The 70,544-nt window shown below is 35.6% G+C and overlaps 7 protein-coding genes across 32 annotated transcripts in view; 4 read left to right on the top strand and 3 right to left on the bottom strand.

Moving 5' to 3' along the window:
• The window catches only part of LOC103952532 (putative methylesterase 14, chloroplastic), a 4,597-nt gene extending 2,756 nt beyond the window's left edge, over positions 1-1,841 (top strand). Inside the window, 2 exon segments of the mRNA XM_009364131.3 lie at positions 307-441; positions 1,388-1,841. Coding sequence (XP_009362406.2) covers positions 307-441; positions 1,388-1,660 — 408 coding nt within the window. The 3' untranslated portion in view covers positions 1,661-1,841.
• A 466-nt stretch (positions 1,842-2,307) lies between these two features.
• Positions 2,308-9,582, bottom strand: LOC103952531 (regulator of nonsense transcripts UPF3). 15 transcript variants are annotated; one of them, XM_048583224.1, is made up of 15 exons: positions 9,316-9,582; positions 8,288-8,394; positions 7,908-8,003; positions 7,553-7,651; positions 7,319-7,398; positions 6,217-6,315; positions 5,755-5,878; positions 4,427-4,512; positions 3,782-4,265; positions 3,545-3,640; positions 3,301-3,350; positions 3,152-3,204; positions 2,916-3,077; positions 2,730-2,826; positions 2,308-2,639 (listed from the first exon to the last, which is right to left on the bottom strand). In XM_048583224.1, the coding sequence occupies exons 1-12, from the start codon at positions 9,453-9,455 to the stop codon at positions 3,166-3,168; spliced, it is 1,500 nt and encodes a 499-aa protein (XP_048439181.1). In that variant the 5' UTR covers positions 9,456-9,582; the 3' UTR covers positions 2,308-2,639; positions 2,730-2,826; positions 2,916-3,077; positions 3,152-3,165. The 15 variants fall into 15 exon arrangements, with proteins under 15 accessions (XP_048439181.1, XP_048439174.1, XP_048439175.1 ...); XM_048583217.1 differs by having other exon boundaries at positions 3,152-3,207; positions 3,301-3,419; positions 9,316-9,579; XM_048583218.1 differs by having other exon boundaries at positions 3,301-3,419; positions 9,316-9,577.
• A 2,228-nt stretch (positions 9,583-11,810) lies between these two features.
• LOC103952529 (immune-associated nucleotide-binding protein 9) lies at positions 11,811-16,528 on the top strand. 8 transcript variants are annotated; one of them, XM_048583209.1, is made up of 7 exons: positions 11,861-11,927; positions 12,058-12,128; positions 13,116-13,369; positions 13,536-13,813; positions 14,661-14,825; positions 14,914-15,048; positions 16,109-16,528. In XM_048583209.1, exons 3-7 carry the CDS (start codon positions 13,138-13,140, stop codon positions 16,307-16,309), a joined length of 1,011 nt encoding a protein of 336 aa, XP_048439166.1. In that variant the 5' UTR covers positions 11,861-11,927; positions 12,058-12,128; positions 13,116-13,137; the 3' UTR covers positions 16,310-16,528. The 8 variants fall into 8 exon arrangements, with proteins under 8 accessions (XP_009362392.1, XP_009362395.1, XP_048439166.1 ...); XM_048583210.1 differs by having other exon boundaries at positions 11,873-11,927; positions 12,021-12,128; positions 13,121-13,369; XM_018648750.2 differs by having other exon boundaries at positions 11,873-11,927; positions 12,021-12,128.
• Positions 16,529-18,278: 1,750 nt separating this feature from the next.
• LOC103952528 (agamous-like MADS-box protein AGL11) lies at positions 18,279-25,402 on the bottom strand. 4 transcript variants are annotated; one of them, XM_048583216.1, is made up of 9 exons: positions 25,220-25,402; positions 23,451-23,682; positions 20,199-20,280; positions 19,955-20,016; positions 19,589-19,688; positions 19,384-19,425; positions 19,255-19,296; positions 18,787-18,944; positions 18,279-18,647 (listed from the first exon to the last, which is right to left on the bottom strand). In XM_048583216.1, exons 2-9 carry the CDS (start codon positions 23,630-23,632, stop codon positions 18,644-18,646), a joined length of 672 nt encoding a protein of 223 aa, XP_048439173.1. In that variant the 5' UTR covers positions 23,633-23,682; positions 25,220-25,402; the 3' UTR covers positions 18,279-18,643. The 4 variants fall into 4 exon arrangements, with proteins under 4 accessions (XP_048439173.1, XP_048439172.1, XP_048439171.1 ...); XM_048583215.1 differs by having other exon boundaries at positions 18,282-18,647; positions 20,199-20,283; positions 25,277-25,398; XM_048583214.1 differs by having other exon boundaries at positions 18,283-18,647; positions 20,199-20,283; positions 25,214-25,398.
• Positions 25,403-44,215: 18,813 nt separating this feature from the next.
• On the top strand, positions 44,216-48,382 carry LOC103952524 (endo-1,3;1,4-beta-D-glucanase-like). Of its 2 annotated transcripts, none has more exons than XM_048583485.1 (8): positions 44,216-44,348; positions 46,723-46,936; positions 47,049-47,070; positions 47,285-47,408; positions 47,496-47,649; positions 47,714-47,803; positions 47,953-48,053; positions 48,150-48,382. In XM_048583485.1, exons 2-8 carry the CDS (start codon positions 46,783-46,785, stop codon positions 48,198-48,200), a joined length of 696 nt encoding a protein of 231 aa, XP_048439442.1. In that variant the 5' UTR covers positions 44,216-44,348; positions 46,723-46,782; the 3' UTR covers positions 48,201-48,382. The 2 variants fall into 2 exon arrangements, with proteins under 2 accessions (XP_048439442.1, XP_048439443.1); XM_048583486.1 differs by having other exon boundaries at positions 44,219-44,348; positions 47,496-47,586.
• Positions 48,337-52,195, bottom strand: LOC103952525 (elongation factor 1-gamma). The gene is made up of 7 exons (XM_009364110.3): positions 52,038-52,195; positions 51,449-51,598; positions 51,294-51,354; positions 51,127-51,179; positions 50,724-50,825; positions 50,098-50,611; positions 48,337-48,909 (listed from the first exon to the last, which is right to left on the bottom strand). The coding sequence occupies exons 1-7, from the start codon at positions 52,044-52,046 to the stop codon at positions 48,530-48,532; spliced, it is 1,269 nt and encodes a 422-aa protein (XP_009362385.2). The 5' UTR covers positions 52,047-52,195; the 3' UTR covers positions 48,337-48,529.
• A 4,496-nt stretch (positions 52,196-56,691) lies between these two features.
• On the top strand, positions 56,692-59,936 carry LOC103952523 (putative 12-oxophytodienoate reductase 11). Its single transcript, XM_009364106.3, has 5 exons — positions 56,692-56,843; positions 58,143-58,283; positions 58,382-58,512; positions 58,671-58,847; positions 59,050-59,936. The coding sequence occupies exons 1-5, from the start codon at positions 56,755-56,757 to the stop codon at positions 59,640-59,642; spliced, it is 1,131 nt and encodes a 376-aa protein (XP_009362381.2). The 5' UTR covers positions 56,692-56,754; the 3' UTR covers positions 59,643-59,936.
• Positions 59,937-70,544: the final 10,608 nt, after the last annotated feature.

The raw sequence follows: 70,544 nt of genomic DNA, 5'->3' as shown, positions 1-70,544 counted from the left end.
AAAAATTATCTTTACATTCCTATGAGTGATGAAGGTTATTCAAGTAACTTAGGAAAAAACTATTTTCCTTTTCAAGGAAGCCATTTTCTTCTCCTTACTGGCATGTTGCCTGCTCTATCCTTCTGTAGCAAGCTTGCCTCTTTCTCATGGGTTAAATAAATTATTTGTGCATTTCAATCTTTTCATTTACCCATTCCAGGAGGTATTTACTTCTAAATTTCGCGTTGGGGGTGCAGTTCACTTAAACAGCTTCATTTCTTAATTCTTTCTGATTTCATGTTCTCAAGAAGGAAATCTGTATTGCAGCTTGGTTCCGCAGAACAATTTATGCAAGGATCAAAGTTTTTGATTCATGGGAATGGGAAAGAAAAGCCTCCTACAGGATTCATGTTTGAGAAAGAGCAGATGAAAGGGTTATACTTCAACCAATCTAATGCGAAGGTATGTTACAACTTAAGCAGTCTATCTTTTCGAGGTTTTTATTCTCTTGGTAATTTTTTCTCATAGTAAACGGCATTTGCTTAAGCTTGGAAGAGATGTTTGGTGCTAGTGCTAGATCTTGTTCTGTGGTAGTCTAGAACAGAAAGAGAAGAGACGAAAATTCTCTGATTCATTAAGGGTAGATAGTTCTTTCCTTACATACCTTAGTTTTCACGTAGTCCATTGTAATCTCGTGTTTATATGTGGTTCAGTTACAGTGAATCAATACTTTATGGCACGATCATATAAGCGAGTCTTGTTAATACTTGATAAGTATTTCGTTGGTGCTTTGATGATACTTATCTTGGAATCACTTTGAGTATTAGAAGATGAGCTGTCCTCTTTGCCTAGGATATTTTAAAGTAAAACCATGTGAAGGGTTTATAAAATAATAGCATAACTTACTGTCTCAAATCTTTTTCCTGATCAGCATTTATTATGCCTCACAGATGTAACTGGTGGTCACTTTTGAAAGCCAAGTCCTAAATAATAAATCCACTTTTCATGAAGTGCTACCTTATTTTAAAACACACACACAAGTGAACACGAACGTAAGCATACAGGCACACACATTCACACAAGCATGTATTCGTATTTTCAGACTCTAGCTAGACACTCCGGGTTTAAAAGTTGAACTTTTACCCTCATTTTTTTTTTCTAGCAAACAAACTGTTTTAATTTGTGCTGATTTTTTACGGTTATTTACTTGTGCACTTGAGTCCTTTTTCTGTGAGAACAACGTATAACGATCAGTCTGCTTATGTGTTAAGACAATAAGATCAGCTATAAGTTGTGTGGCTTTACTGGAGTTTCTTTACCGTGGTTGAATCTTATACGAAATTTTGTTTTTGTAAGTTGATTTAACCTACCATTACATTATTTATATGGTAACTTAATTCATTTCCAGGATGTTGCTCTGGCCATGGTTTCCATGAGACCTATCCCACTAGGTCCGATCATGGAAAAACTGTCATTGACACCTGAAAATTATGGTTCTAGCCGGCGATTCTTCATTCAAACATTGGATGATCGGGCGCTTTCATCAGACGTCCAAGAAAAGCTAGTGAGGGAGAACCCACCGGAGGGAGTGTACAGGATAAAAGGGAGTGACCACTGCCCGTTCTTCTCAAAGCCGCAATCATTGCACAAAATGTTGTTGGAAATTGCTCAAATTCCATAGCTTCTTCATAAAATTCACAAATGGGATTTCCTTTAATTTTACATTCCAGTTACAGAACAAAACATAGATGATTGCGTAGTTCTCCGGCGTGGAAGGCCACGGTTGTATGTAGAACACGGTTGGTCGAGTTGTCCAATTTCTTTTTAATTAGCATATAGATGAAATGATATTCTCTGGTTTATTTTTTAGAAAAAGAAATCTCATGCTGTAAGATTTAAATTGAACGGTCCAGATTGTTCGGTTCGAGAGCTCCGGATTGTGTGATCCAGAGAGTCTCACTCCAATTTGTACGGTTCATCTTATCATCTTTGAACATCTTTGCAATATTCTAACGGAAGATGTAAATTAATGCTTCCATTAGTCTTTAATAAAATTTATATGGCTGTGGACAAATAGAATACTAATCTTAGAGGTATTGATTAGCTTTTCAACATTTTTTATATTACAACTGACCAATTAGGCTCAGAGAAAGATCGTCTCATCTCGATAAGTTTGGCAAATTTAAGTCTCGTGATATTTCTCTTCTCAATGTGACTTCCTGTTTCCTAACGGAACAGCAATGCTAAAGTTAAGCTTGACAAGTAAGTAACCAAGGAACAAATAAATGAAGGTACTGTTTACTGTTAACAACCAATAAAACAACAAAATTAGTCTAAAAGCGCCAAACCACAGCACATTTCTCTTCACGAAAATATTGCTTATTACATGGTACACCGTTCATCGTCATCGTTTTGGTACATAGAGGTGGAGGTTCTTATACTCCTTACTAGTCCGCCAAGTACACACAAGAATCGAACTTGACGAGCATTTTAGCGTTATGAAATTCGTCACGAATTAAACTATACACATGACATAACGATAAAGTCGTACACTGAAGATAAAAAAGTTAACCATCTCTCAAACTTTTGTTATGTTTGCAAGGCTTGTAACTTGAAGCGTGCCGCAATCCTTCCATCCGGCACAAATTGGACAATTTGGTCTAGAATCCCCAAAATGTAAATAAATAAATTCATGTGAGATTGCAACCCAGGATTAAGAACCAGTTCAATCTAATAGCAAGCGGACATACCGTAATTTGGCCCGAACAAAACTCCCCTTTTAGGTATGCCGCCCTTTTCATGATGTCTTTAGTGGAGGCCTTAAGCCACGATTACGGAGATGATCGCCTTTAACGTATGAGGAATTAGTGTTCTGACTGAATGACATAATCTGTTTTCAACAGAATAACCAACCATTATAATCTACCAAATCATACCCGCAAACAATCGGGATTAGGTCATTGTTCATCACAAATAAGCTACAGAAGCTTGGTTGAAAACAACTCCACACCGATGAGCGGTTTCAAAACAGTCATAAATTATGTACTTGATCTGATACTTGAAATTAACAGCAGAAAAGTCTACTGCAATTTCCTTTTCTGTACAAGTGCAGGAAAAGTTAAAAAGGTAAAACAAAGAAGGAAACTAAAGATGTAAGTAATCAAGGACGTACCAGCCTTGGATGTTCTAAGAACCTGAGGATGATTTCTGAACCCACACTTGTTTCTGCTAGTGAACAGCGAAACATTCCAACTACTTTCAGATAAAAGGAAGACTAAATAAAAATAATACGGTAATCAACATGGCAAGAGCGATGCATACCTCAGGGGTACCTTGAACAGAAGCACCTCTTTTAGATGGCTTCCCCTCACCTACATTTACAGAACCGTCATCTTTCATATTATGGGCACTTCCATGGCGACCAAAATGTCTATGTGAACCTAGACAAAGTATAAAAGTTGGTTTAGCAGAAGATGCACAAGTGATATTTTAAAAATATAAACAAATAGATGACATGCGATAAGTTCAGAGTTGCTAGTATCTTGGCTTTGAAGATTTAACTAACCATTGTCTACATGAGAACTATTACGTCCACTTGTAGGGTTTATAACTTCCCCAGTCCTGCTTCCATAAGAAGAGTCGTCCTTCCCTTCTCCATGACCTAGAAAATCTTGCACCGATAGTGAGATTCATGCATTGAGATTTGACTCAGGAATGATTTAATACTAAACTCATGTTCTCAAAGTAGATCATCTAAAGACTCACAAACACCTGAGCATCCATGCACAGGAACAACCCTTACCTTCAAAGGAATCATATATTAATTGAGGGCGTTGTACCCCGGAGGATGGCAAATGCTCATCACTAGCACGTGAACTATCAGCACGACGAAGAGGAGCCCAAACACCACGATCAGGTCTATCCTTGTTTCGTGTATTTTTTTCCTGCCTCTCACTAACACTAGTTGTACTATGCAGGTCCTTTTTGGTAAATCTATCAACTGTTGCCCTCTTTCTATTCCCTTCAGAGCTCATTGAGTTAAGCTCATTAGTAGAGACTTGACCATTCAGCCCTAACTTTGCATTGGAAGGTCGAGATACTTGCTTAACATCTGAATTCAGACTTTGAATTTTCTGCTGAGGCTGAGTTTCAGTTGAAGTTTGACTTTGGCGTCCCTCATTATTTAAAAGTATGCTTCTGATCATTCTTCCAGGAGCCTCACGCCTTTGGTTCTGCTTCGGAGCATGTGAAACAGGAGAACTTCCAAGTTGTGACATACCCTCAGCCTGGGGAAAATTAAAAAGACCATCACAACTAATTCAAAATTATAAAAACTTAAAGACTGGCAAAATAATAGATAATGTCCATGTGATAAATGAAAAAATAGTATAAATATCCGAAACAGAGAGTCAAATAGGAAGGCAACTAAAAAAAACTGAGATCTTACAGGAGGTATTTCACGCTCTTTCCCTTTAATAAGTAAGATTTTCTTCTTTCCAGAGTCAGAAATCACAGGGATTCCTGAAACAGAACCTTCATTGATGAAAAATTTAATTTAGCAAACGTAAAAACACAGCAGAAAGATACGAGAAATTACGGGCATATATTTTTTCTTTGTAGTATCTAGTTTGGTGTCTAAAGAAGATTGAAAGTTCATTCTCCCAAAATTTCAGTCAAGTGAAAACATTAACTAAATTAAAATTTGACTACAAGACAGTACCACTTTAATCACAAAAATGATTAACTTGCATAATGCTCTCAATTAACGACAGACTCTAATGATGACCTAAAATAAGGTGGGGGAAACCTTTTTTTTCAGTTTTTTTTCTTAAGCAATTATTTCGTAGTATACTTTTGCACCAAATGGAAACTTCAATTACATGATATACTTTTCATTCTACAGAGCTATCAAACTATTATTTAGTTTAGGCCTGTTCAAACTTACAATCAGCAATAAACACAACAATACTCGGTGGTAATTGGGAAAGTATCGTCAAGAAAAATACATGGAAGAGTAGTAACAGAAATTTGGGACATTTTGGAAAGGAGGCAAGTGGGGATTCAAAGGGAGCACATCATCTCAAACTAGGGCTGTCAGTGGCTTCAACTCAGCATGGATCAAGTATGAAGAGAAGTCTATATTTCAGCCAGGTCACTACTAGAGTAATATCCAAAATAAAGCAAAGTCCAACAAAAATATCAACTTTCAATGTTTTGAAACACTGTTTTCATCTAAGAAAATGATTGCTCACATAAGGTTTCATTTAAATACGTAACACTTCTTCATTTAATATTTAAAATCAAATTCAGATCTAATCTAACCTAACGGTTCGAATCACCTTCACCGAATCCTAAATTTGACCAAACAATAATTGGATTCAGAATCAAATTCAAGTTTGAACCATCAGACTTTTTTCCGTAAGATATTTGAACCTAATTGTATTCAACTAATCTTTGTTCTGACTATTGACAGCCCTATCTAAACTAATACAGTAACATTATGACATGTGACTAACCACTGAGGAAATTTGTGATTAGGTATTACTTCACACACTAATCGCATACATGAGATATTATTGCTTGCAACCAAATGATACTGGAAAGAGTGGCCAATTCCGAATTAAATTAGAGGCAGAAATTCCTTCATGCACATAATAATCAGCCCACCTTGAGCAATTGTTTAAAATTGAAAACATCTCCTACAAATAGAAACAACAAACACCAACAGAAGAAGAAAAAAAAAAAACACCAACAGAAAAAAAAAACACCGAGTACCAATTTCATTTTCTAATGTTTCTTTTCCACTTGAACGAGCCAACTGATCCTCTCGCCTGGGTACCACATTGAAAGTGGACTTGTCCCTTCGACTTGTCTGTTTAGTACCGTCCTTTATTATGTACTGTGTCAATCAAAAAGGTAATTTACAATTCTGTTACTTTCCATACACAGACATATGTGGTACATGTCACAAGGTAAAATAGAAGAAGGGGTAAACATAAATAAAAAAGAACAAAGAGTCAAGAGCATATTTTGCCTCCGCAAGGAGAAATCATAACTGAAAGGAAAGGTCTATTGACAAAAGATGCCTCAAAACCTCTCTTTACATGTGATTGTGAACATACTCTACCGAAACTAAAAGCATGAGAAACCTCTCCCCCCAATACCACAAAACATATTTTGCAAGTTAAAATAAATTTGAGAATCAATTTAAAATATACATATAATGGCGGCACATGCCTTTTTCTTCTCAGAGACCCGTTTTGTAGAAGGTGAGCCACGTTTGCTAACAGAGGCAGCCCCGACTCTTCTTCTAACCTTCCGAACAACGGATGAAACCTATTATCAAACAAAAAACTCAATACCTCAAAAGAAATGTAGATGAAAATTATAAACTAGGATGTACCTGGAGAAAGGAAAAGAATTACGTTTCACCTTAATACCTTATAAACTAGGATGTACAAAAATAAATTTTATATAAGATTCTACCATAGTAAAGGAACTCCGGTAAAGCCACAAAACTTATCTCTTATTGTCTAACATATTAGCAGACTGATCGTTATAGGTTGTTCGCAGAGAAAAGGGACTCAAGTGCACATGTAAATAAACCGTACAAAATCAGGACAGCTTAAAACATTCTGTTCGCTAGAAAAAATAATGAGGGTAAAAGTATAACTTTTTAAACAGAGTATCTAGCTAGAGTCTGAAAATATGAATATGTGCTTATGCGGATGCGCATGACTATGCTTACTTTCATGTGCGTTTGTGTGTCTGTTTTAAAATAAGGTAGCCCTTCATGGAAAGTGGATTTATTATTGGATAGTAAATGATGAATTTTATTATTCAAGACTCAGCTTTCAAAAGTGACTAGGTACATCTGTGAGGCATAATAAATGCTGATCTGGAAAAGATTTGAGACAGTGAGTTATGCTATTATTTTATAGGGTAAAGTAGATAAAAGACAGCCCAAGAGACACCATATATCAAATTCTGACCATAACAGAACTCCAGACTACCATTGTGTGCTCCAGAGCTCTATCTTAATTTAACTATACATATATTCAGACGCAAGTGAAGGTTTTCATGGATAGAAAGTACAAATAAAAAGACCCTTGCATATTAGGTAAATAGGCAGATAAATAAAAGTAGGGAGTCAACTTCTTTTCTTAATTGGGTAATTTTATAATGTCCTCAAAGCAATATTATTATTATTATTATTTTTCCTGGTACTGAAGCGATAAGTTGAGAAAACTACAAGGAAACGTAGTCTATTTATTATTTAGGGCTGTGTAATGTATTTTCAACACAAGGACACATAGAAAAACAGTTGTAGTGCCATTACCTGAGTCCCACTTCCAACAGCTCGTTTCTGACGAACATACTCCATGAGGGGTGTAACAATAGGAGCTTCTTTTGCACCACCTAACAAAATAACAGAGAAATAGTGTCAAATCTTGAGAAAACTAACTCGTATTGATATAACCAAAAAGAAGAGGGGAAACTTTCTGGACTACCAAAATATTATGCAAGTACTAAGAAAACACACATACATAATGTCAGTAAATGCATAACTAACCAGCTTGTTCTGCTTCCTTTCTCTCCAGCTGTATTTCTGCACTAGGAAGATGCTCGACAGGCATTGCAATAAGTTTGAGGAACTCCAAATAATCAGGATCTACATTCGTCAAGTATGTTGCAGTTAGTTGAATAAGTCAGGTCAGATCAAGTCAGTCTACGCCTTTTTTTTTTTTGGGGGGGGGGGGGGGGTGGGAACTAAAATGAAAGGTAGTTTTTTACTTTTAATTCTACTTATTCTTCAACTTCTCTTCATTGCCTCTCTCATTTCCATTTTATGCCTCTTCGTTCTCTACTCGTTATTTCCTCTTTATTCAGAAAATAAAATTTTTATCAAACTAGTCCTAACGTAGCACCTTTATATATGGTCCCTTCACGGCCATCCTTTTTCGTACTAGGTTTTGGAACACGCTGTGAGGGTGCATATTCAACTATAGCCTTGAATTGAGCCCCTGGAAAGAAAAAAATAATTAGTTTCAAACTTTCAAGCCAAGCTTCAAATATAATATAGGACTGAAATTCTAACACCAAGGTGGACATATTCTTTTATATTGCAAGGATCAAGCAAAATCTCTCTCTCTCTCTCTCTCTCTCTCTCTCAGGTTACAAAGAAAATTTGGATACATCAATATCACACAAAGTCATTAAAACAAGGTTCTAACTAAAGCCAAAAAACAGAAACATTCGTACATATGAATATACCATGGTAGATAAACATATTTCCAGTGTTCATTACCCTTCTCATTGACAAACATGTGTCCATCAAAGAATTCAGCAAACTCAAAAACATCTTCAGGTCGCTTGAAATCTATGTAGGCCCGAGAATACCTCTGGTTCTTCTGGCTGCAACATTATTTCAAAAGAAAACTATTTAAATGAGAAAATTTCCTTATTCTCCATTTCTTTGCCAAGAAACGAATTGGACAACACAGAGTCTTGCAAAACCAAACTTCCCCATCAATCATGAGTTCCACAAACATGTGAATCCACCAAAATTGATAAATCAATCTGGCTACTCAAAGCAAAACTTATTAAAGTAAAAATGAAAAATTCAAATATATACGGTTTCGTTCTTGCCCAACAACTGTTTTTACAACTGAGAACAAAACCACGTCTATCTATCGACATTAGAACAAGTACAGGAGTAGGAACTGCATGGGGAACTCATTACCTATAGAACCCCATAACATCTACAAAATTGATTTCCTCTTGTTTTCAGCGCGGTCACAGACCAAAGCTCAGCACAGAATTTATTCAAATAACAAATTATGGGTATACAAACTCAACAAATAAATAATTAGCCATTCTAAAATGCAAAAACAAAAACATATTTGTATAAAAATTTATCCTTTTCTCTTTCCCCTTAAGTAACAAAGAAACAAACATATCTCTTTCCCCTTAATGTAACAAGTTCAATTTCCCCAAGCCACCAAAAAAGGGTCAAGAAATGCATTCCCGAAGTATTTTTATTTGCTTTTAATATCAAAACCAAAATCCAAAATTTGCACAAAAATGAATAATCACTTACAATGCTACAAAAAATGCCACATAAACAGCTCCAGTTAGTGGGATAAGGGAAGACATGGCGCAAAACCGAGATAAGGCTTGATTATTGTTGTTGTATAAACGGCTCCAATTAAAAATAAATAAATGAAAGAAATCCCCATTCGAATTGAAATTACAATCCTAAACCTAATTTTTCTACGAAACAGTAAGAATAAGAAAAAAATGATTGAAACCCCAAAGGAATTGAAAAGGCATAACCTATTCTTTCCTGGACGGAAGCAGAGCCAGTTGTAGCGGTCGGCGAGCTGGTGGTCGATTTGGTGGAGGAGATCGGACTGAGACAGAGACGGAGGCAAGTGCCGAATTAACACCTTCGTCCTCACCAATGGCTCCTTCATCTTCTTTTTTTTGTCTTCTGATTTTAATTTTTTCAATCTGCCTGCCCTCCTACTCCTTTCCCTTCTTCTTTCTACCCGCCTCCCTCCCCGCTTTCTTTTAGAGGTATTGTCCGTTTGCTCCGAATTCCTGGACCTGCTAATTTTCTTAATTTTAATTTATTACTTCTGACTTTTGTAATTGGTAAATTTTTTTCCGAACTTTAATTTTAGTCTCATTTTTTTAAAAATTTTATAAATAACTAATTTCTCTTTTAGCGTTTTAGATTGGGTTCAGGTCATTTTTAATCGAAGGTTGGCCAGATGATTCGTTTTAGTTTTTTGATTTTTCAAGAAATTAATATTTTAATGAACAATGCATGGACTCTTACCATCTCCAACCGAGGGTCAAAGGATCATAGGATTCGTTTTAGCTCTGTCACAAAAAACTGTCTCAAACCGAGGGCCAAAAGGGTATAGTATGAAATGTGAAAAATTGAAATAAAATGAGATAAGATAGTATGAAATGATGAAAAATATGTGAAAAATGGTGTAGAAAAAAATTAATAATTAAAAAAAGAAAAGAAAAAGGCTACTGGTATAAAAACAAAAAGTGGGCTGAGACCATAAAAATAAACTAAGCCCTAAACCCTAAAGTGGGCTGGGCGGTGGAAAAAAACCCAAAAAAAATACAACGGATGGGCTAACGGAAAAGAAACAAAAAAAAAAAAAAATTTTGAAATTGGGCTAGCTGCCTGAAAGTGGCTAGCCGGTTGACCTTAGGCCATTTTTTGTCTAATGGGGTTCATAAGCTCTTTGAGTTGACCCTAGGTTGGAGACTGTTTTTGGACTATTTTCAACCTTCTGGCTCCTTTCGGAAAAGATGGCCTCTAAGAAGCAAAGCCCAGGAAATTGGGCCAGTAACTAGTGTAGAAGGTCCAACCCAACTCCAGAACACGAGCAAGTGCGAAAGACTTTGTGTATACTTATTTGGCGGAAGAGATCGGACTGAGACAGAGACGGAGGCAAGTGCCGAATTAACACCTTCGTCCTCACCAATGGCTCCTTCGTCTTCTTTTTTTCTCTTCTGATTATAATTTTTTTTCAATCTGCCTGCCCTCCTACTTCTCCTTTTCCTTCTTCTTTCTACCCTCCTCCCTCCCTGCTTTCTTTTAGAGGCATTGTCCGTTTACTCCAATTACCTATAGCTGCCAATTTTCTCGCTAAACTTAATTTTAATTGATTATTTCTGACTTTTATAATTGCTAAATTTGTTTCCAATCTGTAATTTTAGTCTCATTTTTAATTTTTTTTAATTTTTTTATAAATAACTAATTTCTCCCAGTGTTGGAGATTGGGTTCATCTGAGAAGCAAAGCCCAGGAAATTGGCCCAGTAACTAGTGTAGAAGGTCCAACCCAACTCCGGAACATGAGCAACTAGGATGTGAGAAAGACTTTGTGTACACTTATTTTATTTTTATTATTTTAGTATTATTATTATTATTATTATTATTATAAAATATAGAGTTTGAAACTATATTTAGAAGATGAAGAAGTTTTGAATCGGAGCGCATGGGTAGAAACGTAATGTGACATCCCACATCGTTCAGGGGAGTGATATTTATATGTATATTCCCATTCCTATCTAGCATAAGGCCTTTTGGGAACTCACTGGCTTCGGGTTCCGTAGGAGCTCCGAAGTTAAGCGAGAAGAGGTCTAGAGCAATCCCATGATGGGTGACCCACTGGGAAGTTGTTCGTGAGTTCCCAAAAACAAAACGGTGAGGGAATGGTAAGCCCAAAGCGGACAATATCGTGCTACGGTGGTGGGACGGGCCCGGAAAGTGGTCCTGCCCGGGGCGGGATGTGACATGTAAAACCCCATCAGTTAAGATATTGAACACTGTTTATTATTAAACGTAAAACCCTATCCATTAAGATATTGAACACTGTTTAATATTAGGGGAGAAAGAAGAGTTCGAAACTGTTATATGTACGTGTACACTATTTATGGTGGGTTTCATGTAAATGAAATAAATATATGTGTAAATTTTTATTTATAAATCACTTTTATGTTAATAAAGATGCTATATAATAGTGTATTCGTATTATGTAAATTGTTCTCTTTAGATAAAGACGGTGCTGTAGTCTTTAGATGTGTAAAACTCTATTTGCATGACAACTCATATGTGATTTACCTGTTTGAAGATATTTTTTTCTTGCGAAGATTATTTTCTCTTCCTCTTTCTTGTAAAATTGGCCGCAACACAAATTAAAAATCTGAAAAACAATGGACAAAAAACAAATCCCAATAAACATGGAAACGATAGGTGCAATCTCGGCCGTTGATTGTAATTTTAGCGGGCCCCACAAACGCCAAGGGTCCCTATACAAAACATGCGATAATAACTACAAGTAAACAAGACTTGGGGAACTTATCGTCTCCCCCACCGCGTCCGCGACTGCGACTGCGACTCTACTCTTTTCCTTTGCAAGTAAGTCATCTCCCAATTCCTAATCCCTTTAACAAATTCTTCTTCTCTTCGAACCAAATTTCTACTTTTTGTTTGGTTTCCGGGAAAATCCAGGTTTACGCTTTCTGCTTGTTTTGCCTCTCTGCGCCAGGTCGAGACTTTGCAAGTGATTCTACTTATTCGTGCATTATTGGGGGCTTTCGTTTTCCCGGAAAATCCCAAGTATTTCTGCTTCTGATCTGTGTTCTTAGCGTATTTAGCTGATTCAGGTTTTGGACTTGATTAATTGTTTCTTATTTTGTTGACTGGGAGTTATCTAGCTTTAATTGCGATGATTATGATTAAATATATTAGATTTACTTTGAAGATTGCAGTACTTGATGATCGTTTGCTTAATTTGCTAGATGTATTCGTACAAATTTGTTTGCTTCTGTTTGGTTCCTATGCTATGTTTAGTGGTTGGAAATTGTTTTAAATGGAATTAATAGTGATATGTGAAGCATAATCAGCCTTTGTATTAGCCGAAATTAGAACATCGGGTCGGTGTTTCAGTTGTTTTTAATTTATTTATTTGGGACTTCGTATAATTTGCTACATGTATTCGTACAATTTGTTTGCTTCTGTCTTGGTTCCTATGCTATGTTTAGTGGTTGGAATTTTTTTTTTTTAAATGGAATTAATATTGATAGTTGAAGCATAATCAGCCTTGTATTAGCCGAAATAGAAGAGCGAAATTAGAACTTCGGGTTGGTGTTTCAGTTGTAGTTTTTAATTATTTATTTGGGACTCCCTATAATTGTTCGAAAATCGTGTTATGTTTGTTTGTTTAATTACTTCGAAACGATTTTAACTTAATGGAATGTCTTGCCGGTCCATGGAAATACGTGTGGCTTTTGGGTGCTGAGAAAGTTTACATTCAAAAGGGAAACAATTCGTTGACCATGTTTCGAAATCACTATCTTCTGCTCAGAATAAAAAACGATGTATTGAATTAAAGGTCATTCGCATAATTTTTTTTTTCTATCAAAGAACGGAGATATGACTTCTGAGTTTTGGAATTGTGGTTACATGAAATAGGGATTCATTTATGCAGTGGGTGTGTCGTAAACATTTTTCTATTGGTTCAAACGTGATTTTTTTCATTGCACATTTATGCCTTATGTGATGCATACATTTTTTCCTATATATACTAACATAACTAGATGCCAGCTCAGGTTTCCTGATTTATATAATGGGTGGAAGTTCGATTGATGATGACTGGGAGCTTGCTTCACTGTCTAGTGCTGTTCGCACTATGGTCTTAGTTGGACGTACTGGTAATGGAAAAAGTGCAACGGGAAACAGTATTCTTGGAAGAAAGGCCTTCAAGTCCAGGACAAGCTCCTCTGGTGTTACCAGTACTTGTGAATTGGAGAAAACTGTATTGAGAGATGGACAAGTCGTAAATGTTATAGACACTCCTGGTATAATCTTGCTAATTTGTATTCTTTGTACATTCAATCTGAATATATAAATTCTGTCCATTTCTTGGAATAGAGAGATAGATGGATAGGGTAGTTGCATCAATGAATTTAGTTTTCAAAAGCTAATCTTTCTCCCTGTGTTGACTTGTGTGGCACACCACTGCAGGTCTTTTTGATTTTTCTGCAAAGTCGGACTTTGTTGGCAAAGAAATTGTCAGATGCATTGATTTGGCGAAAGATGGAATCCATGCTGTGGTTGTAGTTTTCTCAGTTAGGACTCGCTTTTCACAAGAAGAAGAAGCTGCATTGCGTAGCTTGCAAACTTTGTTTGGAAGCAAAATTATTGATTATATGATTGTGGTCTTTACTGGGGGAGATGATCTTGAAGACAATGATGAGACCTTGGATGACTATTTGGGCCGTGAATGCCCAGAACCTTTAAAGGTTATTCACCAACTTTTAATCTTGTTATTTAACTTTTTGCTTCTTTTGTTTCGTTTGTATAAACTATTATGTTATCTTCACCATTAGTTTTTTATTTTATTTTTTTTTTTTTGCATTTCTTCCAGAATTGATTTTCCTTTTATTTGATATATATCAACAGGGTTGTGCTTATTACTTCCACCTAGTTCTATGATTATCTGGAATTATTTGCTACATAACTTGAATTACTTCACATTATTAAAGTTTTGTGTAGAAACATGAAGTCAAGTTAAAAACCTGTTAAACCCACCCCTATGCTCATAATGGTTTTCCATTTCCTTCATTCTGGATGACCATTCATTTCCTCATAAGCTTACATCATCCTTATTTAAGACAGTAAGAGCCGGACTTCCCGTCTTATTTTATTGGGACAGTTTTCAGTAACTTCATTTTCAGCACGTCCATGAAATCAGCGGCTCCATTTTTGTATTTAAAAATGGACTCTGTCATTGATCATGTCTTTTTCTTTGATACCTTCTCTTCAAATGTCTAGTGTGCTGGAGATCAAAGATTATTGTTTATTAGTAAGCATGGTATAATGGATGATGGATTTTCACTATAGTAGTAGATACAGGAGAAAACGTCAGCCCAACCTAGATTAGGGAAAACTCTATCAATCCTCGCCCAAACAAGGCCCTATCCTCTTTCTTCTTCAACCATGCCTGAATCAGGGCTTATTATAGTTTGTATTTACGTTTTAATGTATGGTTTGCAACTACATACGTACAATTTCTTATGTAATCCATTACCATCTTGAATACGTGGATGTTATGTATTAAAAGATTAATGAATTCTTGGATTATTGTAGGACATCCTTACTCTGTGTGAAAACCGCTGTGTGCTTTTTGATAATAAGACTAAGGATGAAAGTAAGAGGGTTAAACAAGTCGAGAACCTTCTATCCCTTGTAAACAAGGTCATATCACAAAATGGTGGGCGACCATACACAGATGAGATATTTGCTGAAGTGAAGGTATTTTATTATTTTTATTATTAACTACTTGCTTAAATTGTCTTTTTGTTTGTAAATATCATGATAAAGTTTTCATTGTATCCGACAGAAAGGGGCCATTAAACTTCGTGACCAACAAGAAGAGGTCAACTCCTTGAAGGGGTATTCCAAACGAGAAATATCTGAATTGAAGGATCAGATGCAGCGTGCACATGACGAGCAGCTTAAGCGGATTACTGAGATGGTAACAGATTGCCCTAAGCTTTCACATGCTTTGCTTTTGGATTTAGCTATTGATGTCAATATATTCTTCCAGTTTTCATACTCGGTTAAAACTAGAATACCATGTTTGGTTGCACTCTTTGACAATGATATTGACCACCTCTTGTTCAACCAAGTTTTTTTTTTAATATGTTAGGACCTATTTCTTTCATACCTAAATCACCGTCCCATGTTTTTCATTCTATGGATTGCCTTTGAAAATATTATCACTTGCGAATACCTTGTAGACAAGTTATTGCATATAAGGTTGGGATCAATGAACTCTTGAATGCATTTAGTAGTCAGTCCCGTGGTTGTAGAATACCTTCAGATGAGATTTTGCATAGTTTATTAGTTCTCTCACATAAGTATGGAGATGTACAGTTTTATGCATCATGCTTTACAAAGTTTAGGGATGGCTTCATAAGTTTGCTTTATATTTTCTCATCTGTTTTAATGTTTATGTAGTAGTTTAGGTAGAATGAAATGAGTGGAGTGGTCATCAAGAATTGACATTTAGTATTTGCAGAGTTGGTAGTACAAAAAAGTGTTAACAGTTGGAAATTCCCTTCAAGCCATATCTTCTGATATATAGGACTTTGACATCATATGTTTCTAGTTGACATATCCGGTTTGTATGCTTATGTTCTCGTGATATAACAGAGTATGGAGCATGAAACTGGGATCACCTGACGAGTTTGATAAGAAAAATAATTGAAGAGAGTATTTTTCTGTAAACTACGGAACAGAATTTTTCTGAAGATAACTTTAACTGAATTTTGTCATCGTCTTTTTAGTTTTTGTTGTTTGTGGCAGTTGAAAGATTGGGTGAGAAAGACTATAGGGAGGCTTTACAAAATTGGCCTTTGTGTGGCTTACTGATTAATTGCATTATTATTTCTCTCAGCATTTATGATTTTTGACTAACCATATGTGATTGAAATAAACGTCTATATGCTTGGGCTTACGTTATTTTTTTATTTATTTGAAAGGATCAAATGTTGCATTATTCTTTAGTCCTGAAACATGATGATATTTTACAGGTCGAGTCAAAGTTAAGAGAGACCACTATGAGGCTTGAGCAACAGTTGGCAGATGAACAAGCTGCACGTCTGAGAGCAGAAGAGAATGCTCAACGGGCTCAGCTGAAGTCTGATGATGAAATTCGAAAGCTTCGAGAACATTTAATGAAAGCAGAGGAGGAGCTTCGTAAAAGAGGTGAAACCAAGTGTGTCATTCTATAAACGTAACTTTTGACAAAGATGCGTGGTAAGGAATCAATCTTTCTCCTCGTTTAACTGTTGGTTAATGTGGAGTTTGCTGCAAACTGTTTGCGACAGCGATTGACAATGATTATGGTTTGAACCTTTTATGTAAATAAATTGGTAGGATGCTAAGTTTACTATTTCTGTTTTATACCTATACATATATTTTATATATTTGTCTGCAACTTTGGCTTACAATTTCAGCATATCCTTCAGTTTGCAACTGAAACCACCTTCACACATACCACCCGTTTAGATTTCTTGAATGAGTTAAATCTTTATCTTCGGTTCTCTGTGTTTATTTTACGCAGTTTTAATTGATAGTTTAAGCCAGGAAGGGTTAGACTCCAAGACAATGCGGCCCTTGCATTTTGAACTTACCATAAGATTGACCCTGATCCATTAGAGAATCCTTAGAGTTTCCTTGCCTTGCGAATTTGATTTGTCAATCGAATTTCCGGTGAGGCAAGAGACTTGTAGCGTAAGTGTTAAGCGTAGTTTGTGTGTGTCGTGAGGTATTTGTAGAGAATGGGATACTTGTGGAGATCGAAAGAAGCCATTGTTTTTTTTTTTTTTGAGCAACCAGTGAGGGTATGCGTACGATGGAAAGATGAAAGGAAAAATGAATCGGAGAAAAGAGAACTGAAACTTGGAATAGGAACAAAAAATCACTGACCATAAAAAAGAAAGAAACCAAAAAATCCTTGCCAAAATTTTTGTACCAGAGTCCCAGCTTCTCCTAGCATTTCGCGTCGATTCTCATAACGGTGTCAAACTGTTTGATGTTAAATGTGGAGCCACAAGTGATATATCATTGTTCAACCGAAGTTGGGTTACAACCACACTGGTATCGTTTCCGTTTCTACTAGAAAAATTGTTTGGTTACATTTACAAGAGTTTGAGAGAGTGAAGCATCTAGGGTTACGAGCCTTGTATCAAATTTGGGTGCGGTTGCTCTTTTATAAAATGGGATATGATATCTACACATTTCTTTTTACTTCTCACATATCTTTTTAATTTTCAACCGTTGGATTGGATGAATTGAAGAAGATTAAACATCAAAAATTAACAAATGATATTTAAAAAGTTAAAAAAGATGTGTAGATAGCATATCCTATAAAATAAGAGCAAGCCTCCTTTTCTAACGTACATTCACGTGGGCTAAGAAGTGACACCCAAATTAGGGTACAACAATTGACATGTCGGCAATACAGTTGTCGGCCATGGTAGGACCCACGTCTATTAGAGGGTGAGTTTTCTTTGTCAAAACAAACAATATTATGCTTTAATTTTGTACGAAAAGGTCTGGATTGCAGGCACAATTGGACATTAGAATTGTGCTGTCCGTACATTTTTTTTCACTTACGTACCCTCTTAAATAGTGACAGTAATATGAATGAATTAAAGAAATTAAAAACAATAAGATTGAATGAATTAAAGAAAATAATTAATAAAAATGTGAGAAATAAAAAAAAATGTATGGATAGTACACTTCTAGCCATTATTCTATAATTCAAAGAGTTTCTCTTTGGGGTGATACTTAGCAAAGAGACATGGTGACACTCATTTTATTTGTTTAGAGTGTATTTGATAGTTATTTCGTTTTTATATTTTAGTTTTTGTTTTCATTTATTTTTTAAATGAAAGATTGTTAGGTAGCTTTTAGTTTTCTAAAGTGTGCTTGGTTTTGGTTTTTGAAAATTAAAAAGCTACTTTTTTCAATTTTCACTTTTAAAAAAATTAAAAACTAAAAATAAATAGTCACAAACTTTCAGTCTTGCATTTTTTTAATTTAAATTGAAAACTGCAATGGTTATCAAAATCGATGATAATTGCAAAACTGCATCGTCGTGTAAAGAAACCTTAGTTTTAATTATTGCAGCCAATCAACGGAAGGGGAAAGTTCTGTCGAAGATATAGTAGTACGTGCTAGCATAGATAACACCATGAAAGAAACTGGGAAACCCAGCTACTCATTATCTCATCGTATGTAACGAATAGTTCATCATCACTGCCCTAATTAAGCTAATTAATTAAATTACAAGACATAGTGTAGTAATTATTCTGCGTAGTATTTTAAAAAAAAATTATTCTGGGTAGTACTAGGTACTAAATCCCAAAGTCATATTACAATCCTTACAAATACATAATTAAGCTACTAATTAGAAATCTTGTTGAAAAAGTCAATGTTCGTTCCGAACACATGAGAGAAGATAAATCATCATATTAATATCTCGATATAATTAAGAAGATTGAGGTGACAGAGGTAGCATTTCCTGCATTTGAAGATTCTGCCTCCAAAAAGCTAATTAATTACCTGCACGTAAACACAACAAAATATGAAACTCAAGAGATAAAATTTGTGTTTAATTATTGTTTCTGTACGAATTAAATTACAGGTTAAATTATATTTTATATATATGTATATATATATATATTAGTAATTTAGTGATTACCCAAGATGGAGAATCTTCTTGGTTTGCTGTGGGAAGGTAGCTCCTCCACCCTCAATGATATTCTGGCTAAAGAAATTGCGAGAAGCTAATGCCTGGATTGCATTCATCTCTGGCACAGAAACCATGTTTGCCTGGTGAAGCCTCTCAACTTCTGATATCTGATCGTCGATCCATTGGAAAATTAAACATCGATGTGTATATATCAATAATTTCTGGTTTAATTAGACAGTAAATCTTGGAATATCGTACGTACATTATATTTTTTGAGAAGTTATATAAAACATATATAACTTAGAGTCTGCATGCATATCATTTTTTTTTTTTTGAGTGATTTTAGTGGCTAATTAAACATGTATGTATACACGCACAGATGGGAAAGTACTCACTTCGTCTGATGATTAATTAGTTTCTGCATGCATTTTCATAAAATTAACGTATATGAATACTAATCTCTGCGGTTGCGCATACCTTAGTTCGAAGATAAACATTTTCGTTTTCCAGCTCAATCTCCTACGTACATAACAGAAATAATTGATTATATTTAGAGCATTCACTTCATAGGAAGAGGGCAACTCTTCTTAAATGTAAAAGGTTTACCTTTTTCTGCAAGTACTCAATCTCTGCAATCAGCATTTCATCCTGTTCTCAAGCATCAGATACATACATACCGGGAAATAATTAATTGCAAGATGAACATTGAAGATGGCCAATTACTAAATTGGAAAATACGCGTATGCAGCATTCTTCGGAAGCCATCAAGAATATCGTATAAATCAATTGTTTAATTGAGTGAATTAATTACCTTCTTGGACCTGATTCTAGTCATGCCTCGTTCAAGCTTATTCTCCAGCTGCTTTAGTTCTTTCACAGTCAGATTACTCAAGGCATCTCCCATTAAGTGCCTACAATTAAGCAATCAATATTTTTATTCATCCACTATATATACAATTAAGCGCCTTGAGATGCAAGCTAGGTCAATTCTATAGAGAAGTATACTTTAATTTCAAAACAAATTGATATCTCTAGGTAACTGATGAAATATGTATATAGTTTGGACTATTTTCAAGCAGGTTCATGCGTGAGGTTATAAACAATTGCGATCAAATTAATGTTCCTTTTCCAGTTCAATGCATGTATAAACAAGGAAATATACAGTGGAGTGGATCACCTGTTAGAGTTCTGCAGCATTTGAATCTGTTGCCTCAGTTTTGCCGATTCCTGTTGATAATACTGCATATCAAGACAAAAATGCAGCAAGTATTTCTGTCAATTTGACAAATGACATTATCCAAAGTAAGTTAACCCATTAACCAGACCACAAGATATGTATCAAACTTCAACAGAAAGGTATATGCAAGGACCAAGGTTTATATATATATATATATATATATATATATATATATATGGCGTACCTGAGCATTAATTTCAGTAATAGAAGATGGTCCTGTGCTATCTGAACATGCCTTCTTGTACCTCTCTATGGTGTTTCTTATACTGCTGCAGGTCAAATTTAAATTGTGAATTGTCAATAGGTGATACAGATGTGTAAACTGATCAACTTCTTTTTCAAATAAGTTAATTTCACATGAACCCACAAAAATGATCTAGGAAGGATAAAAAAGAGTTGATGAACCAATAGAATAATTACTCGCACTGTATGGGTTCGTAAATTTTTTAAACATTATAAATATAGAGAGGCAGAGAGAGCTAGATATATATATATATATATATATAAAATTCATGACAATGTATAATTGGAAGTTGTACTTATGTTAGATGAATTTTGAGGGTGTCAACGAAGTTCGGCTTATAGTGAGCTTAAATATTGTAGAACTACATGACTTTTAAGGGGTGATTCTAAATATAAAAAAAGATTATTAGATAGTGTAAACTGCTATTTCATGCCAAATAATGTTTTTCAGCTTTCTTTAGCTAAGGCTATTTACAGTCATGGACGGCTAAAACGTACTTAGCCCTTGCCTACGTTTTAGCCACTCATAAACCAATATTTTAAAGAACATTGTAAGGCTAAGTTTTTCTTTCTCCAATCATACATGGCTAAATTTTTTCATCTTTAAATGGGCATGACTTGGGAAGCACACGTTGGGGCCGCCAAGGGACTTGAGGGCTCGTTATATATACCCTGCCGGGCCTGCCCTTTGTTAAATTTGGATTTGATTCTTTTAGCTGATTCATTTTGGTCCTTTGTTGGATACCCTTGACTGAAGATGACCTAAATACTTATATACGAGCATATTTGGTTTTGTTCAATAAACAGAACTTTTAGTGCAAAAGTAACCTCATGCGATTTCGAGGTGTCAAACATGAAGGGGTGGCTGAAAGCACATATATATATTGGTGAGATGGGACATGAATGAGAGATAGGGCACACTGCCTATGGATAATATATCAGATTAAACAGGAACCACTATATATGCATGGCGTGGCTCTCGAGTCAATTCAATCCCTTTGTGGAGGGCAATGACATATATATGCACAGCAGTGGTCACCACGCAGCCACGCAGATGTCAATTACAAATAAGACACTTTATTTTCTCCCCTACTTTTAGTATTTCTTTTCTCAGCTATATACATAAATATATAAATCACCACTTAATAAAACAAACAATTATTTCGAAAGTTTTTTTAGTTTTAGGGAGAAAAATGTTAATTAAACAAGGAGGTTTTCTCAAACAAATTAGAAATGGGAAGCATAAGAGAAAAAACGTGGACTCTCAAAAAGATAGAAGAATAATTCATAAGAAACGAGTTTACCATTACATAGGTGTAACTCAATTCTATACAAGTCATTATCAAAAGACATACTGCTATTGTAAAATAAATAGTTCAAAAGTGTTGCAATTTTTAATTTGACATAGCTTTAGATCTGTGCTAAAGCAGACAATTTTGACGTTGAAGACGAATAAGACGAAAATTTGACACTGGAAGGCAATTAGGACTTAGGAGGATGTAGGAAGACTTGCATGCATGCAACAAAAGACTAAATGTCAGCACAATTACGTACGGTACGTGTAAAACTCCCCATTCATGCAAAGAAACCCCATTGATCAATGAGCTCTCCAAACTCTTCAATGATCTGTCTGTTTAACCAAAATTTGAACGGTCAGGAATTTATTCCCTGTTTACCTTCACCTTCACCTTCTTCTTCTTCCATTCATCTTCTTCCTTCTTCATCTTCTTCCCTCTTGATCTCCATCTCTCTCTCTCACCAGCTTCATAATTGAAGGATCTAGAGAGGATTCAGATGGTAGAGATCCGGAGAGAATTCCAGTCCAACCCCAAACCTCAAGAGTCAAAAAAGAGTATGGGTGGATCATGGATGGGTCAGTTAACTTGTTCCATATGCATAAACCCCACACATGCAGCAGCATGGCACGTGCATGTTACCCTTGCATGTATTAAAATAGAAACCCTTAAACTAAAACCAAGCACAGAGTTTATTAGAGTTTCATATTCTTTTTTGCGAAGTGGTAAGTAAATATACATATATATGTATATATATTATGAAAGTTTTAACCTTTCAGAGTGAAAACCAAAGTGAAAAGTTGAAGAAGCTTTCTCTTGAATTAGAGTACTGCACAATAGCTAGATAAAGACAAATTGAAGGGTAGTAATGGTTTGAAAGCCAGAAATGGAAAGGGAAGACCATCGACACGGTATCATGATATATGTGATCTCAATGCATGCCACTGCACAGAGAGAGAGAGAGAGAGAGAGAGAGAGAGAGAGAGATTCTAATAGATTTGTAACCCTAAAAATGAAGAAAATGAAGATCAAACACACCCAACAAGTACTGGATTCCTGTGGAACAAAGTAGGTCCAAATTGGTGCAACTGTTTCCTTTTCAATCACTTTTATGTCTTTGAGAAAACTGTGACTACAGTGGTTCACCATATATACAACAGTAACACACACATATATAGAGAGAAAGAGAGCATTAACTTAGATATTTTTCTTTTTAACGCAAACCCACATAGACACATGCAAGCGCTATTTAAGTTGGACTCAACGCTTTCTAAATTATTTTCATAAAATCAAATTTAGTTGGACTCAAAAATTGGGATTTAATAAAGATACAAGAAAAATCTCCAATAATATATAGTTGGACTCAAAATATTTGAACAATCTTTAATTACAACCACTCCTATTTTATCTTGGATATCCTCATTCTTAATCAGGTCCTGTCTTAGATGTATCGCACATGAGAAAGGACATGATTAAGAGCGAGTATATCTGAGGTAAAGTAAGAGTGGCTGCAATTAAAGATATTATGAGAAAAATTGGTTAAGGTGGTTTAGACATGTGAAACGAAGACCTACAAATGCTCCTAGAAAATACAATTATGAGATAGGGGCTTAGGATAAAAGGGGTACATGAAGACCTATGAAGACTTAGAAAGAGATTTTAAGAAAAGAAATAGAGAAACTGGAGCTAACGGAAGACTTCTCAGAAAAACCGAGCTCATGAGTGACGTTGTAGAATTCATACACCTGACCAACTTAGTAGGATAATACTTCTTGTTGTTGCAATTAACTACTTAATCAATGCATGCATGCAAGTGAAGAAAATAAATAATTAATTGATAAGTGAAGTGAAGTGAAGTTAAGGAACAGTTAAGGATGAATTTAGTTATAGGATATTACTTGTTGTTAGAGTACTCGTAGAGACGGCCCCGGCTAGAGAAGACAATGAGGGCAATTTCAGCATCACAGAGAATGGATAGTTCATATGCTTTCTTCAGCAGCCCATTTCTTCGTTTGCAGAAGGTCACTTGCCGATTCGTCGTGTTCTCAATCCTCTTGATTTCAATCTTTCCCCTCCCCATCTTAATATCTAATTACTTTGATCAGATCCAAGAGCGAACCAACCTCCTACCTGTATACATAAAAAGAATTTATACAATATTAATAAATAGGATATATATGGTACTAATTTCGTATAGATCGTTGCAGCATGATTATTAATTAAAATAACAAGAATTAATTCAGAATAAAAGAGAAAGCTAGCATATGTGTGCGCATACATACATATATATTACTAAATGGAAAATAAACTGCTAATTAAATAGAACAAACTGAAAAAATTAAAAAAAAAGAAAAGAAAATCCTCTTTGAGATATCTCCTCCTCTCTCTTCTCAAGCTATCAAAGGGAAAGAGAAATAGTTGCAAAATTAAAATTCAGCAGATTGAACTCTGTGCATACAACGATTAAGGAAGAAATTTTTTTTCTAATAGGGGTTTTATTGGAGAAGATCAAAGACTGAAATTAAGATATTATAAAAGAAAAAGATGATTATCATGGAGAATCGATCGGGTGATGGGATAATATAACGAGTACTGCAGACATCAAGGATTATTGTGTTAGAGACGAAAATAACAAAAGAAAAATAGATCAAGGAAATCAGACAAAAGTATGATAAGAAAAATGGAAATCAGACAAAAAGTTGAGGAGATCTAGAAGAAGTAGATCTCACCGGAAAAGTATGAGGGTTGTAGGCCACTGAAAAAAATCAGCAGTTTGATTAATGCGGAGGCCAAACTAAGATAGAAAAAAGTCCATAAATATTTTACCCAAAAAACAAAAAAAGAAAAGAGTCCAATATATATTAAGCATAGAAAAAAAATGCCCTATACAAACTCTGGTAGCAGAATCTACAACATGCTGAACAAGATTTTGGTAGTCATGGCACCATTAATGGTGCAGTACCCTTTACCGGGAACTCTTTCTTTCTCTCTCTCTCTCTCTCTCTCTCTCTCTCTCTCTCTCTCTCTTAACCATATGAGAAAAAAACAGATCAGTAATATATAGATTACTGAGCTAGCTAGGTTTGTGAGCATGCTGGAAGTTAGCTGAAGAAAACTGGGGCTGAAATCAAATTCAAAGAAAAAAGAAGGAGGTGGTGGTTCTGCAAATTAATTAGAATACACACACACACACACACACATGTTAAATTACACACACACACACACACGTATATATATATATATATATATATATATATATATATATATATATATTGCAAAGCCAAAGGCCTAAATTTATATAAAAACGAAGTCACAGTTATTTTATTCTTGATATCATGTTCAATATGTAAATAAAAAAGTTGACAGAGAAAAGAAAAGAAAGTGAAGAAAGTCAGAAAGATGAAACAACAGACGATATATATTTGGGATCATATATATCAAGAACACTATAAAACCCAGAATTTCTATACAAGATAAAATAAATAAAATAAGAAGACAAGATTAGCTAAATAAAAGTTCGGAAACAAAGATCTAGCTACATATGAAATGCGACACGATGAAAAATAATTAGTATTTGGAAATTAAACAACATAATTATTGTTTTAGTTTTTCCATGGAAAAATGATGAGATGATTTTGTTTAAACATAATGAGCTGAGGGCCTTTACTTTAGGGTTCCACAACTCCCCACAACTCCTTTGGGTCTTCTCTTCAATTGACCTCACCTCAGCTTTCGGAAATATCTAATCCCAAAGAAGCCAAAGCTTGTAGGCAAGTCCTCTTTCCCACGCCAATTATAGCCTCTTTCTTACTTTGTCCAACTTTGAATTGTGTGTGTGTGTGTGAGTCTAGAGAGAGAGAGAGAGAGAGAGAGAGAGAGAGAGAGAGGGTTGGCCTTCTACCGAAATGGGATACAAGATGTGGTTGTTTGAGCTGATTTGAACAGCTTTGCAGGTTCAAATTCGCTCCATATATAACTGTAAGTTTTGTTCAAATGTTAGTTTATAATTAATTATTTGGTGAAATGAAGAGCTAACCTGACTAAAATGCCCTTAAAGAATAATAGAACTTGCATACGATGAGGCTTATCTCTTCTGTGGCATCTCATTCCTATAAAAAAATGACATGGTTTTTCAACACGTATCATGAGATTGAATTGAAATACTACATGACAGTGAATTAATTTTATGTAAGTTTCTCTACAAGAATCCTATCTATTAATCTATTTTAGCTAGCTAAGGAATTATTCATCATCGGCATACAAATTTTTTTTCTTCTTCTTCTAGCGATCAAAATATGTGAGGGAAATTTCCAAAATGGGTCAATGGAATTAATTACCGTATGACAGATTAGGGTATGGTGCTATCCATATATGCCTGCACTAGGTTTGTCAACAAATAGAAGAATGAAAAGTCATTTTCATGCATTGCTAAGGGCTAACTACATTTTATACCCTTAGCGTTTTAAGTGATTTTTAAATTGGACTATGAGGTTTTAATTCTCATATACGTTGCACTCTATGGTTTTGTAATTGTATCAATTTATACCTTTTGTTTAATTGAACTATAATTCTCCGTTAAATTAATGAGTTTATAATTAATCTGATACAAATGTGGCTTACCCAATTACAGGTTACATGCTCACCATATCATTAGTTTTATGAGGATTCAAAGAATTCGTTAGACAAACTCACAAAAGGCATAAATTGATACAGTTTTAAAATCTTAAGGTGTAATGTGAATAAGTTAAGACCTCTCTATCAGATGTTAATTTGTTTCAACCATTTTTAATTTGTCCTTTATCGGGACTTTATAAAAAGTTTCATCAAATGTTTAGGTGTGCGGTAGAGCTATGCTCAATGCCTAATTACATAAACATAACTGAGAAGTTCGGGTCCTCTTTTGAACTTATAGCACTAATGAGCTTCTTGCTGGATTTCAAAAAATCAATGGACTGCAGGCCTTGGTAAAAAACGGTAGGTTCTTGACAAAGGATTTACGAAACTTTACATTTCAATTTAGTTATCCACCGATCGAGTTTGACATACTCGCTTCGTTTGGATTAATGACGCAATGAGCTATGTTCTCAATTGCTTAAATATGAATTTCATATTCACATACAGACGCCTATATCATTATCTGATGAAAATTGAAGATCAAGAGACTGAGGCTTAATTAGATCCAATCGAGGAACTTCATATGCAAATTTGGCACAGCGTGACAAATAATGGATATCAATTGATAATAATAAAGAATGATGAAACTGTAATTCACTAAAAAGTATGAGAAAATCTCAAAGTTCATGATAAAAATTATGAAATAAACAAGCCTAGCATGCAACCTGAAAGTGGTATTTATAATACCTCTTAGTCTTAATATATTTTTCAGGAGTTCAAATTGGAAAAGTATTAAAAAATAACAGAATACTGAAGCGTCCTAAAATCTTAGAATCCTAATAAAACATTATAAACAATAGATTTCAGCTGAAAAATCCCATATGTCACGGCATAGTGAACTCATGATACTGTTTTCTTTACAAAGGTGGGTCATTGACCTAAATCAAACACTATATTCCAAATCCACAGAGTTTTATTAATAGTGCCGGATTTGCGCCTTTCAACTTGATATTCAATCCATTCTACCGTATATTTACAACAAGATCTAATCAAAGAACTTTCTTTTGTATGATATTAATTCATCATAACACAAAGTTAAAAACAAATATGAATTCCGTACCAACATATGTCAATGAATAATCTTGTCGAAGAGACATGGAAGACGATCCAAGAAAGTTGTTAAAACGTGTCAAATGTGTGTTATACTATGAAATCGTTATGTTTATAATCTATGTCAGTTTTGTATTTAGTTAAAGTAGAAATATTATAGTTACTCGTTACGTTGATCGTTAGAGAATCACTTAGTACTGCAGTTTAGTAATATTTTTTTTCAATTGTAAGTAAAATATTTAAATTCAATTTTTGTCGAAACCGAATTTGAACCAAATATTATGGTTGGACATTCATTAGAAAATGCGACGTAGCTTATGAAATGATTATCGTGGTCTTTACTTCAAATCTAGTATGATCAGATTGCAGTATAAAACTTCATATGTAATATATTTTGGCCATTTTACTTTGATATCTACTAGTACCATTTTTGGGTGGCAACCTTCCAATAAATGGGGCCTGCCTATATATCGTTTCTGATGTAGGAATTCATCGTTGATAGGAGAGAGGCCTATATATGTATAACAAAATTGACTAGTTGTTATTAGCTACCTGATATATGCTCATTGGTATAAGATCCACATCCCCTCCTTAAATGGTGATCCATAATCCATGATTGGCTTACTGGTCATGATATGCTTAGTTCATACCTTAGCAGCCATCTCTCTCTATCTCGGTCTCGAATTAGCACAATATATCAATCTGAAGAACATTTTTATTGGTTGTAGTGAGGATTACGAAGCCGCTCCCCCATGCTGCGGCTGCGGTGGTGGGGGTTGCCGCCTCCATTTTTGGGGGAAGTATCCCAATTCTAATATTTGATATATTATATTATACAAATACATAATTATCTGTCCATCTAAAAAAATTATAATTTATCATTTAGTACTATGGTTTAGTGGTATTTGTCTTCACTTTAGGTTTGAATCTCGTGATTGATGAATTTAATATCAAATTTAGCTGCCCATTGTGTGGCTAAGCCGAACTTCTCCTCCCTTAGTGTAAAAATATCATTATATGGGATTCCCCAAGTTATTAATAGTGATAACAGAAATGAAGAGTCACAGAAAATGAACCAATGTTGTAGAGAAAACAAGAAAGAAGAACAATTCTTAGAGAGAGAAAGAAGAGAGAAGGAAGAGAATTCTCAATTGTATTTTTTTGTATTGTATTTCCATTGTTTGTTTGATGCTATTACATTTGCTTATATAGCCACACATGGCTTACACTCTAAGCAATATGTTTTTGACAAAACCAACTACCTAACAACCTTTACGTTAACCTTTTTAACAGCTACTAACAGTTTTCCTATCGGCCTACATTATTCATCACCCCCCCTCAATCTCAACTGGGTTTCCTAGTTTGAGATTGAATCAATGCTTAACAAAGGTAGGACTGTGAAGACCTTTAATAAGCACATCTACTCAACCTTGCAGCAAATGAATTTGAAAATGCATTAACTGAAATTCTGAACAAATCCCCACCATCACTCATTCCTTGATATAAAATCACCCTTGTGGCCTTGTCCTTCCCCATTGCCGATGATAATCTTCTCATTTCCATTGTATGGGGCAGCTTGATTAATGTTGGTAGCATTGGCCATCATGTGGTGTGTTGCACCAGTGTCCAGAATCCAAGTTTCAGCAGCATTGAATCCATTATCATTGACAACATTTGTATTTGGTTGCCTCAGATTGGTTTGTGCAGACAAAGCAGTGAGGGAAGGTGGTGGTGGATTACCTTGGTATGAGAAATTGTTCATGTGATAGCATTCAAGGGCAATGTGACCCTTCTTTCCACAGATTTGGCACACAACAAAATTTGAAGGTTGTCCATTGTTATCAGCCTGGTAATAACAATTTGGTGCAGTGTGTCCTTTCTTTGAACAGATTTGACACTCAGGTGAGATAGCATTCTTATAGTTGGTATTGCCATTCCAAGATCCTCCTTAAAGTTTGAGCTAGTGTCACCCCCTTGTGAATTTGAACTTTCTCCATGCTCATAACTCTGGTTTCCTCCTTAAAATATGTTAGAACTTGCCCCATCGCCTTGTACATACATTGCAGACATGGAGTTGGAAAGAACCTGCATCCGAGCCTCAATACTAGCTTCTGCACCCAACAATTGTGCTCGAAAATCTTTAAGTGACATTATGGAATCCCTTGCAAGAATCACCGTCTTGATTACTTCAAAATCAGTAGGCAGTCCAGATAAAATAACAATGATATAATCATCATCTGATATCTTTTCACCAGCATAAATTAATTGATCTCGAATCCCCTTGAGTCTAAGCATGAATTTGTCCACAGAGTCTCCTCCTTTTTGTGCAGTATGAAATTCTGTCTTCAGTTGATTCACACAAACCATTGATACAGATACAAACCTTTCTCGTAGACAATTCCAAGCTTCTTGTGAAGTTTTGCACCCAAAGATATGTTCCATGGCATCATCAGACAGGGTGGCAATGAGCAGACTTAGCAATGCAAGATCTTTCTTCACCTAATCTTTATATGTTGTAGTAACTCCAGTGTCTATATTGATTACATACTTTGGTGGACATGGCGAATCTCTAGTGAAGAAATCAAACATATCATAACCTCTCAAAACAGACTGAAATTGAAAGCTCCATTTCATACAATTATCATCTTGAAGCCTATCTGTAAGCATTCCTCGCAACCCCTCAATCTTCACGAACTCAGACATGATATTTTAAGGAACTTGTAATGAAAGAACGCAAATGATATGGAGTACCCAACAATACACTTCGGCTATTGGCCTTACAGAAGTGCAAGAATCAAGAAATGGCTATTGACCTTGTTGAAATTCACTAGAAATGGCTATTGGCCTTATCAACAACACACTCTTTGGCTATCGGCCTTAACAATTCTCTACTGCAAAGACTCAATTTATGGCTATCGGCCTTGAATTTTCAAGTAAAACACCATGCAAAACAATGTTCATTGACGCATAAAAACAAATAGGTGATGTGCATTTCAGAAACCATGAAAAGAACAAGCTTGATGATTGTCGAAATCGTTACCCAAATCACAGAGAAGCACCATAAATCTTCAACAATGTCAGCGGAAGAACAACACCAAGAATCGTTTAGCGATTGATATCATGATAACAGAAATGAAGAGTCGCAGAAAATGAACCAATGTTGTAGAGAAAACAAGAAAGAAGAACAATTCTTAAAGAGAGAAAGAAGAGAGAAGGAAGAGAATTCTCAATTGTATTTTCTATATTGTATTTCCATTGTTTGTTTGATGCTATTACATTTGCTTATATAGCCACACATGGCTTACACTCTAAGCAATCTGTTTTTAACATAACCAACTACCTAACAACCTTTTTGTTAACTGTTTTAATAGCTACTAACAGTACTGATTGCTACTAACAGTTTTCCTATCTGCCTACATTATTCATCAAATAGAAGACATGACTCGAACAATTGAAGAATTACAGACACATGTACAAAAAGAACTTAATTGTGTAAACCGAAAACTCAACATTGCTATTACAAGAATTGCAAATCCTTATGGGCACCCCAATATTCTTGCAGAATTTATAGCCGAACAATTAAAGAATAGAGTTTTAATTCGCAAAGCAATGAAAAAAGCTATTGAATTAACTGAACATGATGTACTAAAAATTTTATAATTTAGGCCAAATTATTTTTGTGGTCTAGGTGGTGAGACTCATATTGTAAGTTGACCCATGTTGATGGAGTTTTGATGGAAATTTCGAATTGGGCTATGATTACTAAAAAACTTGACCACGGAGTTATGATTAACAACTTTGATACTACAATGGTCAATTGAAACTATGAGTCAACCATAGAAATTCATAATGCATTTAAAGACCCGAAACTTAGAGTCTCGTAATTACCTCCTTTACCCACGTCTCTCAAGTCGAAAGACTAATTGACTTGATTAGAGGGATAATAGTTCATAACGGAACCAATGACAACACACTACATAGGCCTCTATAAAGTTATCATTGTACTCACTCCTATCGCTATTAAAAAAAAAAAAACAAAAAAAAAAAGAAAAGAACAAAGTTAAAAAAAAGATAGCCTTTCACTATGGAATGTAACCATTCATCCACCAAGAAACACTATTGGTCACCATCTAAGTTTAATTTAAACATCTAAAAATCATTGACTCACACCTCATTTATGTATCATCAATGTGACCAGATCTTACCTATCATTTTCTCGATTGCAGAGAGGCAACAAACACTTTACAGCTTATTTTGAATTTATCCCCCAAAATAATTTACAACAATTTAGTAGATATAAAATATGAACTACACTACTTATATTTAATAAGAAGTAAAAAGTAGGGTAAAGTACAAAAAATTATCTCAACTATTGGGGTCACGACAATTTCATATCTCATCTTTTAAAATTGACAATGTCATACCGCATTTTACGAATTTGTGACAATGTCATACCTCCGTCAATTTTTCTGTTAAATGCTGACGTGACAAGAGATGGGGACCACTTTCTATTAAAAAATTATTAAAAAAATTATTAAAAAAATTATTAAAAACTAAAAAAAATATTTAATATTTTTTAAATATTAAAATAATAAATAAAAGTAAAATTAAAAAAAAAAAAAAGGGTAAAGTACAAAAAACTACCTCAACTATTGGGGTCACGACAGTTTTATACCTCATTTTTTAAAAATTGACAATGTCATACCGGATCATACGAATTTGTCTTCCCCCCACACCCACACTCAATTTCCCCCCACACCCACACCCACACCCACACCCACACCCACACCCACACCCACCCACACTCTTCTCCCTCCTGCAACCTAGAAAAAAAAAAAAAAAAAATCCCCAGATCCCGTCGGTGGGAAGATGGGTGAGCAAAGAAGGTGGATGGTGGGTGCGGAAGAGGATGTGGAGAATGGGTGAAAGTGGTGGATTTGGGGTTTGATGGGTTTTCAATTTTTTTTTTTTCCTTCTTTTTTTCCTCTTCTTCTTCTTCTTCCTCCTCCTTCTCCTTCTTCTTTTTCCGCAGGGGGTGTTGATGGGTTTTCACATATTTTTTTATTTTTTCTTCCTCTCCTCCTTTTCTTCCTCCTTCTCCTTCTCCCTTCTTCTTCTTCCGCACCGACAGGGGGGAATTTTTTTTTTTTCCTTCCTCCTTTTTTTCCTCTTCTTCTTCTTCTTCCTCCTCCTCCTTCTCCTCCTTCTCTTTCTTGTTCTTCCGCAGGGGGTTGTTGGGTTTTCAAAATTTTTTTTATTTTTTTTACTTTTTGGGTTTGCAGGTGGGGGGAAGAAAATGAAGATGGGGAGAAGAGAGAGGAGGGGGAGGGGGAGGGGAGGGACGAACTGATGGTTTTATTTTTTCTCTGCTTTTTATTATTATTTTAATATTTAAAAAATATTAAATAATTGTTTTTTAGTTTTTAATAATTTTTTAATAGAAAGTATGTTCCGAATCAAGCCACGTCAGTACTTAACAGAAAAACTAACAGAAAAATTGACAGAGGTATGACATTGTCACAAATTCGTAAGATGCGGTATGACATTGTCAATTTCAAAAGATGAGGTATGAAACTGTCGTGATCTCAATAGTTGAGGTAGTTTTTTGTACCTTACCTTTTTTTTTTTAATTTTACTTTTATTTATTATTTTTATATTTGAAAAATATTAAATATTTTTTTTAGTTTTTAATAATATTTTTTTAATTTTTTAATAGAAAATGGTCTCCGTCTCTTGCACATCAGCATTTAACAGAAAAAATAACAGAAAATTTAACGGAGGTATGACATTGTCACAAATTCGTAAGATGCGGTATGACATTGTCAATTTTAAAAGATGAGGTATGAAACTGTTGTGATCCCAATAGTTAAGATAATTTTTTGTATTTTACTCAATACTTTATTAGCAGTGACCAGTAAAAGGCAGGAGAGCAATAACCTAACCAGTTATGGAAGGAAGTTCTACTTGGCCCACGTGAACATCTATACGCTTTAGGAAACCTTCAGTATCTGAATGCATAAGCTTTCACGACCTTCATTTGCTTGCTAGGGCATCGTTTTTTGTGCCCCCTCTTTCTTCTCTCTCGCCACTTATGATGAAAACGACATGCACTCGTATGAGATATTTTACTTTGCTTCGAAGCAGGCGTTGATAAATTTTTGCACGACTCGTTAATTTGACACGAAAATAATATGTTTTAGAACAATTTGTTAACGAGTTAGGTCGTTATTGATCACATGTTAAGAACCTGTTAACGAGTTGGGTCATTACCGGTCATCCATTAAGAATCCGACAAGATATCATTTGCCAAATTTAGGCATGACAATTTCTTGTAGACCTGATAATTTGACACAAAATGACACTCTGTAACTAACCAAGTTGTTATCGAATCACATATTAAGAACCCGTTAATTTAACAAATTTGATAGGGCAACGATACGAATACGACAAACATGACTTGTTTGCTAGGCTTACTTCGGTATCAGACCCTTCAGATTTTTAGCTGTTAAATTTTTTGTTAAAATCACAAAAATCAAGATCTAACAATTATGAAATCCAGAATATCTTTGAAGTGTTTTTAACTAATTGAGTTATAAGTATTTTGCAAAAATAACTGAAGTTACAATTTTTTTACAATTTTTTTATCCTTTATTCGACTTTGGTTAAGCTTTTCTCTTCTACTTTGTTTTTCTTTTCAAGTATTCTGATTTTGAATAGTGTAAACTGGGAATCGTTGTCTTTTTTCCTTCTATTGATTTTGACTTGATGCTGACTTTGTCATATATCTTTAGTAGCTAGACAGTTACCGGACCGGACTGTCGATTTCTTTGCTGGCCGGTTCGGTTTGTCCAGTTTGGTATGATGGTTTTGGTATGTCCGGTTTGGTATGATGGTTTCTTTGCTGGCCGGTTCGGTCGGTCCATTAGTTTGAAATGTTTTATGGTATCTAGGCTTGCAATTAACATCCAAAGTAAACGGAATTGCATTGTCATTAGAAACTTGTCAATGAATCATTCTATTAAATAGCTCGCTATGTTGCGTAAACGGCGCACACTAGGTGACCAGAAATCTGCAATGATGAGGCATCGGGATTTCGCGAGTCTCAAAATGCATATACAATTTACGCAGTTTGGTGCACACAATTATCATAAATTCGAATGTAGCGGAGATTGAATTAAAAGCTAGTTCTACCCTCATCCCCACCCAAACCCGGCCCCCGAACAAGAGCAGCAACATAATTCTTCGTATACAAATGATTCGAACCTGGCCCCGAATTCTCGCTATCAATTACGTGTTCTTTAGAATCTACGCATAACACTGATAACCAACATAAAATATTTACTGTTACCCAGCAACAAATAGACAATAGAAGAAAGACGATAGCCTAACAAGAAAACTAATAGGTTTTCGTCAAGATGGAGCTTAATACAACAGAGAATTATCCGAAATCAATCTGAAAATTAATCACTACTAAGATGGATGCGCTTCATAAGCAATTTCTATCGCGGGTAATGCCCACAAAAAACAGGTGCAGGTTTCCAATCAGTCTCAGAATCGAACACCCAGCTTCCTATAAGCCGTTATTGTCTTCAACTAATATGGGACTCACGTACAAAAACGGAAAAATCTGGACGATGGATCAACCCCAAACTCTTATCTCATTACGATAGCGAGCCATCGACCCTTCGGAGAAAAGCTCTTCATGCTAATTGTGAAGCATAGTTATCAAGAGTTGTAGATATTACATCAAATCAATCTGCTTTATTCTTCATTGCTTTTCTTCTATTTTTCTTTGCACCCCCTAAGAAACTTTGTGGTCAACAATGCACTCAAAACCAAGAGGGTGGACTTCCTAACAACCTATGTATTCCTTGAACAGTTCCTTCTAAATCGGAAACAATCTTAACATTCTCACTCCCCACACTTCTCCACTCAAGAAGCTAAACACCTTTACGATAGAGGATGTTCAACTGATTCCCTGCCATGCAACATCAGTTTACAATAACCTGCCGTCTCTTTAAAACCCAAACCCTACATATACAACAACTCACTGTCACATGCTTTATGCCTATCAGTAGCCATATTGTAGACCAGATAAATGGAAAAGACATTTCAAAAGAACATCAGCGTGCAACATGCCAAAAGCAAACCACTCTACCATTACAGCATTACCCACTTTAAAAGACATAAATCTAGAAACATCTTCTCATCCCTCTCAAAATTCCATCCCACTGAAGGTCTCTAACCAAAAGGGTTTAGAAAGAGACTATCAACAGCTCCAGAAATCCCAGAGTGCAAAAGCATACCAACAACTTTAGTACCACATAAGAGTTTACGATCCAATTGACAAGAGAAAGAAATAACTTCAATTCACAAAAATATTCCATTGCATGATATTTCATAATGCCAAACATCACCAGTAGTATCACCAGAAACTTTTCCTTTACCTAGATTACAATGATCCATGAGGTTATCGCGTTCAGCCCCAATTGACATTGTTATTACTGCGATTTTAGTAAAAAAGCATACCCCTCGATAGTAATTGCTCTACATAGCACACAATAGAATCAATTCAGACTATTCCGCGCAAGCTTATTTTCATGCTACCTCTAGATTTGACAAATCACCTTGATTCTGTATTCGAAGATTCACAATCTACGACACTCATCCATCCATGACATCCTGACCTAGACTTGCACATGTTTTTGTATAATCAAAAGAGAGCATCCTCAAATGTTCCAACCATTGATGGTCGTACTAATGCAACACTCGAAACGTTTTTATATCCTTTGTTCATATATCTTCTATCTAATATAGGAATAAACGTTCTGAATTCTTCTTCACAAATGCAGGTTGATAGAAAAAATAAAAGGCACATTGCTCTAAAATTGTCAGTACGTAGTACTCATCATGTTCAACTAATTAACCTATCAAAGTGAAATCCACAGTACAATCACCACATCTATCTGTAAATCAAAATTTTTAGAGTTAAAAATACAAGTTAAACGGTGTTGAACACATCAAGATCACTAGATATTCGACGTTCGACCAATTAACGCTGCAATTCACAAGATAAAACCAGATCTGAGACTAGCCATTGTATTTGTGTGGTATTATCTTCCTTTCCATACAGTAGTAAATAGAAAAAGGGCATCAAAAGAAGATTAACAGAAGAAAAATATGGATTAATTTCCCAATAAACACGATCAAGGCTGCTACCTACAACACACAATGATATCATGGTCTTGTAAAATGTACAAACCAACCAACCTGGAGGGTGGGTGGATCCATTCTGCCATATATTTACAACAAGATCTAATCAAAGAACTTTCTGTTGTATGGTATTAGCTCATCATAACATAAAGTTAAAAACAAATATCAATTTCGTGCCAGCATATGTCAATGAATAATCTTGTCGAAGAGACATGGAAGATGATCCAAGAAAGTTAAAACATGTCAGATGTGTCTTTATACTATATGAAATCATTATGTTTAGAATCTGTCAGCTTTGCATTTTGGTTAAAGTGGAAATATTATAGTTACCCCATTATGTTGATCATTAGAGGATCAACTAGTACAATAATTTAATAATTTTTTTTCCAGTTGTAATCAAAACAATTTTAATTCAATTCTTGTCGAAACTGAATTTCAACTAAATATTGTGGTTGGACATTCATTAGAAAATGCAACGTAGCTTCTGAAATGGTTATCGTGGTCTTTACGTACGTCAAATCTAGTATGATCAGATTGCAGTATAAAACTCAATATATTTTGGCCATTTTAGTTTGATATATATTAGTACCATTTTGGGTGCAACCTTGCGGTAACTGGGGTCCTGCCTATATATCGTTCATGATGTAGGAATTCATCGGTGATAGGAGATCAGCTACCTATTTATGTATAACAAAATTGACTAGTTATTATTAGCTAGCTGATATATGCTCATTGGTATAAGATCCCTATCCCCTCCTTAAATGGTGATCCATAATACATGATTGGCTTACTGGTCTTGATATGCTGACTTCGTACCTTCTAATTTTTGATATATTATTACACACACACACACACATATACATACATACATACATACATACATACATACAGGACTTAAAAAAAAAAAAAAACTAATTATCTGTCCATTAATTTTTTTTTTTTTTTTTTTATTTATAATTTAGGCCAAATTATTTTTTTGGTCCAGGTGGTGAGGTTCATATTTTAAGTTGACCCATGTGGACGAAGTTTTGATAGAAATTTGGAATTGGGCTATGATTACTGAAAATCTTGATCACGGAGTTATGATTAACAACGTTTATACTACAATGGCCAACTTAAGCTATGAGTCAACCACAGAAACTCATAATGTATTTAAAAACTCGAAACTTAGAGGCTCGTAATTACCTCCTTCACCCCATCTCTCAAGTATAAAGACTAATTGACTTGATGAGAAGGATAACAGTTCATAAAGGAACCAATGACAACACACGATATAGACCTCTCTCTATAAGCTACTCATCGTGCTCATCTCTACTGCTATAAAAAACATAGCCTTTCACTAATGGAACGTAACCATTCATCCACCAAGAAACACTATTCATCATCTAAGTTTAATTTAGACATCGAAAAATCATTGACTCACACCTCATTTGTATATCACCTGATGTGAGAAGTTCTTACCTATCATTTTTCTTGATTGCAAAGACGCAACAAACACTTTGCTGCTTATTTTGAATTTATCCCCCATTTTACAATAATTTTGTAGATATAAAATATGAACTACGACCGTTACATATAATAAGAAGTAAAATACTTTATTAGTAGTGACCGGTAAAAGGCAGGAGAGCAATAGCCTAACCAGTTATGGAAGGAAGTTCTATTTGGGCCACGTGAAAATCTATACGCTTTAGGAAACCTACGGCATCTGAATGCATAGAGCTTTCACGACCTTCACTTGCTTGCTAGGGCATCGTTTTTTGTGCCTTCTCTTTCTTCTCTCTTGTCACTTATGATGAAAACGACGTGCACTCAAATGAGATCTGATGTGCTTCGGAGTAGATCTGATAATTTTCTGTACGACTCGTTAATTTGTCACGAAACGGACACTAAAATAATAGATTTTGGGTCAACTTGTTAACGAGTTTGATTGTTATTGGGTCACTTGTTCAGAACTCATTAACGAGTTGGGTTGTTATTGGATCATCATTAGAACCCGATAAGATATCATTTGCTAAATCTAGGCATGACAATTTCTTGCAGACCTGTTAATCCAACACAAGATGACAAGACCCGTATCGAACCAGATTGTTATTGAGTTATCTGTTAAGAACTCGATAAGATAATGAATTTGATAGGACAACAACATGAATACGACAAACACGACTTGTTTGCTAGGCTTACTTTGAGTATCAGATACTTCGAACTTTTTAACCGTTAAATTTTTTGTTAAAATCACAAAATCAAAATCTAATAGTTATAAAATTCTAAATATCTTAGAAGTGTTTTTAACTAACTGAGTTACAAGTATTTTACAAAAATAATGAAGTTACAATTCTGGTACAAATTTTTTATCCTTAATTCAACTTTGGTTATGCATTTTTCTTCTACTTTGTTTTTCTTTTCAAGTATTCTAATTTTTAATAGAGAAGTAATCGTCAAGCCTAGTAATGTGGGCTTATAATTAAATGTCTAGCACCAGTAGCCGAAAGGTAGCATATTCATCATGTATAGTGTAAATGGGAAATTGTTGTCTTTTTTCCCTTCTATTGATTTTGACTTGATGTTGACTTTGTCATATATCTATGGGAAGCCTTCAAGAGAAGAGATTTTTTTTTTTTAATGAAGATTAGTTGTGAGTCCATATCATATCGAATTTTAACGATTTGAACCATATATTTTTCAAATTACATCTCATAGATCATCTTTGTAAAATATTAGCCAAATCGAAAATATTTAAGACGTCGAATTGGGTTAAAGAAAAACGAATATTTTGTTATATAAGAAACAATGAAATTTAATCTTGATAATTAAATAGGTAAATAATTTCGGATTGAATTGAATTTGAAAGAATGATCTATAAATCGAGACTTATAAAATAGACGTTCGATGTGGAATAAGCCCCACACCTAATTCCCATTTTTTGAAAAAAAATGAGGATCCCTTTGCATAAAGGGCATGTATCTTAGTAGATAGTTACTAGACCGGACTGTCGGTTTCTTTGTTGGCCGGTTCGGTCTGTCCGGTTTGGTATGATGGTTTCGGGCTTAAGATCACAAAACCGAACATCCATTAGTTTGAAATGTTTTAAGGTACCGAGGCTAGCAATTAGCATCCAAAGTAAATGGAATTGCATCCACATTAGAAATCAATGAATCATACTATTAAGTACCTCGCTATGCTGCGTAATACGGCGCACGATCTGATGAGGCGACGGGATTTCGCAAGGAGTCCCAAAATGCATCCACAACTTACGCAGTTTGGTACACACAATTATCCTAAATCCGAATACACCGGAGGTTGAATTGAAAGCTAACTCTACCCTCATCCCTACCCAAACCCCACGAACAAGAGCAGCAACATAATTCTTCGAATACGAATGATTTGAACCTGGCTCCGAGTTTCCACTATCAATTACGTATTCTTCTTCTCTAGAATCTACGCATCAACACTGATAACCAACATAAAATATTTACTGTTATCTAGCACCGAAATTAGACAACAGAAGAAAGACGACAGCCTAACAAGAAAACTTATAGGTAGTTGTCAAGATGGTGCTTAATACAACAGTTTCATGAAATCAATCTGAAAATTAATCACTATTAAGATGGTTGCACTTCATAAGAAATTTCTATCGCGTGTAAAGCTCACAAAAAACGGGTATTACATCAAATCAATCTGCATTATTCTTCACTGCTTTTCTTCTTTTTTCTTTGCACCCCCTAATTGTCAACAATGCACTCAAAACCGAGAAGGTGGACTTCCTAACAACCTATGTATTCCTTGAACAGTTCCTTCTAAATCGGAAATAATATTAACATTCTCACTTCCCACACTTCTCCACTCAAGAATCTAAACACCTTTACCATAGAGGATGTTCAACTGATTCCCTGCTTGTTGACACATGCAACACCAATTTCCAATAACCTGCCGTCTCTTAATTAAATTATCGAGTCCAGATTCTCTAACGAGTGTCTAAAAAGAACAATAATATCTACACGAACAACCTCTGAACACCAGATTAGGAATACTGGTTAAATCCCACACAGAGACGAATACTAAGATTTCAAGCGAATGAATAAGGTTCCATTTAGTACCTATCCTCCAGATTCTTACATCATGACCACTCCCACATGCTCTGGGGCTTCATAAGACCTAACAACAATAACATCTCCCATCACTAGATCCTTCATATTCTGAATGAAAATAGTATGCAACTACTTAATATTAAAATCTCAAGACCCAAACCCTACCCATACAACTCACCATCACATGCTTTATGCTTATCGGTAGCCATATTGTAGACCAGATAAATGGAAAAGACATTTCAAAAGAACATCAGCGTGCAACATGCCAAAAGCAAACCACTCTATTACGGCATTACCTACTTTAAAAGATATAAATCTAGAAGCATCTTCTCATCCCTCTCAAAATTCCATCCCAATGAAGCTCTCTAACCAAATCGTTTAACACACACAATTGTATAATAACTTCAGTTGAAACATTAAAACATTAGGGAAAAAAAACGAAAGGGTTTAGATAGAAACCATCAACAGCTCCAGAAATCCCAGAGTGCGAAAGCATACCAATAACTTTAGCATCACATACGACACAATTGACAAGAGAAAGAAATAGCTTTAATTCATAAAAATATTCCATTGCATGATATTTCATAATGCCAAACATCACCGGTAGCTATCACCAGAAACTTTTTCTTTAACTAGATTACAATGATCCATGAGGTTATCGCGTTCAGCCCCAATTGACATTGTTATTACGTACTGCGATTTTAGTAAAAAATCACACAACAGAATCAAGTCAGACTATTCCGCGCAAGCTTATTTTCAATTATGCTACCTCTAGATTTGACAAATCACCTTGATTCTGTATTCGAAGATTCACAATCTACGACACTCATCCATCATGACATCCGGAACTAGACTTGATCATGTTTTTGTATAATCAAAAGAGCATCCTCAAATGTTCCAACTATTGATGTCGTACTCATGCAACACTCAAAACGTTTTTATATCCTATGTTCATATATCTTCTATCTAATATAGGATAAACTTTCTGAATTCTTCTTCACTAATGCAGGTTGACAGAAAAAATAAAAATCACATTCACGCTCTAAAATTATCAGTAGTACTCATCATGTTCAACTGATTAACCTAGCAAAGTGAAATCCATAGTACAATCGCCACATCTATCTATAAATTATCAAAATTTTAAGAGTAAAAAATACAAGTTAAATGGTGTTGAACACATCAAGATCACATAGATATTCGATGTTCAACCAAGTAACGCTGAAATTCACAAGATAAAACCAGATCTGAGACTAGCCATTGTATTTGTGGGGTATCATCTTCCTTTCCATACATCAGTAAATAAAAAAAAGGGCATCAAAAGAAGATTACGGAAGAAAAATATGGATTAATTTCCCAATAAACACGATCAAGGCTGCTACCTACAACACACAATGATATTATGATCTTGTAAAATGTACAAACCAACCAACCTGGAGGGTGGGGGATAGAGTTTATTGAGATTAATCATCAATCCCTAATGCCAAGCTCAACCTCGAGTTCATCGTCGTCTTCAAAGAGCTTGAGAAGACGGGCGTGTTGCTCTTCTCTCTTCTTCTTCTGCCATATCCTGAACAAGAAGACGCAGAAGCCGACGACAGCCGCCACCCCCAGCAGCACAATCACTGCCTTGAGTGCCACCGACCCACTTGAAGCTTTGTCTCCGTTTTTGGGAGTGGGAGTTGAGGGGTCGTCTGCCGAAACTGAACCGAAGAGGAGGCTAACGGACAAGATGAGGAGAAGAGGGATTTGAAGTTGCAGACAGCCTTGGCAATGGCGGCTCCGAAATCCATTCATGTCGTCTGTCGTGTTTCTCGGGGAACCTAATAAACCAACGATGATGATGTCGTACAAGTACAAATGACAAATTGTCAAATACAATGTTTGAATTTTCAATTGCAATTTGCAAGTGGTTGGGGGGAATGCTATCCCGTTGTTGTTGTTGTTGTTTTTTTTTTTTTTTTTTTTTTTTTTTTTAACTAAACCTTACGTTAGTCATGACAATGTAGTTTAAATTTGTTTTTGACGATAATCAAATTTAAGACCTCTCATTTAGAAGTTAAAAGAAATATCATTAGACCGTAGTACTAAGTGATCGTTGTTTCCTTTTCACTACTTAGAAACCTCCAACACGCTCCAAACTATTGAATGTTACCCAGCCTTTTACAATTCGGATGTCTAAAATGTAGAAGATGTTGTACGGCCATTTAACTAAAGAATTATAGATAGTGCTTGCTCCAAAGTAATGAATGCTACCTTGCCTTTTACAATTCGGAGATCTAAAATGTAGAAGATGTTGTACGCCTATTTAACTCAAGAATTATAGATAGTGGAAGAGGGACGACAAGCAAAGAGAAAATAGAGAATTAAATGAATTTTGTGGTGTCATTTCTCACCTTATTTATAGTAGTAAGCAACGGAGAATGATACATTACAATCCAAAAGATATTATAGAATCCTATAATTAAGGATCTATAAGGATTTTTAAAATTAGATTCCTAAATTGGGACTGCAACAGAAGAGAAATATCGAAATGAATTAGTTGGTAAAAACTAAAAAAGAAGGAAAAAAAATTGCATCGAATGGAGTCTAAGGATGTATCCCCCATGGGATCATGGGGGATTTACTTGTCCCTCCACTTACAATTAATTAATCTTTATTGTTCGAATATCATAGCCGAAACTGTTCAGTCTCTTTATCATAATCTAATGATCATATATGCAAAAAATTAATCAATTTGGATTATGTAGGGCATGCGCGTTTTATTGATAGTTCCGCCCAAAAAAAGGCCTAGGCTAGTCTCAAAACTAGTTTTTTTAAAACATTGGTGTTTTACAAGTAGATCGTTGTCTTCTTGCTTCACCAACCAGAGATTCATTCATGTGAATACTAGTAGATAGCTAACACTTGGGAGCCTCAACAATATCAAATTCGCCCACATATGAAATCCAAAGGTTAAAATTCTAAACTTAATACAAGTTTATGCATGTGTTCTTAATGTTATTAGATATGAACACAAGCACATCGATAAACCAAGATCACATAGATTAATTTAATATGATTTAACAGAATCCGACATTTCACTGACCATGCATATTAATTGGATTACTTAGCTTACGTCACTTGCCATGCTTCCGCACACGTGTATTGAAGTAGTCCACAACCCAACAATGTTATCACATAAGTCGAACACCAACCATGGATGAAAGTTTGCTAGTGCTTCGAATATAACATTACGAGAAAATATTTGTTGGGACCAAATATGTGCACCATCGTGAACGATAATAACTCGCATGAGAACAAGAACAAACATCATTAAAAACCTTGACACCGATGTGGTACCGGCCACAAACTCTCCAACGATCAAAGTCAATACAGAATTTTAGAACTCAAGCGGTAGGTTAGGGAATAGATTGTTTGATACCTTCTACAGTCACCCTCAATGAGGCCCATATAAATGCATCATACCATATTTTGCATTGTTCATTTATCACTTGAATAGTATTGTACTCTTTCGTGTTCGTGGAGTTTGAAATGTCGATTCTGAAAATATTCAAAATTAATAAATAAATAAAGAGATGGGTCAAACGAACTAGTCCACCAAGTAAACAGAAATGTGGACTACAAGAAATAAAACATTTAACCTTTAACGTCCGAAGATACGTTTCTCTTTTTCTTTTCATTTTTACCTTTGTTAATGTGATTATCTTCAACTGTGCCAACCTTGAATTGTTCAAATTAATAAAAATTAGGACATATTATAGGGTAATTGCAAGTGAGAATGACACGCCCCGACTCCGTTATTCCCCGAATACCAGGATAAGCACGTGCTGGCCGACATCCGAGGGTGACGAAAGCCATTTATTGAGTGTAAATACTGAAAACAAAGGATAAATGAGGTTTATAAATATGAAAGAATAATTAATATGCAAATAAGGACCGTGTTCAGAGCACAACTCTAATCTAGAACACTAAAAGAAAATAATATAAAATTGATTGAGACAAAGGAGTGGGTCCTACACCACGAGGACTCGAAGATGCCGATGCGGAAGTGCCTGGACGTCGGGATTGTATGCCTCGATTCTAAGTCCTGAAAGGGGCGCAAAACAAACATGAGTGGACCAAGTTGATATATATATATATATATATATATATATATAATAAAACAGTTATCAACATACTAACCCCCAGGTTTTATGAAAACATATATATATATATAATGATAAACATAGGTTTTCCGAAATCTAGCATGTCGTGCAATGTCTCAAATCATAATTCGCATAAAATAATAATCACTAGTGAATGTCCGATATAACACTTCAGGCCCCATGCCGGCTCCCCGTCTCTGAGCAGACAGTCAGAGGAAAATACACTTCAGGCCCCTTGCCGACTCCCCGTCTCTGAGCAGACAGTCAGAGGAAAACACACTCCAGGCCCTATGCCAACACCAAACCGTTGCCCGGGACGGACCGGATCTATCCATACGTCCCGTAGCGGAAAGGAACATACATATATTGAAAATCAACTTCATAGTATAAAGTCATCCATCATCTATACTATAAAGAAGTGTTCTAAACATGTTCTAAATATCATGTCGTTATCCATCAGATATTCTATAAGAACATGGGTTATAGGAAAAATAGTAATAATTTAAACTAGCCTCAGTAAACATGTTATCTCGTAAAACGTTCATAAATCATAATCATCAAATCATGCTTTTCATGTATGCATTTCTACTATCAAAACATGCATTTTTTGGAGGGGTCCACTCACCGTACACCGATGGTGTAAGCCGTACCAAACAGGAATAACAGAATCACCGCTAAGAATCGCACCTAAACACATAATTGAGTACTTTCAGTCAAACTCTACTCAAACGATTGAATTTGAGAAAACGGACATTGGAAACGGGTTTAGAACGTCGAAATTAGCCTAGGAGGGTCCCCGTACAAAAACACAAAAATTCAACGATCAAAGTCAACGTTAACCGTTGACTAGTCAAAGTTAAAAGTCAACATTGACTAGTCAAAGTCAAGGTGTCAGAGTCAACGGGTCAACGGGTCACAGGTCGCGGGTCACGGGTCAACGGGTCTGGGTTTTGGGCTAGGGTAATTGGGTTTAGGTTTTTAGGTGAGTTGGGTTGGGCTTGAACCCATACGGCCCAAAGGCCCACAACAGAAAGGGTGATGGGTTTTGGGCTAACAGGCCCTAAGGCCTAAATAAAAAGGGGAAATGGGTTTGGGCTGCAACCAAGGCCCTAAGGCCTTTGGGTTTTTAAAATGAAACAAAATAAAAATAAAAAAGGAAAAGGTTTAGGGTTTTGGGCCAGAGACCAAACGGGCCTAAGGCCCGTGGGGGAAGGAAACGGCCTGAAGGCCTGGGTGGTTTCTTGGGCTGGGTTTTACGACGGAGAAGAAGGCCGGAATTCGGCCGGAAATTAGACAAACTTTGAACGTCCGTAACTTTGTTAATACTCGACGAAATCAAGTGATTCAAAAATGGAAATCGTAGCTCTCAAAGAGACGAAGAGAATGGTACCTCACACGACGTCTAAATCGCCGTGGTTTGGCTGGAAAACACCTCGAAAGTTACTGAGGTCGCCGGAAACTGGGTAAGATTCAAATGAGTATAACTTCTTCAATACTCAATGAAATTGGGTGAAACAAAAAGGAAAGTTGTAGTACTCAACGAAACGAAGAGATTGATACCTTGCACGCCGGCCAAATCGCCGTGGTTTGGTCGGAAATTGCCTCGAAAGGGGCGGTGCTCGCCGGAAAACTGGGAAATGTCTCCGAGGTGGTTTCTTCATGGTTTGACGTCCAAAACACAACCACGGGGTTAGAAAAGAGCTATAGGTGTGGGCATAGGTGTGTGTGTGTGTGTGGGTGTGTTCTGCTCGGAGAAAAGAGCACCGAGAGGAGGGGGGAAAGAGAGAGCACGGAGGAAGAAAGAGAGGAGAGGAGAAGACTTTTCAGAAAAAAAAAGAAAAGAAAAGGGAAAGGGAAGGAACCGGGGGACAAAAACAGGGGGTGGGCCTTGGGCTGACCAATTAAGGTTCAAAAACAATTTTAAAAAGAAAAGTATTTCCCAAACTTAGTAAAAATACAAAAATACTTATTTTTCTACGTAAATTCCGGGACGGGTTCTTACAGAGAAGATATTGCAGAACAATTAACAGCAGCTAGCTAGCAAATTGACGACGACGACTACTATGTCCGGCCCTCAGTGCTGCTCAAATCCACCAATTCTCAAACCGGAAAGCTACGGAGTAGACAACAGTGATGAAAAACTTGGAGGCCTTAACGTCTACGTTGCGGGCTCCCCTAACTCCAAGCTTGCCATCCTTCTTATCTCTAATGTCTTTGGTACTTGTAAATTTCTCTAGTTGGTTCTAAATCTAATGTTTTGTACCGATTCTTCATTTCATCGTTGCTAGCTTTCGTTCGCTTAATGTTAGATGTTCGACTTGTCCTGCAGGATATAGAGTTCCAAACTTGAGGTATGGCTGATTCGAACTTTACTTTCTAGTTTCTATCCTTGATCAACGCATTTTCTGTTTTCCTCGCTCTTTAGAACGCGTTGAAGTTATTCGAGACTAATGATGTTTGTGTGAATTTCGCTCATTTATGCCGCAATTGAACTTCAGCTTCCTGAGGTATGGCCGATACGCTTGCTGAAAGTTTAATGTAATAATCTGGCTTATCCTTGATTAGGAAGCTTGCCGAAAACATTGCAGCTGCAGGATTCTTTGTGCTAGTTCCGGACTTCTTCTATGGCGATCCATTTGTACATGATAATAACAGGTCTCTAGCAGTGTGGTTACAAGATCATGGAACGGTTAATCGCTCGCTTTAGCCTCTGTTATATGCTTTAACTGATGGCCCTAGCTACCACTGCCTGAAACTTTGCTAATTGTTTTACTAGGATAAGGGATTTGAGGATGCAAAATCAATAATTAATGCTCTTAAAGGTAAAGGAGTGTCTGCAATTGGAGCTGCCGGCTTCTGTTGGGGTGGTGAGTGGTTACTTTCACATACAACATTTTCTACTGGATGCTTAATTAGTTCCATTGCCCAAGGTAAACCTGTACACAGACAGCTGACTAACACAGAAGAAATTAACTTGATCGATATTGTTCTCAGCCAAAGTCGTGACTGAACTTGCCAAGTCCGACTTCATCCAAGCGGCTGTGCTGTTACATCCTTCATTTGTTGCTTTGGATGATATTCAGGGTATGAATTTCCACTGCTTTAAATGCCAACTTTTTTAAGTCTTCTGAAAAGAGAGAGAGCTATCTTCGTTGAAAAACATTTTGGTGAATCAATCGGTTGCTAATTTCATCGTCATACTTAAAACGTTCTGTGCTTAAACTTGTTGACAGAGGTTAAAGTTCCCATTGCGATTCAAGGAGCTGAGATTGACGACTATTCTCCACCAGAACTCATGAAACAGTTCGAGCAGATATTAGCTGCAAAACCTGAGGTGCAGAGATTCAATCTGCAGATGATCAAGCCATTTTCCACAAGTTTTAATTTCGTACATTTAGTTTAAAGACTAAACGAGCTTCTTTCGTTGTAGGTTGATAGCTTTGTGAAGATAGTTCCGAAGCTGAACACGGTTGGACCATGAGTTACAATGCTGAAGATGAAGAAGCTGTAAAGCGTGCAGAGGAGGCTCATAGAAACACACTGGCGTGGTTCGTTAAGCATGTCAAGTGATTACTTTATTCTCATTCGAGATAAGAACAATATCGTATGCTTCCTGCTGTCTGTAATTTGAGAAGTACCATTGCAAAAATAACTTTTCGCGCACATTTCGGTTTAATAATTCTGATACAACGGACAACGTTACATGAAAATAAAATACACGAACCTCTAACAATGTTCAATAAAAGGACTAAGATCAGAAGACATTGTTATAGCCCTAACACAGTACATCTTCTTTTGACACCTCTCTAATCACTTGAAACATTTGGCATCCAATAAATCCTCCCCCTCGAAAGGCTCATGATCTTCAATCATTTGATTGACACGCTCTTTTTGATCCTCATCAGTGATATCAACCTTACGCCACTCGTACAGATCCATGTCGTAACACTCGTCGATTATGAATTTCGGGATTTCTTGTCCCCGGAAGAGCCACAAGCCTTTAACCTTGAAGGGAGGGGCCGAGCCAATCACCAACATCTTTCCAAACGCGTACTTACGAGCCAAATCCATCCGCTGCAAGAAACCACCCACCTTGTTCAAAGTCACAAATGAAACAGTGTTTTCATCATTGTACTTGTAATCGCAGAACCAAAGAGAGTAACCCTCAGGATCGTACATGTCCCAGAATCCTGCAGAAAGAAGTGAAATGTCATAAAGCGGTATTTAAGAAAAATAGGTACACATATTCACAGTTTCTACAACCTTTACTGAACAAAATCCTTGCCCTTAACAGGAAGAGTAATCGTGAATGTCCTAAAAATGGATATCTGAAGGTAGTTAAATAGCAAGATGCCAGGTGATTCTTCATCCACAACAAGCACACCTAACAGTTATCTGCCACTCCTAACAGTTATCTGCCACTCCTATCTTAAAAGGTGTCAAGGTGCTTTGCACCTGACCTTCATTAATAGATACAAGCAATGCATGGCTCGCCTGGTAACTAATCAGATAGAGAAGAGTGGCGATGTTTAAGCGAAACAGTGGCAAAATGACTTAGAGAAGGTAGAGATGTCACAGAGCCAACAGCAAATGGGAGATGGTACGGACTCAACACTGATGGCCACATTATACTTCTCTACTCCATAGATTAGACTAGTTCCACATTGATACGACAGTTCCATTTTTTTTTTTTTTTTAATAATTTTATTCTCAATTGCAAGAATCATGAATTTAGTCGAAGGATATTCCACATTTTGGTCACAAAAAACATAATGAGTCCGAATCTGCTCACCACCCCAACTAGGTGGTGAGCGTTGCCACCCCTTTCAGAACAAAATACTGAACAAGGTACTTGATAATTAAATAATAATTCTTTCCTAATTGGTTCCCTCAAAATCTTGAGATTATTTTCTGTTATCAATTGAATTACTTTCCATCATAATTGATTTGTTTTGACGTTAAAAATTAAAAACAGATAAACAAAAAAGAACTAAAAAATAAGATAGGACTCGTTTGTATATTTTAGTTGAAAGAGCAACAGCACAAACCAAAGATTAAAAAAAAAAAAAAAAAAGTGGATTCGGTAATTTGAATAAGTAATTCATATTGTTCTGTGTCAAAGAGCAATAAAAATGTCTTTTTCAAGCTAAATATTAAATGTTTCCAAGATTAAAAAAAAAATATATCGAGGAGTATAAACTATATTGCAAAGTTTCCAATGATCTGCTTGTACCAGCCTGCTAACAGGTCATAGACAAAAGTACCAGATAACTATATACTGAATGGAAATGCATTACCACATGCAACCTATGAAGACATGGAAAATTAAAAACAAGAAATGGGTGAAGCCATGTGTATAGTATGTGATAAAGAATCACCTTTAACAGCAACCTCACGGAAGTTGGTCTTTGTGTTTGAGTAAAGTCTTTTCCAGTCATCCAGAATCATCTTGCTAGGCGGCAAAAGATCAAGAGGATTCTTTGCCTTGGGCTTGGGTGCCTCTTCTTCTGCAGCCTCTTCTAATTTAGGCTTTGCTGATTCTTTCTTGTCCTCTTTCTTTGGCTCATCCTTGGCCTTAGGTTTTGCAGGTTCCTTCACCTGTGATGGCTTCTTTACTGATTGAATAGATGGAACGGATTCTGCTTGTTTAACTTCACCCAATATCTTGCGGAAATTTGGTTGATTAACTAAGGTCCAAAAGTATCTCTCAACATGAGGAAATTCAGAGGTAAAACTTTTTGTGAATAACCTGCTAAATCCCAGAGTCAAATTACATGTCAGAATGATATCAGCCAAAGTAACAGAATGCCCAACCAGGTACGTGTTGGAAGAAAGATGAGTGTTCAAAGCAGTTAGCGCTCTCTTCAATGCAGAAACCGCAGCTTCCTCAACCTTTGCGCCAAAGAAAACAAATGGTGTAAGTTGTTTTGATATACCCACTTAGATACATACAACGACAACGATGTATAACAGATCTGAATAACTAAATGCAGTAATGGCTAACCTGAGGAAGGTAAACAGAAAAACCAATACGTGGTATTAACCATCGCAAAATATTGGCGTCAATCTCCAGTGTGGCAAAATCAATCCATTGCTCCACACGAGCCTGCCAAAATCAACAATGTGTCAGTAAAAATCACAACTCTACAAAATATGATTTGCAAATCAAATCTGTATTCTAATGAAGATCTCTGTCAGCGAAGACTCTAATGTACGTTATGAAGCTTCTTGATTCATAAAATCATAATATGTGACCCAATTATAAATCAAAGTTGCCTTACTTTGTGTGCCAGTAGTTTTGTAACATCTTGTTAACCCAAACAACATGTTCCTCTGTCCGTATCATTAAGGCATGCATAATTAAATGGGAAGTTATAAAAGGGCAAGACGGTCCTCACATCACTCACATATTCAATTAAGGAAGAACCATAAAGAGGATTATCTGCCTTCAACCGAGTAACTGCAACAAATTATGTCATACGATTAGATTTAAAACTGCAACAAATTAAATCATACAATTAGATTTAAAACAACAACATTTCTAGATATAAAGGAACTTAAAATCTAGCCTCACCGTAGCGTGCAATGGCATTGCTCTCAAAAACAGGGCCATCAGGTGTTTCTAACACAGGAACCTACACAACCAAAAACCAATTCAGGAAAACAAAACCCAGTAAACACACTTCAATAAACATATATTAACTACGCCCAAAAAGAAATAAAATCCACCTTCCCAATGGGGTTCATTTCGAGAAACGTTGGACTTTTGTTGGACACACCCATCTCGAAATTCTTGACCAGTTCAACCTTGGCACCACTAAACTCAGCAGCAATAAGTGCCTTGAAACCATTTTTGTTGGTGCTTCCGGCGTGCAGCACCTAAAAGAAGAAGATCAAGCACACATAAACATTCCGTTCAGCCGATAAAATTACCCACATCACCTAACCAGTCTTGTGTCCATTTTTCTGTTTTTTCCAGCACCAATTAGCGGTTTTGAGTAAAAGCAACAATAAAAAACAGAGAAAAAGGAAGATCTAAATCGAAAATGAAGTACATTGAGTGCATTGATCTTGTTACTGTATGTGTTGGAATCATTTACCATGGAACAAGGGGATCACCGAGTTCAAAGAGTGTAGGTAAAAATCAATGGTAAAAAGTAAGAGAGCACCTCATCAACTCAAGTTCATGTGAAAATTAATCAGTGGTAAAAAGTTTTTAAAATGTGATTAAAGCAAGAAGAGAGTTCATCCTCAATCTTTCAAGACCGGATTAAATAAATAAATAAATAAAATAAAATGGAGGACGGATGATACTTACTAAAGCCATTGGGTCAACGATGACTGTCCAATCCTTGAAACCCAACCGTTGCAGAGTTGCACTTGCAGAGAGAGAGTGTGAGAGAGAGTTACGGTGGAGTGCAATGTAGAGGACGGATGGGTTTAGGGTTTGTGGAGGGAAATATATGTGCGGTGGTGATCGATTGATTAGGGTTTTCAGATTTTTACAAAATAAAATTAAGATAAAAGAAAAAGGTGAAAAAGGTGCTTGCCGAATATGCGAAGACGTGACTCGTGTCGTGGTTATGCCCGGAATTTTATTTTATTTTTTTTTAAAAGAAATTAATGAAACTGGTTTGAGAATTTTGAGTTTTAATAATAAATTAGCCTCTCTGCATGCACTAACGTGCGTGCGAGAGGCATTTTTGCATCACGGGCGCTACGCGCCCCTAAAGGTGTATTGTGATAGTTTTTCCCATTATAATGGTCAAGATATACTTTAAATGTATTGTGTAAAGAGGAACTTTTTTTTTATCATGCACGTCCTAAAAAGTTATCATGTTTTTCGTTTTTACTTTGTGTAAAGTAATGATTTAAATGTTATTCATGCGCTTATCAAGCAACATACGATTTTAGATGCAAGTTCCTACCTAAAGCCTATGAACGATAGCAAGTATATGTAAATAAATAAAAAATAGTAGATGAAAACAGTAAGTACTCGTAGCAAAATACAAAACAATTTAAATGTCAAAATAAAAAATATTATGTTCAATCATCTAATTTAGTCTTTTTGCACCTGCCCATTGTACCCAAAATATGAAATTTATGAAATGAGCTATGCTTGATCATTATTATGACTTTGTAACATGTTGTATAGAAAATGTGAACTAATCAATATATTTTGTAACATGTGGATTAGTGGGTGTATTAAAAGGGTGCACAACAACATTTTTTTATTATGGTGGACAAAAAGGTATTATGGGCAATATTTGGCGTCATTCGAGCAGGTGGCAGATCATTTGTTCAATGGTTGTGTGAATGGGATAGTTGATGCGGTTAGAGGAGTGAGTACATAATTATGGGTGTGCCATTTTGGGTTGGGACTGAGATGTTCAACATTAGAGCATGGGTCAGGCTATGTAGTTCCAATTGCTTGAGTTGAAGAAAGGTTGATGAGATAATGGTGTTACCGTACAATCATCCCATCATTCCAAAGTGATAATGGTGTTATCGTATGCCATATTGTCATATTGCCACGTTTGTTGAAGAATTTAGGAGCATATATTCCATCCAATTTGCACATATGTGAGTAATCTCTCATACATTTTTTACTATTTTTTCTTTAAAAATAAATAAAAAAAATCTGAAAATATGACATATAATTTCATTTCTAAATACATATTGACAACACTTAATGTCCTTAAATCAAAATGTTTTAGATTCATAAGTTTTCAATCAAAGTTATAGGCTAGCTAGGGATGAACTCCTAATATATGAAGCAAAGCAAAATATGGACAACATGTACATATGTAAACATAGCGTCTACGTGTGAAATCAAAGCCATGATTGCCACCCATTTGCTTGCACTTGATGCTTTAGATTTTCATGGTTAATCTGCAAGCAATGATGATAAAATAAGAAGTCTAACTGTAATGCACAATACCTTTAAGTTTGACAATTTTCTCATGGCAATATTTTTACTCCAGTTACTTGTAGAATACTGAAAGATAAATATATTTGTCAAGTTTGAGGTAACAAACTGTAACCATATTTACAAAATTAAATAATAAGAAATATTACCTTAATCTTGTACTTCAACCTTTGCACTTTGAGACGGGTGTGATGCTTGTAAAACTAACAAAAAATGCAATTTTATTTATATTTGAAAATTGAATGCAATTTGAATTTATAGTATACTTTTGTATGAAAATAAGAGAAGACTTACCGTATTTAGAAAAGCTAGGGATTTTTTATAATATTATTACTATTATTATATTTTCTTCTTCTATCTCTAATATTAGAAAGTCAGAAGCACAATTTGGTGTCTCAAAGCTTCACCAAAAAAAATTGGACTGAAAAGCCTCTTAAACAAAAAAAATTAGAACTGACCAAATTTGATACATGAAAACACACAAGGGCAATTTTGTCAAAAAACATAAATCTAAAATTCATTATATTAGATCAAACAAAAAATAAAACAATAAAAATCATTATATTAGATCAAACAAAAAATAAAACAATAAAAATGGGGAAGACGTGTATTAAATCTCACTAGAAAAGGGAATAACCCCAATCCTCCTCCATTTTAGGAGAGAGATTATTATCCCATATAAATGTATAAAAATTTGTAAAAGTTTATTTTATTGGGAAAAAATGAAAAAAAAAAAACAAATAAAAAAGGACGGATACTTCAAATATCTCTAATCTCTAATCTCTAATATTAGAAAGTCAGAAGCACAATTTGGTGTCTCAAAGCTTCACCAAAAAAAATTGGACTGAAAAGCCTCTTAAACAAAAAAAATTAGAACTGACCAAATTTGATACATGAAAACACACAAGGGCAATTTTGTCAAAAAACATAAATCTAAAATTCATTATATTAGATCAAACAAAAAATAAAACAATAAAAATGGGGAAGACGTGTATTAAATCTCACTAGAAAGGGAATAACCCCAATCCTCCTCCATTTTAGGAGAGAGATTATTATCCCATATAAATGTATAAAAATTTGTAAAAGTTTATTTTATTGGGAAAAAATGAAAAAAAATAAAAAATAAAAAAGGACGGATACTTCAAATAAAAATAAAACGTGAAACTGAAAAATTGCACCCAACATTCAGCAAAAAGCAGAGTTTCTAATCAAACTGAACTACCAATATATTATTTTATTGAAAAAAAATTGATAAAAATTCGGCAAAAAAAGAATTGATAAAAAAAATACAAAAGAGACGCGAGAAATCCCTCAAATAAAAAATGGAACGTGGAAAATGAAAACTGCACCCACGTTGAGCAAAAAGCAGTTTGATAAATAACGTTTAAAATCAGTCATCAACCCTCACCTAACGTTTTTATTGATAGATGATGATTTTGAATTTTGTATGAATATATTGTCTAAAAAATTATTATGTTTTTAAATAAGAAGGACCTTTTAATTGAATTCTGGCCTCGAAAATGTGCTTCAAGAATAACGGCACGTGCACAAACATACCGAATCCGTACTATTTCCGAAGGGACATGGGTGGGGGAAAGGATACTGGAGTAAGGAATGCTTATGATACGTCACACGTTCTCATGCCAGTGCTTACTAAACAAGACATTCGTACTTCTCATCAGTGCCGTATAAAGCTAAGATTTTCTGTTGGATGGTACTTGCTATAAGAGCTAAAACGTTCTTTCTTTTAAAGGATGTTTATTACAGTATAGAGATTCAGAAAATTGCGGGTTTTCGATTTCTTTATGTCCACATTGGGCCATATTAACACATGGTGCCTATTTATTGTTCACATAGACATCATGTAATAGGTTAAAGAAGATTCTGACGAAAAATCTAACGGATGTACGAAGATGTTTAATAATTCTCATTTTAGGTATGACACTTGAATAAAAAAAACTTACTGTATGAAAGTTTAAAAACTACGATACTTTAGGGTGCTAAATAAGAATTTTCTAAAATTTATTAGAATCCAAATTAAATACATCCGCTTTAGCGGATGAAATGAATACAAAAGCTATGGTTTCTTGGTAGAGAAACATTAGCCTCTTCATGGTCGATGACCATGCCCTTGTACAGTGGCAAGTTTGAACTTGAAGGTAATTTATTAGAGCATGCGTGACGTCTTATTACTGGCTTGTTTGAGACCTGTTATCTAGCCCATAAAGTCATTAATTGTTTGACCTTGGGAGATGTGATAAAGGGTACTAGTTAAGTGTCCTGTTTAAAGAGACGCTTAACCATATGATAACATGATATATCGTAACTTATGTCTGACCATGATTGTAAGGATTGTTATCCCATTTGCTGATATTGCTATATCATTCCTTATCCAACCTCACTAACACTGTCATCAAAAGCACCAACGCACCACAATTGTTGCCACCAATTACTCCATCCTCCACCCCCACGAAATCAAGTACTCTAGCAAAAATGACGCTAGCCCTTGGTAATAAATGGGGATCCCATTGCGCATGATGAATCAAATTAAAGGATGAGACAAAAAACAAGGAAAATAATTGAACTAAGACGCATGGATGTAATTATTCGGATAAAAGTAAAATTTAATAAAAGAATGTCCAAATTATAGGCAAAATGGTCGTTGGTGGTATCCGCATTGGCAGCCATCACTTCTATACCAGATGTAAAAAGACGTTATTGTCTCATGTCATAACGAAGCAGTACGAAGAAAAAACGAGTTTGTCATCCATGTATAATAAGATACGATATCTCTTGCATTAGAAAAGAAAAAAAAAACAAGATTAGGTAATTGCAAACGTCATCGAACGTATCAATAAAAAATTAGAAAAAATGATTGGAAAAGTAGCCGCCCGGCCAAGCACTGCCTCTGCCACTTATGCTAGTGCTAATGTACCCGGTTGGAGTCAGTCACTCAGTCATCGGACTGTCCTAGTGCTAGAGCTAGTGTTGTCAACCATCCGCCTCTGCCTCCTCTCCCCAAACGCATAAATAGCCAGTGTGGGAGCAGACCAAATCGAATAAAAAACCAAACACAAAAATCAGGATCAAGCTCTGAACCCAGTTGATGGCTACCACTGATGAAACTCAAGTAGGTGGTTCCACGAGCCCTCTCCTTTCTCCTTACAAACTTGGAAACTTCAATCTTTCTCATAGGTAACTTAACTCACTCACTCACTAGCTCAACTTTTTCTACAATATTATGTTCTTCTACATTCTGCATTGATTTTGTAGTCTGCTGGAGTAGTTGAGGTTTAGGCGTTGGGTTTTGTTCGTTTGGAAACAGGGTTGCCGAAACTCCCAGTTTTCTAACAAGAAAAATGAAATTACTGGTTATAGGCGGAGCCATGGAGGGACCATGATGGTCCAGGCCCATCCTGATATTTTATTTTTTCACGCAGAAAAGTTTAGTGTTATGCTTATGATTCTCATGGTTTTTAGGTAGGCTCAAGACCCCAATTCAACGTTTTTAGTTTAATTTCTTTCATGAGGTTTGATTTGAGGTTGGTGATTCCAATGGAGTTCAAGTAATTCGTTGCTTGTGAGCTTTGGAGGAGGGAGAGAGGAAGAAAGTCCGACAGGCTTGAGGTTTAGATTTAAGGAAGATGATGATGAGGACGATATCATAGCATATAACTAAACGACGGTGCTCGGTTGCTCACCACACGTCAGAGTAATATTTGCATGATTGGGAGAGCATATTAGATCGAGACTTTTGGGCCCCTTTTAGGCTAAAATCATGGCTCCGTCACAAATTCATTGGATGGTTTGTTACTTTGTTATGTAACATTTGCATGCTCAAATTACTTGTAGAATTGTAAAGCAAGGAATTGGTTTAGTTTGATTGTTTGGATAACTCGGGTTTCGTTTGCGAGTTTGAGTTATAACAGATAATGTGCTGCAACTTTTGGGTCAGTTCGTATTGATGTCTACCTCCATGAATTACTTGCTTTGTGTTCAAGATTGTTTGATTGTCGTATTCCTAGACGCGCTCGTGCAGAATACACCGACTGTATCTTTGAAGTTATATCTACATCATAGAAACTAAAGTAGTCAATTCTTAAAGAAAATAAACTAGGACAGGTATTACTGAAATTCGCTGTAACCCCCTGATCTTGGAACCAAATATATGCATAGATGATGCCTACAACCGGCTGACATACAGTTTGACATTGTTTCCCAAGATATAAATGGTGCATCATGGGGTGTGACCGTGTGAACTCTAAAGCACTCACCACACCTGAGTTGGTACTTGACCTTGACCTGAAGTTATTTATTTCATCTTTGATATTAGATGCACTTGGCTAGGAAAAGTATATCTCCTTTCTCACTTTTTGGTCGTATTACTTAAATCGTATTCTGTTTAGCAAGATCGGATAATACTTCCTATCAAACTTGTCATAGGCTATCTAGTAGGTGTATTCTGATAATATACTTCTCCCTTGCCTTCTGCAGAGTTGTCTTAGCACCATTGACTAGACAAAGATCTTACGGAGGTGTTCCTCAGCCGCATGCGGTCTTATATTACTCTCAGAGAACATCTAACGGGGGTCTTCTCATAGCTGAAGCCACTGGAATTTCTGACACTGCTCAAGGGTAACTTCACAAAGATTAGCTTTTCTCAAGTTTCTTTATGTTAAATTTTATCGTAATTTCAAAGTTTGATAACATTTTTGTTTCTTTAATATGCGAAGGTACCCAAATACTCCCGGTATATGGACAAAGGAGCAAATTGAATCATGGAAACCCATTGTTGATGCTGTTCATGCTAAAGGTGGCATCTTCTTCTGTCAGATTTGGCATGGTGGGAGGATTTCAAATACCGGTGCGTTTCTAAGATACAATTTTGTGACTTCACTTTATGTCATTGAAAGCGTTCGAATCATAAGTGAAAAGTTAGCCCATTGAAGCATCAGAAAGCTGCCTTGATATTCCTGCAATAGAAATCTTTCAGATTGTGAGTCTATCTATATTTTCTCACAGGATTTCAGCCAAATGGGCAAGCTCCAATCTCTTCTACTGACAAGGTACTAGCCCCCCAAATACGAACTAATGGCATTGATGTTGCTGTATTTTCTCCTCCAAGGCGATTAAGGACAGATGAAGTCCCACAAATAGTCAATGATTTCAGACTTGCTGCAAGGAATGCTATGGAAGCTGGTATTTTTGTCTTTACTTAAGTATGAAATAAAATTTGCGAGAACTCAAAATTGCTATCAAAATAAGCAAACGAACCATCTTTAACTTACAAATGTAGTTAAAGGCTTAAATTTAATTTGCAGTTTGACTAGATGCGTGACAATAGTTCATGCTAGATTACAAATTATATTCGGTGCACTGAAATTGTTTGTCTGGTATACAGGCTTTGATGGAGTGGAAATTCATGGGGCCCATGGATACCTTATTGAACAGTTTCTGAAAGATCAAGTGAATGACCGAACAGACCAATATGGCGGATCTATGGAGAATCGTTGTCGATTTGCTCTGGAAGTCGTTGAAGCTGTTGCTAACGAGATAGGAGCGGATAAAGTTGGAATTAGGTTATCTCCATTTGCTAACTATAATGGATCAGTGGATTCAGATCCCGAAGCGTTGGGCCTTTATCTGGCCAATGCGTTGAACAAATATGGGATCCTGTACTGCCATATGGTTGAGCCGAGGATGAAGACAGTTGGAGAAAAAAGTGATTGCCCCCAGAGTCTTGTACCCATGAGAAAGGCTTTTAATGGTACATTCATTGCTGCTGGTGGTTATGAGGAGGAGGATGGGAACAATGCTGTGGCTGAGGGCCATGCAGATCTTATCGCTTATGGTCGTTGGTTCTTGGCTAACCCAGACTTGCCGAAGAGGTTTGAGCTTAATGCTCCTCTGAACAAATACAACAGAAGCACATTCTACGTGTCTGAACCGGTTATTGGCTACACTGATTATCCGTTCCTTGACACCACTGCATAGGATTCGTGCAGCATATGGAAGCTTGTACACTTTTATCTTTCTGAAAATCTCGCATTAGTCTGCGTACATGTTTTTCTTGTTGCTTTTCTTGCACGGTTTGGATAACTAGAGAAAATAACAAATCGAGGGGCAGAAGTTGGCTGACGAGATTTTAGCATTCTCATTTGGTATGGTAAGCTTCTGCATTGTCCGATCTGTATCAAGTGTTGTATTGTAGCTTGTGTGATTAACTGAATATGCTAACTGATTGCATGCCAAGCCAATGAGTTTAATAAAGATAGTTTGTGATGATCATCTTATTATGATTAGTGGAATTTAACGGATACAGAAATAACAGTATAATTAACCTCTAAACTTTTGACTGTATCTTTGTTTAACTGGCTTTTGGATATATCTTTGATTCGTCTTCAATTTAGAATCAATGATACCATTTAATTTCTTAATCATCATTTGAAGATCACTCCTATGGAAAATCATTCGATTTAATCATCCAAATGTATTAAATAAATGAACAATTCATCATGAATATGCTACTTGGTATCTACACCTTTGATTTGTTCTATACATTTGAATGACTAAAAGTTGTCCGATTCAAATGAGTTTTTGTAGGGGTGATGTTCAAATGAGAATTAAGAAATTAAACGGTTCCAATTGAGAAATTTGTACAGGAAATATATTTTATATATATATATATATTTGCATGTGGGAAATGAGCTCATCCCTTAAGGGGGAATGCAAGTATTATCCATATAATAAAAATAGTAAATTATGATAATTCAACGTTTGGGATTCGAAGGTGATATGAATCTCTATCTCTGACCATCTCTCGTTAATGCTATGAATCCTTCTTAGATAATGTTATATTGGGCTCCAAACTAACCCTTCGTAAAGGATGTCATCATACCAGTTGTAGCTTCTAAGGTTGCCTAGTTCCTATGATTCGATTTGTAATGTGATTGAGCATTCTAAGGATCTTGATATCGTGTGGTACAAGAAGTTGTAGCTTCGTTGAAGGGGTTTTGTCGTTTTGAACAAAGGTTGGATAGACATGTTCAGAACTCTACTGAGAGGGTATTTGCAAGCCTAAATGTAGGTTCCAATTATCCTAAATCTAGTGGTTTTTCTGACAGTCAAAAGACGGAAAAACTAGAAGAAGAAGGAAAAGAAATAGGATAATAAGCCCAACTTTGCTCCCAAACAGGTTGTCCACTTAGGATTCAAACAACACTACTTGTAAACATTTTGACAAATTGCATTATGGGTAGTGCTGGTTTAAAGGAAAACCCAATTGCACCAACTATGGAAAGTTTGGTCATGAACGTAGAAACTGCAATGGGCACAAAGTAGTACATAAGGCAAATTATGTCAACCAAGTTGAAGAGATAGGGACTCTTTTCTATGCCTGCAATGCAATGACTGAGATAAAAGTCAATAATACTTAGTATACTGACAGTGGATGTAGCGAGCACATGATAAGAAATGACAAATTGTTGACAATGTGAAGAGAAATTTTACTGCCAAAGTGAAAATGGAAACTGGTGAGATTGTTAGTGTGGTAGGAAAGGGAACACTTGTGATACGAACCAAATTGGGCAGGAAACACATTCAAGAAGTAATGCTTGTGCTTGGTTTGGAAGAAAATCTTAGTGTGGGTCAAATGATGGAGCATGGCTACTACTTGATATTTGGATCAAGTGTGGTGAATGTCTTTAATAGATGGACTTTGGATAAATTGGTTGTCAGGGTACAAATGATTGGCAATATGTGGTTTCCATTGACAATGATGCTAGCGAATTCAATGGCATTGAGAGCTAGTGTTTCAAATTGACAGACTTGGCACAAGAAACTTGGTCACTTAAACTAAAGAAGTGTTGCCTTACTTAGAGAGCAAGAAATGGTTCATGGACTATCAACATTGGAGCAGTCAAGTGAAGTATGTTAAGGTTGTATGCTTGGCAAGTAACACAGGGATGAATTCCCTAGGGAATCCTCTTGAGCCAAATTGCCTATGGAATAGTTGCACACAAATATTTGTGGTCAAATGCAGGAAACAAGTGCTTTTTGTTGTTCACAGATGACAGCACAAGAATGAGTTGAGTCTGTTTCTTGAGGCACAAGTCAGGTGTATTTGAACATTTCAAAAAATTTAAAGCAATGACTGAGTTGCAATGTGGATACAAGGTGAAGTGTCTTAGAAGTAATAGAGGGGGAGTATTCATGTCGACTGTGTTTATTGAGTTTTGCATACCACTGGGATTCAAAGGCAGGTAACCATGGCTTACACACCTTAGCAAAGTGGTGTTGCTGAGAGAAAGAACATGACTGTTGTTGAAATGGCGAAGGTAATGTTGCATGGAAAAGGCATGCTATATCAATTTTGGGCAGAAGTTATGCATATAGCGGTGTATTTACTCAACATATGGTCTACTAGAGCCTTGAATAAAATGATACCTTTTGAAGCTTATAGTGGCAGAAAACCTGGGATTGCTCATCTCAAGAATTTTGGTTCTTTGTGCTATGTGCTTGTTCCTTTAAATATGAGACACAAGATTGAAGGTAATAGCTAAAAATGAATTCATGTAGGCTATGGTACAAGTGAAAAAGGGAACAGGCTCTACAATCCTAGTACAAAGAAGGTTATCTTGTTTAGAGATGTGTTGATGAAAATGGCAGATGGGATTGGAGAACAAACACTTAAGAGTATGTTAGTGTGTCAATTGCAGTTGATAATGAAGGTAGTGGAGTGATAGAACCTAAAGTGGAACAAGGAATGACAAGATCTCTTGTCACATCCCCTCTCATCTCACAAGATGAATCAACTCAAACTGTTGATGATCCTAACTCTCAAAGGGAAAGTGAACTGTCTCCGAGTTATGATTTCACATCACAGAAATGGTTGAATGATGCGTTAGCTCAATGTAGCGTCGTATTATGGAGCCTGATAATTATGAAAAAATAGCTCAGGATGACTTATGGAAAAAAGCAATGCAAGCTGAGATTGATATGATTGAGAAGAATCACACTTGGAAATTGGTAAAAAAAAATAAATAAATAAAAAACCATCTGACTAACCTGTTATTGGTGTAAAGTGGGTTTACAAGACAAAACTGAACTTGAATGACACATTACAGAAGAATAAAGCCAAATTGGTAGCAAAAGGCTATTCCTAAAACCTTGGATTATACTTCAATGAAATATTTGCTCCAGAACCATAAGAACCTTACTAACCTTGGTAGCTCAAAAGGGGTAGAAGTTGTATCTACTAGATATAAAGTCTGTAGTTCTTAATGGAGTACTTAAGCAAGAAGTTTATGTTGATCAGTCTCTGGGTTTTATAGTCCAAAATGAAGAAGATAAAGTATACAAGTTCAACAAGGCTCTCTATGGTCTAAAACAAGCTCCTAGATCTTGGTATGATGAGATAAACTCTTATTGCTCCAAAGGTGGATTGCAGAAAAGTCTAAGTGAAGCTACTCTCCACACCAAAACCAATGGAAACTTAGGAATAATCATGGTATCTCTCTATGTGAATGACATTATTTATACTTGAAATTTTCCATCAGTAGACTGATTTGGGGCCTTACATTATTTTCTTGGTATGAAAATTGTCCAAACTGAAAAGAAAAAAAAAACATTTTCATTCACCAAAAGAAATATGCGATGAAATTACTTGAGAAATTTGGATTAATGATTGCAAATGAGTTAGGACTCCACTTGCTATGAATGATAGAATGTGCAAAGTTGATGGTAGTAAGGCGGCAAATGAAGCTGAGTATAGGAAGATAGTGGGGAGATTGCTCTACTTAACTACTACAAGGCCATATTTCATGTTTGCTACCAGCCTTCTCTCAAGATTCATGCGTAGTCTGACTAAGAAACACATGAAAACTGCTCAAAGGGTTCTGAGATATGTTCAGGGCACATTGGATTATGGCCTTTAATACATCAAATGAAAAATTGCACTTCTTATAGGCTACTGTAATAATGATTGGGATGAAAGTGAAGATGACATGAGAAGTACTTATGGATATGGATTCAATCTTGGATCTGGTATGTTTTCTTGACCTTCAATCAAGCAGAACATAGCTGCACTCTCTACTGCAGAAGCTGAGTATGTCAATGCAGCAGAGGCAACTTCTCCAGCCAAATGGTTGAGATTTGTGTTAGAAGATTTTGGTGAAGAACAAATTGAACATACTTAGTTGTTTTGTCACAATACCTCAACTATAGCTATGACAAACAATCTTGTCTTCCATCAGAAGACAAGGAACATCAATAGAAAATTACTTTCATTCGAGAAGCAATCCAAGAGAATAAAATTGAAATTGTTTTATGCAAAACAGAAGAACAAATGGGAGACATCTTGACCAAGGCATTGCCAAAGGACAAGCTTACATACTTCAGAGGAATGCTCCAAGTAAAATCAGCTACAGGCTTAGAAGGGAGTGTTGGAATGTAAGCTTTGAAGCTGATACTTTGAATGAATCATTTGAATTTTTGAAAATTTTAAAGTTGTTCTCAGTTTGCAAATAAAGGGCTGAAATTAGAACTAGCTCATAGGCTAGATTGCATAACAAATAAGTATTTAAGTTAGTCATGTGCACTGTACATAGGTCATGCTTGTTGTGTGAGTGGGAGTGCAACGGCTACTTAGCTTGCATCCACATCACTCTTGTGATGTAATCCAAATCTATCAGTACAGAACCAACGACTTCATTCCTCCTGCCTCTCATTCCTCTCTGCAATTATATGTTCTTCAATCATTCATTGATCCATACTTTGTAGTACAAAAACCATAAACGAAATCTATAAACTAACACCACATGTTCATTGTTGAGAATGAATCCCACATTGATGGGAGGAGGAACTTTACATGGGTTTATAAGAGGTTGGGTCACTCCCATATTGCCAATTGATTTTATGGTGGAACCTCAACTTTCTTCATGGTTCAGAGCAAGTATTTCCACGTGTGAAGCCAAACAGCCATACGTGCTTCACGTCACCTAGTTGTGTTGTCCACATGTTAGGCTTGAATATTCGCCACACGTGAGGGAGCGTGTTAAAAATGAATTCCACATTGATGAGATGAGAGACCTTGCATGAGCTCCTGTAAATTTTAAATAGGTGGTTATAAACGGGTACCCGTTTAACCGTTTATTTTAATACATATAAAATAAAAAAAAATAAATAAATAAAAAACCTAAAAACCCTAAAGCTGTTCGACCTCTCTACCACGACCCAGACTCTTGCGTCCACCGCTCATCTCTCTCTCCTCGCTACCCTCTCTCACATCTCCGCCGTTCATCTCTCGCTCCTCGCTGCTCATCTTTATGCCCATCTCGATCTCTCCCCACCCACCCCTCACCTTTTGTTGTTTTGAAAGGTGCAGACAAGGCTACCAATTACGCAATCTTTCATAATGAAAAATAGTATTGTCCTGGTTTTTACATGTTTTATATGTACTTATGTAGTCAAGTTCGAGTTTTTTCGGTTGAGTTTACATCTTTTGTAATGACTTTCAAGTTGAACACTTTGCATTTTTGTGTCTGAACTGGAAATACATGTTCCTGTGATGCAGATTGTTATATAAGTATATTTTAGCTAGAAGTTGTTGCATATATCATTATTTGTTCAGAAATTGATTCTGAAGGAGAAAACGAAAAAAGGTCAGGCAAGCAAGTGTTATGCAATTAAATTGTTTGTAAACTATTATTTTACCTTCATTGATAACAGTTAAAAATATCGTTCGTAAACTATTATTTCAATTATTGAAATGGTATGAGGATTTAAAATATTAAAATACATAAATGAATGCTAAACGAACCTATAACGGTAGATAGTTATCAAAAAAAGAAAATTATGACAAATTTTTATTTTTTAATTTTCAAGTTGTTAAAAGAACATGCAGATGGGTAAAAAAAGATAAATGGGTAATAAAAAATTGGTAAATGGGTATGCATGTAACATGTAAATAGTTACGGTTAAATGGGTACGCAGTTATGAGTATAATTAACCGTTTATAAACGATTATGTGTTTGGGTATGAGTATAACCATTTAGTCAATTATCCAACCGGTAAACAGTCATGCAAGTAAAAACATAAACAGTTATAAGTAAATAACTGCGTTATCCGTCCGCTATAACCATTGCTCATCCCTAATCCAACCCCTCGAAATCAGTTACTCTAGCAAAAGTGACATGAAGAGTCAAATGAAAGGTTTTGAGACAAAAAATAAAAAATTGAACTAAAAAGCGTGGATGCAATGGTTTGTTCAAAAGTAAAATACTAATAAAAGAAAGTACATATTTATTATAATAAAAGAAATAACAATTGAAACAAAAATATTTATTATAATTAATTTACCATAAAAATATTTAATAAATATAAACGTAAAAGTATATGTTTATGTTTCAGCAAAGCCCAAATGTTTTCTTGGTTCTTTGAAACAAAAATATTTATTATAATTAATGTACCCAAATAGATAAATGCATAGGCAGAGAAAGAACAGAAAATTGTCTTCGAATATGGGGGCTGAATTGCTTTACTGCCTTTATTGCCTTTTCAAGGATATACAGTTATACACCCAGCAAAGCCCAAATGTTTGAATTATGCATCTTTCCTTATTTTATTTTATTTAATCAAATATATATTTATGTTTCAATTGTGATATGTGACGAACAAAACCAGGTTCTTGTGGTGTGCCAGTTTGAATGGCACAAGACTTTGGTGTAAATAAAATACAATTTGGTCATGTGCTGATAGCTCACACAAGGTAAGGTGTGACATCAGGTTGTTGCGTTACATCTACCAAATTATATATTTGCTTGTGTAATAAATGATTGAAAAAGTAACAGGATGTACACAAAGAGAAGCTGTCTTACTTTGTATGCATAAAAAATCTTAGTGAAAACATCGTCAATAGAACTTTTGAAGGCAATATATCAAGCTAAAGTTCTAATACCATTTCCCTTAATCATTAATGAAAATTGAAGGGCTTTATTGTAAAAAAACGTGCAATGTTCCTCAACCTTGAAAGGCAACTCTCTTCATTTTGCATATATTTGAACATTTGTATTTTGTAGTATGCACTAATGTTTTTTCATTAGACTCTTATTTTGGGGTATGTAAACTTGAAAGACAAATGTTTTTTATATTTTTATTTTTTATGTTTTGAACTAATATTTATGTGACAATGTGGTATGTATACTAATTTAGTATTATGTTTTACATTTTTTTGTTTTAAATATATTTTTCCTAATGGGTAATGAGTCAGGTCATATTACCTGATAATATTAACGGATTGATTTTAGGTCAGGCCATATTACCCGTTTATTTTAACAGGTGTTACAGACATGACCCGTTAAACTATCATGTATAACACAAAAACGACACAAACACGAAAAACACAATACGAATACCAAATCTAGTTACGCGAATGAAAACATCAACGATTATGATAAATAACCGCGTTATCCGTTTGCCAGAACCATTACTCTTCCCTAATCCAACAACCCCTCGAAATCATTTACCCTAGCAAAAGTGAAGCTGGCCCTTGCTAATAAGTGACGAATGAGATCCTCTTTGAATTCTCTTTGTGAGAATTTTAGGAATCCTTAAATTATATTCGTTCATTGTATATTTTGTGGCTAATTTTCGTCAACTATTATTCATATTTAGTTTTAAATAAAAATAATTAAAATGATTTTTGAGCACAAGATGTACGATGAACGAACACAATTTGAAGATTATTGTGATTCTTACAAAAATAATCCTAAAAGGATCCTTATTCTTCAGTTTTGGCAAATTATTTAATGTAAGATAAATGTTAAGGAAGTTACTGAGCATTTTTCATCGATGTAGATGCCAAAATTATTTTAAAAAAAATATGATGTGGGAGAAAGTACATAGGAATTAGGAAGTCTCAATTTTAACAGGATTTCCCGAGCATTTTCCATCGATGTAGATGCCAAAAACATGTTATGGTTTCATTTGATATCGAAACTATCGGAGGAAGAAGAGAACTTGTTTGTCACACATAAGATACGATACGTAATTGCAAACGTCGTCAAACCACTGAAAACGGATTTGAAAACGGAGCCGCCCGGCCAACCACTGAAAATCTGCATCTGCCCCATTTTAAGGGGAAGGGGAAGGGGAAGGTGGAGGAGAAGGCGACGTGGACCCAGTTGGAGTCAGTCAGTCAGTCATCCCACTGTGCTAGCCCGAAACGCATAAATACCCAACGTGAGAGCAGATCAAATAAAAAACCAAACACAAAACTCAGGGTCGAGCTCTGAACCCAGTTGAATTGAAATGGCTACCACTAATCAAGCTCAAGGAGCTGGTCCCGCAATCCCTCTCCTTTCTCCTTACAAATTTGGAAAGTTCAATCTTTCTCATAGGTAACTTAACTCACTCGCTCAATCTTTTCTACGATTACATTCTTCTACATTCTGCATTGATTTCGTAGACTTTTTCTGCTTGAGCAGTTGAGATTTGGGCTGTTGGGTTCTGTTCATTTGGAAACAGGGTTGCAGAAAATCCCGGTTTTCTTACAAGAAAAATGAAATTACTGCTTAGTTTTTGGGCAAAGTTGCAGGTTACTGGGCAGTTTTTGTGCTTGCCTACGCAAGAATCCTGAATTTTCAGAATTAAAAGCAGTAACTTTGATAGGATGGTTTGTTATTTAACATTTGGATGTTCACATTACTTGTAGAATTGTAAAGCTTGGAATTGGTTTAGTTTGATTGGTTGGATAACCCTGGTTTTGTTTGCGAGTATGAGTTGCAACAGATAATGTGCTGCAACTTTTGGGTCAGTTTGTCTTGATGTTTGCCATGAATTACTTGCTTTTGTTCAAGATTGTTTTGATTGTCGAATTCCTAGACGCGCTCGTGCAGTATACACCCGTTGTATCTTTGAAGTTGTGACTATATCTTAGCAACTAAAGTAGTCAACTCTTAAAGAAAATAAACTAGGATAGATGTTACTGAAATTTGCTGTAAGCCCCACACCTTGAAACTAAATATATGCATAAATGATCCCTAGAACTGACTGATCACACTTGGAAATTGGTTAAAAAAAAAAACCATTAGACAGACCTGTCATTGGTGTAAAGTGGGTTTACAAGACAAAACTGAACTTGAATGACACATTACAGAAGAATAAAGTTAGATTGGTAGCAAAGGGCTATTCCTAAAACCCTGGATTATACTTCAATGAAATATTTGCTCCAGAACAATAAGAACCTTACTAACCTTGGTAGCTCAAAAGGGGTAGAAGTTGTATCTACTAGATATAAAGTCTGTATTTCTTAATGGAGTAGTTAAGCAAGAAGTTTATGTTGATCAACCTCTGGGTTTTATAGTCCAAAATGAAGAAGATAAAGTATACAAGTTCAACAAGGCTCTCTATGGTCTAAAACAAGCTCCTAGATCTTGGTATGATGAGATAAACTCTTATTGCTCCAAAGGTGGATTGCAGAAAAGTCTAAATGAAGCTACACCAAAACTAATGGAAACTTAGGTATAATCATTGCATCTCTCTATGTGAATGACATTATTTATACTCGAAGTTTTCCATCAATACTTGAAGAATTCAAGAGTGACATGATGAAGCATTATGAAATGACTGATTTGGGGCCTTACATTATTTTCTTGGTATGAAAATTGTCCAAACTGAAAAGAAAAAAAACATTTTCATTCACCAAAAGAAATATGCTATAAAATTACTTGAGAAATTTGGATTGAATGATTGCAATTGAGTTAGGACTCCACTTGCTATGAATGATAGATTGTGCAAAGTTGATGGTAGTAAGGCTGAAGCTGAGTATAGGAAGATAGTGGGGAGATTGCTTTACTTAACTGCTTCAAGGCCATATTTCATGTTTGCTACCAGCCTCCTCTCAAGATTCATGCGTAGTCTGACTAAGAAACACATGGAAACTGCTAAAAGGATTCTGAGATATGTTCAGGGCACATTGGATTTTGGCCTTTAATACATTAAATGAAAAATTGCACTTCTTATAGGCTACTGTAATAATGACTGGGATGAAAGTGAAGATGACATGAGAAGTACTTATGGATATTGATTCAATCTTGGATCTGGTGTGTTTTCTTGACCTTCAATCAGCAAAACACAGCTGCACTCTCTACTGCAGAAGTTGAGTATGTCAGTGCAGCAGAGGCAACTTCTCAAGCCAAATGGTTGAGATTTGTGTTAGAAGATTTTGGTGAAGAACAAATTGAACATACTTAGTTGTTTTGTCACAATACCTCAACTATAGCTATGACAAACAATCTTGTCTTCCATCAGAAGACAAGGAACATCAATAGAAAATTACTTTCATTCGAGAAGCAATCCAAGATTGAATTTTTGAAAATTTTAAAGTTGTTCTTAGTTAATTTGCAAATAAAAGGCTGAAATTAGAACTAGCTCATAGGCTAGATTGCATAACAAATAAGTATTTAAGTTAGTCATGTGCACTGTACATAGGTCATGCTTGTGTGAGTGGGAGTGCAACGGCTACTTAGCTTGCATCCACATCACTCTTGTGATGTAATCCAAATCTATCAATACAGAACCAACGACTTCATTCCTTCTGCCTCTCATTCCTCTCTGGAATTATATGTTCTTCAATCACTCATTGATACATACTTTGTAGTACAAAAACCATAAACGAAATCTATAAACTAACACCACATGTTCACTGTTGAGAATGAATCCCGCATTGATGGGAGGATGGACTTTACATGAGTTTATAAGAGGTTGGGTTACTCCTCATATTGCCAATTGATTTTATGATGGAACCTCAACTTTCTTCAAGGTTCAGAGCAGGTATTTCCACGTGCGAAGCCAAACAGCCACACGCACTCCACGTTATCCAGTTGTGTTGTCCACGCG

Source organism: the organism of the source record quoted next, unplaced genomic scaffold, assembly GCF_019419815.1.
Source record: "Pyrus x bretschneideri cultivar Hongxiangsu unplaced genomic scaffold, Pyrus_bretschneideri_v1 Contig2, whole genome shotgun sequence".
Lineage (NCBI taxonomy): Eukaryota > Viridiplantae > Streptophyta > Magnoliopsida > Rosales > Rosaceae > Pyrus > Pyrus x bretschneideri.
This window is presented reverse-complemented; position numbering and strand designations above follow the sequence as displayed.

Excerpts from the sequence above, each read along its gene's own strand:
- LOC103952531 (XM_048583217.1), bottom strand. The coding sequence starts at position 9,455 with ATGAAGGAGCCATTGGTGAGGACGAAGGTGTTAATTCGGCACTTGCCT. Across the intron at positions 8,004-8,287 it reads CATGTTTGTCAATGAGAAGG|GGGCTCAATTCAAGGCTATA; the intron begins GTAATGAACACT and ends TTTTCTTTCCAG. Across the intron at positions 6,316-7,318 it reads CTGTTGGAAGTGGGACTCAG|GTTTCATCCGTTGTTCGGAA; the intron begins GTAATGGCACTA and ends GTTTGATAATAG.
- LOC103952529 (XM_009364117.2), top strand. The coding sequence starts at position 13,138 with ATGGGTGGAAGTTCGATTGATGATGACTGGGAGCTTGCTTCACTGTCT. Across the intron at positions 13,814-14,660 it reads AATGCCCAGAACCTTTAAAG|GACATCCTTACTCTGTGTGA; the intron begins GTTATTCACCAA and ends GGATTATTGTAG. Across the intron at positions 15,049-16,108 it reads TTAAGCGGATTACTGAGATG|GTCGAGTCAAAGTTAAGAGA; the intron begins GTAACAGATTGC and ends GATATTTTACAG.
- LOC103952528 (XM_048583215.1), bottom strand. The coding sequence starts at position 23,632 with ATGGGGAGGGGAAAGATTGAAATCAAGAGGATTGAGAACACGACGAAT. Across the intron at positions 20,017-20,198 it reads TTACTGAAATTAATGCTCAG|TATTATCAACAGGAATCGGC; the intron begins GTACGCCATATA and ends CTTGATATGCAG. Across the intron at positions 19,689-19,954 it reads ATGCTGCAGAACTCTAACAG|GCACTTAATGGGAGATGCCT; the intron begins GTGATCCACTCC and ends GCTTAATTGTAG.
- LOC103952524 (XM_048583485.1), top strand. The coding sequence starts at position 46,783 with ATGTCCGGCCCTCAGTGCTGCTCAAATCCACCAATTCTCAAACCGGAA. Across the intron at positions 47,071-47,284 it reads TATAGAGTTCCAAACTTGAG|GAAGCTTGCCGAAAACATTG; the intron begins GTATGGCTGATT and ends ATCCTTGATTAG. Across the intron at positions 47,409-47,495 it reads GGTTACAAGATCATGGAACG|GATAAGGGATTTGAGGATGC; the intron begins GTTAATCGCTCG and ends TTGTTTTACTAG.
- LOC103952525 (XM_009364110.3), bottom strand. Across the intron at positions 51,355-51,448 it reads AAATGAACCCCATTGGGAAG|GTTCCTGTGTTAGAAACACC; the intron begins GTGGATTTTATT and ends TTGGTTGTGTAG. Across the intron at positions 51,180-51,293 it reads CAATGCCATTGCACGCTACG|TTACTCGGTTGAAGGCAGAT; the intron begins GTGAGGCTAGAT and ends AATTTGTTGCAG.
- LOC103952523 (XM_009364106.3), top strand. The coding sequence starts at position 56,755 with ATGGCTACCACTGATGAAACTCAAGTAGGTGGTTCCACGAGCCCTCTC. Across the intron at positions 56,844-58,142 it reads AACTTCAATCTTTCTCATAG|AGTTGTCTTAGCACCATTGA; the intron begins GTAACTTAACTC and ends TGCCTTCTGCAG. Across the intron at positions 58,284-58,381 it reads ATTTCTGACACTGCTCAAGG|GTACCCAAATACTCCCGGTA; the intron begins GTAACTTCACAA and ends TAATATGCGAAG.